This window comes from Capsicum annuum, chromosome 7 (assembly GCF_002878395.1).
Source record: "Capsicum annuum cultivar UCD-10X-F1 chromosome 7, UCD10Xv1.1, whole genome shotgun sequence".
Classification (NCBI taxonomy): domain Eukaryota; kingdom Viridiplantae; phylum Streptophyta; class Magnoliopsida; order Solanales; family Solanaceae; genus Capsicum; species Capsicum annuum.
The window spans coordinates 44,087,916-44,160,004 of record NC_061117.1 but is presented as its reverse complement, the minus strand read 5'-3'; the positions used below and the strand labels follow the sequence as shown (position 1 = coordinate 44,160,004).

General features: G+C 35.4%; 1 pseudogene; it reads left to right on the top strand.

Annotated features, from left to right (window-relative positions):
• The first annotated feature begins 41,828 nt into the window (after window positions 1-41,828).
• On the top strand, window positions 41,829-44,629 carry LOC107852789 (annotated as a pseudogene).
• The last annotated feature ends 27,460 nt before the right edge of the window (window positions 44,630-72,089 follow it).

Below are 72,089 nucleotides of genomic sequence, written 5' to 3'. Positions count from 1 at the left end.
AGTTTCATGTGAAGTAAATAACATGTGTGTAGTGTTATGTGGATTTATGTTAAAAACCCCTTGAATTTGTAAGTTGGGATTGTGATAATAATGCTTGCATGTTGATTTTTATTATGTGCACAATTCACGCATCTCAAGTGTTTGACAAAATGTTTAAAAGAAAGCATTGTTAACAAGTTACTATTGTTATATTATTATGATCACACCATGTTTTACTTTCGATGCTATCAAGTCCTGGGGGTAATCAATACCTAAAATCTAGTTGTTTACCTAGAATTACAGTAGTTTCAGAATAGTCTCAATGATTTCACGTACAATAGTACTCAATTACTTACAGAACTTAGTGTATTAATTCAGTTAATAGATATTAGTGAGCTCAATCTAGTTTAGCCAGTTAGCACAGTCAGTAACAATTCAGTCATAGAACAATCTATAAATCAGTTCAGTGTCTATTCAGTTGGGAGTACGAATTAACACCTAGCGAACCTAGAGATGGGAGCATTCCAGCCAGCAGAGGGTTTGACCCTTAGTATCTATCCCTACACTACAAAACTATGTAGCCAGCGTAGGTTGACATATCTTCCTGATAGACAAGGGTTGATACATCTCGTACGAGTTTAACTGCCAGTGAGGGTTGATAAAGTTTCTTCCTACCAGAGAAGTTTAAATCATAGCTATTGTTATTATCCCTTGGCAAGGTGCTAACACCCTTCCAACTAGGGTAAAAGGTTGGACCCCAGCTCGATTCATAATTGGGGTATGTTGGTTGGATGAACACTCTTAAAGTTATAGTTTTAGTTTAATACTCAGTATAAATCCTCAGTTTAGTTCTCAGAATCGGGATTGTTAGACACACTCACCCAACTCAGTATGAAACTAAGTTCAGTTCCACAAAATCAGGATTGTCAGAAAAAGTCACCTAGTTATCAGTAATTCGGTTATCAGTGATCTCAGTACAGTAGCATGGATTTATATGCTACATTGCAAAATAAGTAATTACAGTAGTTTCAGATATACATATACTCTTATTCAGTTATATTTATGTTACTCAGCCAATTATTGTTTATACATATGAACCCTTGCATATCAGCCTACCTCACTTAGCATACCAGTACATTCAAAGTACTGACGCATACTTTTTCTTTATGAAATGGTGTCTTATAACATAGGTCCATATACACGGGCTCTTGATCGTACTTAGCATCTCACACTTTCAGCAGCAGCAGATTTAGTGGTACGTCCTCATAATCCAAGGATAGAGTTATCATTTCATTATTTCAGTATTCAGTATATTCAGTAGTCAGAGTTAGTTTGGGACTTGTCCCATCAACTCCATACACAGACAGTTAGAGGCTTTCATATTAGACTATTTTAGGTAGATGGTCAGTTTTCAATAATTATTTATCAGTATTTGATTTCAGTTATGAACATTATGGTAGATTCATCCTAATTTATGCATTATTGCATTGTTATTATTCAGTGTTTGCAGCAGGTACTAGTAATGGGTTAGCTTGTGGTCCTTTGAGATTATGAGCACTATGTGACATCTGGGGTGTAGACTCGGGGTGTTACAAACTTGGTATCAGAGCCTAAGGTTCTAAAGAGTCCCTGGAAGTCTGAAAGTCGTGTCAAGTGGAGTCTTGCACATAGTATATAGCACGCCATACTTCTATACAAGAGGCTATGAGGTGATTTAGAAAAAGTTTCCCTTCTTTCAGTGTTTATATCATGCGAATGAGTATGAGCTCAAGTTAAACTCTCAGTCTAATCAAGTTTTCCCCTTTTATTTATAGAATATGCCTTCAATAAGAACCAACAAAAAAAGAACAGCAAACCAGCTAGTACCTCAGCCCATTCAGGCTAATCCTCTGGCCGAGCATGTCTCCCATGTAAAATTTAGAGCAACGTTTACCTCTGCGGCTAGGATTTGGGACTTTACCTTAATAAATCCTCCACCATTTACAAGGTATAAGTTAGATGAAGATCCATAAGAATTCTTTGATCAAGGGCAGAAAGTTACAAATATATGGTGGTGACTATTAGTGAGAGTGCAGAGTTAGCCGTATATTAGTTGCAGGATGCGGCTCAGTCATGGTTCAAGCAATGGAAGGAAGAAAGGGCTATAGATATAGGGCCCATAGAATGGGAGGAGTTTGCCACTGCTTTTCTGGATAGGTTCTTCCCACTGGAGTTGAGAGAAGCTAAGGTTTTAGAGTTTATTAATCTGAAATAGGGCAATATGATAGTGAAAAAGTATTCTCTCAAGTTTACTCAGTTTGCCAGATATGCCCCTCATGTGGTAGGAAATAGTAGATCTAAAATGAGTAAGTTTTTGTCAGGTGTGTCTAACAGTGTCGTCAAGGAGTGTAAGACTGCAATGCTGATTAAAGAGATAGACATATCTAGGCACATGGTCCATGCTCAGTAGATAGAGAATGCTAAGACTAAGAAGAAAGAGAGGGAGAATAAGAAAGCTAGAACAGGTAGCTTAAATTTCCCTCTCCCTAAGTCAGAGGGTGGTAATAGTTCTCAGTTCTACCCAAAATCTTTAGTTCCAGCTTCTTACTCAGCCAATGCTCTAGTTCTAAAATTTAGAGATGAAAATAAAGATAGGGCACTAGGCCCTAAACCTCAAGGTAGTGTTAGCAGTTCCCAAATAAATCTTTTTTGCCAGAAGTATAGTAGAAACCACCTGGGTGTCTACAGAGCTGGTAGTGATGTATGTTTTGGATGTGGCAAGCCAGGCCATAGGGTCAGAGAGTGTCATTAGGTGGGTTCACAGAATCAATATAATTGTCCCCTAGCTCAGTCCAGTCACCCAAATTAGAAGGGTGCCACCTCCACTGCCACCAGTGGGTAACGCCCAAATAGACTCTATGAACTTCAGTCCCGACAGGATCAGAAAAGTTCTCCTAATATAGTCACTGTTATGTTACAAGTTTATCATTTACATGCTTATGCTTTGCTAGATCTAGGAGCTTCCTTATCAATTATAACTCCTTATATAGTTGTTGGCTTTAGAATCAGTCCCAAAATCCTAGCTGAGCCCTTCTTAGTATCTACCCAAGTGGGTAAATCTATCATAGCCCGATGAGTATAGAGGGACTGTCCGATTATTATATCTCAAAAAGATACTTCAACAGACTTAGTAGAATTAGAGATGACAGATTTTGACATCATCCTCAGCATGGACTGGCTTCATTCATGCAATGGTTTAATTAACTGTAGAAATAGAATTGTCTATTTTCAGTTTCCAAATGAATCTATCCTGGAATAGGGAGGTAGTACTTCAGCACTAGGGGTCAAATTAATTCCTACCTTAGAGCAAGGAAAATAATATCTAAGAGTTGTGTCTACCATCTTATTTGAGTTAAGGATTTTATTTCCGAGACTCCTAGTCTTCAGTTAGTTCCATTAGTATGTAAATTTCCAGATGTGTTTCCCAAAGATCTTTCTGGAGTCCCTCCCAAGTGGGAAATTAACTTCGGAATAGACCTTCTTCCAGATACTCAGCCCATCTCTATTCCACCATACAGAATGACACCATCTGAACTAAGAGAGACAAAAGAACAGTTGAAGGATCTCCTAGATAAGGGATTCGTCACACCCAATGTTTCCCAGTATGGTGTACCAGTAATTCATGCGTAAGAAAGATAGTTCTGTCAAAATGTTTATTGACTACTATAAGTTCAACAGAGTCACAGTGAAGAACAGGTATCGACTTCCCAAAATCAATGACTTGTTTGACCAACTTCAGGATGCCATTTATTTTTCTAATATAGACCTCAGATAAGGCTATCATCATCTTAGATTCAGAGAATGTGATATTCTAAAAACAGCTTTCAGAACTCAGTAAGGACACCGAATTCCTAGTCATGTTATTTTGTCTTACGAATGCCCCAACAACTTTCATGGACTTGATGAATTGCGTGTTCAAGTAGTACCTAGACATGTTTGACATAGTCTTTATTAATGACATTCTTGTCTACTTCCACAGTGAATATGGGCATGCAGACCATCACAGAATAGTATTACCAACTCTCAGAACCCATTAGTTGTTCGCAAATTTAGTAAGTGTGAATTTTGGCTAAGGTTAGTATCTTTCCTTGGTCATATCATTTTTTATGATGGCATTAGAGTTTACTCTCAAAAGACTAAAGTAGTGAGAAACTATACTAGACCTATTTTCCCATCAGATATCAGGAGTTTCTTGGGTTTATCTAGTTATTACCATCGAATTATGAAAGGGTTTTCATCTATTGCATTCCCTATGTCTAGATTAACTCAGAAGAAAGTTAAGTTCCAGTGGTAAGATTCTTGTGAGAAGAGTTTCCAGGAGTTGAAGACTCGACTCACTACAGCCCTAGTTTTGACTTTACCAGATGGTTGTGTTTGTGGTATATTGTGATGCTTCCAAAGTTAGTTTGGGATGTGTTTTGACATAGAGAGGTAAGTTCATAGCCTACACCTCTAGATAATTTAAGCCCCATGAAAAGAATTACCCTACTCATGATCTTGAGTTAGCAGCTGCAGTGTTTGCCTTAAAGATTTGGAGACATTATTTTTATGGGGCACATGTTGATGCGTTCACAGACTATAAAATCCTGCAGTATGTGTTTTCTCAAAGAGATTTGAACCTACGTCAGAAGAGGTCGCTAGAGTTGTTAAATAATTATGACATGAGTGTTCTATGTTATCTGAGAAAAGCCAATGTAGTGGCTAATACTCTCAGTATGATGTCTATGGTTAGTGTTGTTCAAGTAGAGAATGGTAAGAGAAAGTTAGTTTAGGAAGTTCATCAGCTTGCCCGACTATGTGTCTGCTTAGTCGATTTAGCAAAGGGTAGCGTATGGGTACAAAATAGTTTGGAATAATCTTTGGATTCTGAAGTAAAAGAAAAGAAAGATAAAGATCCCAGTCTAGTTAAGTTAAAAGAGTCAGTCAGAGATCAGAACGTAGAGGTTTTCTCCTAAGAGGGAGATGGTGTGTTACATTATCAGGATAGACTTTGTGTGCCATGTGTGGATGGCATGAGGTAGAGGATTCTTATAGAAGCGTATGGTACACGTTACTTAATTCACCCAAGGGCCACCAAGATATACCGCGATTTGCGGGAGGACTATTAGAGCAGTGGGATGAAGAGAGACATTGTGGATTTTATGGGTAAGTGTTGTCAGCAAGTTATGATTGAACATTAAAAGCCAAGTTAGTCTATGCAAGATTTCAGTATTCCCACTTGGAAGTGGGATGAAATGAACAAGGACTTCATGATGGGTTTGCCTTGAACTCGTCGTCAGCATGATTGAATTTAGGTCATTATGGACAGGATGACCAAATCAGCTCACTTCTTACCAGTTCATACTTTTTATTCAGCCTAGGATTATGCCAAATTGTATGTCAGAGAGTTGGTTAGGTTGCAAAGAGTTCCATTGTCCATTATTTTAGATAGAGGTACGCAATTAACCTCTCACTTTTAGAAAGCATTCCGTAAGGGTCTTGGTACCCAAGTTCACCTCAGTACAGCCTTTCATCCTCATAGTAATGGTTAAGTAGAAAGGACCATTTAGACTCTAGAAGATATGTTAAGGGCCAGCGTTGTTAATTTTAAAGGTAGTTGGGATGACCAATTGCCTTTGATCGAATTCGCATATAATAATAGATATCATTCTAGTATATAGATAGCTCCGTTTGAGGTGCTTAATGGGAGGAGATGTAGATCTTCAATTGGTTGGTTTGACGTATGTGAGGCTGCAGTATTAGGGCCTGAACTAGTATTTGATGTCTTAGAGAAGGTTCAGTTTATCAGAGAGAGGCTTAAAATAGCTCAGAGCCAACAGAAATCATATACAGATGTAAGGAAAAAAGATCTAGAGTTTGAGATTGGTGATTATGTGTATCTAAAGATCTTTCCCATGAAGGGAATGAAGAGTTTCAGAAAGAAGGGGAAGCTCAGTCCCGGTATATTGGTCCTTACCGAATTCTCAACCATTTTAGAAAGGTAGCTTACAAACATGAGTTGCCTTCAAACTTAGATTCTGTGCATCCAGTATTTCATGTATCCTAGCTAAAGAAGTTTATAGGTGAACCAACAGTTGTAGTCCCGATAGGGGGCATTGATGTCCAGAACAGTCTCTCTTATGAGGAAATCTCAGTAGAAATTCTTGATTATCAAGTTCACAAACTGAGGAACAAAAAAGTTTCTCTAGTCAAAGTTCCTTGGTGGAATCAATCCGTTGAGGGAGCTACTTGGGAAGCAGAAGCATATATGCGGCCCAAGTATCCCCACCTCTTCTCCACAAACTCAGACTTAGCTCAAGGTAATAGTTTCATGATCATATTACCTTTACAAAATCTTTATCGGCTAAGTTTCATAACATTCTCATATCATGCATATCATTATAAAACAGCTCAGTCATGTGTCATGTCTTCAAAATTAAGTCATTCTTCAGTTATACATATCCAGTATGGAAACTCAGTATATCAGTAGTTTTAGTGATGTAATCATGCTTCAGTTGTGCATGATCAGTATGTAAACTTAGTCTCTCAGTATTCTTATCTTAGTCAGTCTTATTCTAGGATAAATGTTCTAAAGGGGGAGATATTATAAGACCCCACAAAATCCTAGTTATTTCTATCCTCAATAGTATAGCCAAAAGAGGCCTCAATCTTAGAAAATTTTAGCGAAGTGTCAAGGCTTAGAATCATTTTTAGCCTTCGAGTTTGAAGGATCTTATTCTCGACCTTTCTGACCTTAGTATGTCAATTTTCAAATTGATTCATGAACATGGTAACTTGCAGGTCATCTGAGATGAGTTTTAGATATTTTGAACTAGCGTAAGGGAGAGTTTGGATGTCCAAAACATCAAAGGGTCGTAATAGGCCCACGCCGTGAGGGCCATTGACCCTTAGTAGCAATACCTGCATTACAGAACTATGTAGCCAACTTAGGTTGAGATATCTTCTTGCCAGACAAGGGTTGATACATCTCGTATGAGTTTTCCTGGCATCAAGGGTTGACAAAATGTCTTTTTGCCAAAGAGAGTTAACTCATAGCCATTGTTAGTATCCCTTGGCAAGGTGATAACACCCTTCCTACTGGGTTCATAGGTTGGACCCCAAATTAGTTCATAATCGAGGTATGTGGGTTAGATGAACACTCCTATAGTTATAGTTTAAGTTGCAGACTCAATATAAATCTTTAGTTGAGTTCTTTGAATCAGGACTGTTAGACACAGTGACCCAGCTCATTGCAGAACAAAGTTTAGTTCCATAGAATTAAGACTGTCAAAAATAGTCACCTAGTTATTAGTAATTCGGTTATCAGTGATCTCAGTATAGTAACGTGGATTTACACGCTGCATTGCAAAATTAGTAATTACATCAGTTTCAGATATACATATACTCTTATTTAGTTATATTCATGTTACTCAGCCAGTTATTGATCATGCATATGAACCCTTGCATATCAGCCAACCTCACTTAGCATACTGTAGTAGTGAGTTCTCATAGTCCGAGGACAAAGTTATCATTTTAGTATTTCAGTATTCAGTATATTCAGTAGTCGGAGATAGTTAAGGACTTTTCCCATCAACTCCATATGCAGACAATTATAGGGTTTCAGACTAGACTATTTCAGACAAATGTTCAATTTTCAGTATTTATTTATCAGTATTTGATTTCAGTTATGAACCTTATGGAAGATTCATCCTAATTTTCGCACTATTATAGTGTTATTATTCAGTTTTTATGGAAGGTACCAATCATGTGTTAGCTTGTGGTCCTTCGAGATTATGAGCACCATGTGATGTCTGGGGTGCATACTCGGGGAGTTATAGTTTGCAACACTATCCTCAAATGGTCTGCATGTTCTTTCTCACTCTGAGAATAGATAATTATGTCATCTATAAAGACAATGACAAACCTTTCCAAATAATATTTAAAAACCTTGTTCATCATGTCAATAATAGCCGCACGAGTATTTCTCAGCCCAAAATACATAACCATAAGCTCAAAGTGACCATGCCGTGTTTTAAAAGTAGTCTTTGAAATGTCACACCCTTTGAATTTCAACGGATGATAAATCGATCTGATATCAATTTTTGTAAACTAATAGGCACCCTAAAGCTGGTCAAATAAGTCATCAATTCTGGGGATAGGGGTACTTATTCTTGACTATGACCTTATTTAATTGCCTGTATTCCATATACATTCTGAGAGTACCATCTTCTTTGCACAAGAATAAAACTACAACACCCCACAAATAAATACTAGGTCTGATGAACCTCCTATCTAAGATCCTATAGGGAGGATTGGATATGGATTGGGTATCTGGAAGGAGATCAATCCCAAATTCGATTTCTCTATTGGGAGGCACCATGGGTAGATCCTCTGGAAAGACATCATAGAACTCATTGAATATATGAACTGACTAGAGGGTTGGGGTCTCACACTTAGTATATTTAACCCGAACTAAGTGGTAGATATACCCTTTTGAGATTGACTTTATGGCTTTAAGAAAGGAGATGAAACAGCCAATAGGAGTTATCAAACTACCTTTCCATTTGAGGACTGACCCATTAGGAAACTTAAACCTCACCACTTGGGTGTGACAATCAACTGAGGCATAGCATGAATGGAGACAATCCATACTAAAACTGACATCAAAATCTATCATCTCTAGCTCTATTAAATCTACTAAAGTAACTCTATGGATGACTTTAATAGGGCACTTCTGGTGTACTCGTCTAGCAATAACTAACTCACCAATGGAAGTAGAAACCAACAAAGGTTCAAAACGACTCTTGGGACTTATGTCAAAGTTCACAGCAATTAGTGGAGTTACAAAAGAGAGGGTCGACCATAGATCTAACAACACATAATCATTAAGGTAAAAGACTCAAAGAACACCAATGACTACATCTAGGGATCTATCCATCTATAAACTATAAATTAATTCTGACCCTGACTACCACTACGACTGGATGATACACCCTTCTATGGAGATGGATAGCTTAACTGAGCTGTTGAAGTAGCAGACTGAGCCAGAGGGAGAGCATCTTTATTATGCTTCTTTGTCAAAGAGCATACCTTGATCCTATGGTTTGTCTTACCACAACCATAAAAACCATCTCAACACACCAAGAACTCATTCGGATTATTTCTATAACATTTTTTGCACATTGGATTAGTTTTTCCCAAGAAATTCTACCCTACGATTTAGAAATCGATTACCTACCCTATTGGCCCTACTTAGTGTTGGGTGCATAGGTACTAACTAAAGTAAATTTAAGTGTTGAGAATGGTTTCCCCCTCTTGACTCATGTTGATTATACTCAAACTACCCGATCCTAGACTATTGGTCTCCCTTTCTAGTTCCTTCAGTTTCTTAGCCTCAATTTACTAAGCATAGGTAATTAATCAAGAAATATCCATATCCATAATTAACATGGAAGTTCTAAACTCTATGACCACCAAGTTAGATACTCTAGTGACAAATATACTAATATGAGCCCTAGAATCTAGCAACAACTTTGGTGCCTATTTAGATAGCTGGGCGAACTTAAGTCAATATTCATTCACTAACGTAAAGCCTTGCCTAAGGCTCTTGAATTCATCCACCTTATCCTCTCTCATTTAAAAAGGAAACAACCTACTTAGAAAAGCTATTTGAAAATGTTCCAACTCATTGGGGTTGTATTCTTACCCCTACCTTTCTTCCATATAGTAACCCAATCATTAGTAACATCCTTCAACTGATAAGATGCCAACTCCATAATTTCCTCTTATGTGACATGCATGATTTGAGTGATTTTCTTCAACTCATCAATGAAAAATTAATGATCCTCATTTATCTTTAAAGCAAAGAATTCTGGTGGATTTACTCTTATGAAATCTCTAACTCTAGGTGCATCTAAGTTACTATTTTCCTGAATAAGGACTGTTTCTAGCGGATTAATGCGAGCATTAGCATGCACAACCTGATCTAACACCTAAAAGGCAGATCAAAACTCAACATGAGAGTTATTCTAATTCAAAAAGTCTACAAGTGGTCATGGGCGGATTGGTTCCTAATTTTGCAGGCGTAATCCATGCGATGAGGCATTTTCTATCATGTGAAAGCACGTGTTAGATCAACCAAATGTAAAATCAGAGTATGATAGAGATCATGAAAGAAGGGATATTTCCTAATACATCTCATAGCCTCTCACTCATAAGTGTGGCATACTTCACACTCATGATCAAGACTGTATGCAACGCAGCTTGTAGACTCCCTAAGACTCTAAAAAACTAAGGCTTTGACATCATGTTTATAATAACTTGAGGCTACCCCTAGGACACTACATGGATCGTAGGACAACAAGTAGCTTCAAAGATAATACATGATATATATATACTCAGTATTGGACCATGAATAATATACTTAAAACATGAATAGAAACTAGAATTAATAATCTAATTTCAGAAGGAGTAAACAATCTCAACTAAACATTTTGAATTTTTCATGACCCGAGACTACCCCTTAGTTGTAACACGATACTAGAAACCACAAGTGATCCCAAGCTAACCCATGAACTGGCATACTGTTAAACAACTGATTTATAATATATTAAATAACTGGATCTGCTATACAGAAATATAATCATGACAAAATCTGGGAAGAATTATGATACTGATACAACTTAAAATCTGGTAAAACTAAAAAGAGAACTAAAATTACATGATTGACTCTGACTGACATATATAAGGCCTATACTATACTGACTATAGAGAGCTGGGACATTACTCTAGCTACCACTAATCAGTACACAAGAGTAATAAAGTAAAGTACATGAACAACATCTGACTAAAGTCCTCGAAGTAGGAGAACTCATCATGTACTGGCTAAAATATGCAACTGTCTGATTGTGATATGTTGGCTACAACTAGTACCTATAGTATGAAGAAATGTAGCCACATAGACATTTATGTGGATCAATACTTCTGGATTGTACTTAGTAAGCAGGGGTGAATGCAATAACTAAAACTGATTTTATATGTAATCTTAAATCATGCATGCTAAGTGCAAGTAGACTTACCAAAAGGCTGGAATACACTGAAAGCTGAAGTGTCTTAAAACATTAATAACAAATATAATCAAATCAGCTGGTGAATCACTACATTTAGTTTCTTAAAACTTTACTTTTATAATATAAGTAGAACTGAAGTTGGAAGATAGTAAAACATGGGTACTGTATGAATACTAGGTCTGAAACTATAGGGTGGAAACCAACATAACTCAAGGATTTGAATAATAAAATATACAGAGCATATGTGTATGAAAACAATGATATCTGAGAATGCAAGACCAAGCATATATATATTTATTAAATAATCTGTATATTGAAATATAAATCTTATAACTGGATAATTGATAGTTTGTATCCTTTGGTCAAGCAAATCTGAACTAAATCTGTACTGAATACTGCACTGAGATCATAGGAGGTATCATTTAACTGACATGCCCCAATCTGAGCTAGTCGGGGTCTAACCTTTAACCCCAGTTAGAAGGGTGCCAGTACCGTGCCACGGGTACTAACAAATGGTTGTGGATCCACTCAACTAATGTCCTGAAAAACCAGGGAGTCAGTCCTAAACTAGCGGGTGACCTTTAAGAGAATGTCAGTCTTATACTGGCATATGACATTTAGGAGAATGTCAGTCTGAAACTGGCAGGTGATATCTCATAATCCTACACTAGCTACATAGCTCTTGAACTTAGGCACTGCTTTCAAGGAACCAATCCTAGCTGAAGGGTGAGCCCCCATCCCTAGGTTTGCTCAGTGCTAAATCCTGCTCTCAACTGAACTGACACTGATTACTAGGCTAGACAAAGCTTAACTGAATAAATAACTAATTGTAATAACTTACTGAATGACAATGCTCATGGATTATCTGAAATCATTCTGAAGATTCCAAAATCATGTAAACAATTAGGTATCGGGTGTTCATAACCCACCAACACTGAATGAAAATAACAATGATAACATATAAAGTTCTAAAATCCAGAGTAGGGGATCATTACTCAAAACCCAATATTTAGACATTTTGTCAAACACATAAGATTCTTGAACTTGAACATGGGAATATGGTATACATGTGAAAGCAACATGAGTGGATGACTAATTTCATAAGTTGGGGATTCAACATGAAATAAATGGAGTAGAATATGGAAACTTGCAACTCAAAGCATGAATGGATTAAATCACATGGAAAACTATTATAGGCATAACAAGGTTCATAATTCGATATCATAACATGAAATTCAATTGGATATCTCATGGGAATCGAAACATAAAGCATGAGATAATCTTACTTTTCATGAAAACATCCTAGGACATGAATTTAGTCAAATTACTTAGGAAATCATGATTTCAATTCATCTTGAACACATGATACTTCATAAACAAAAAAGAAAGTTCATATCTTTAATTAAAGAGAAACTTTTAGGGTTCTATGGGTGAAAGGGGACTGATGGATGAACTCCCACATACCTTAAACCCTTAATCTTGAAAGGGAATCACCAATACTGATTCTTTCTTGAAGGTTCTTGGATTTGGGAACTTGAATTTTTGGTTTCCTTAGAGATAAAGTAATTGTATTGATGATCTTGGGGGATGAGTAGGGTTTTCTTGAGAGGAAAATTGGTGAAGATGGAAAAATAGTGCCCTAACTGGTGCCCAAATGGTGTTACAAACGATTAAGTTGAGGTGGAAAAAGACCCAATTTCCCCTCAATCATTTAAACCAAAAATTTTGGACGCAACTATGTCACCGCGATGCGGTCTTATTGCTGTGGCTTACTGGTTCTAACGTAAATGATCATAACTTTTTGCTTGGGTATCAGATTAAGGCAAAATTGGTATCGTTGAAAATCTAATTCAATTATCTACAATTTGGTGGGTCTTGAGAGGAAAAATTCTACATATATCAAAAGTTATACACGTTCAAATTTGACTCTTGTAGAATCGAATACCAAACTTTAGATGAATTAACCGCTCTTAGATCAACTTTGTAGTAAGTGATTTCTATGAATATTTTTCACTTCATAAGCACTTCACACACTAGGATAAAGATTATGAAACATGCATTTAAATTATAAATCAAGAACTAAATATAACACCCCCATCCGTGATATGATAAGTGTGCCATCGCCATCAGCACTGCGATGTGGCACTATCACGATGAGGTAATAGAATTGTGATCCAAACATGACCCAATCCTTGTCCAAAAAACTCAAAATTTCCCTGAGACATGCTATTTACATCCCTGAATATGATTTAACTCAAAAACCAACATCTCGGGGTTGGAAAGACCAATTTAAAAATCTTTACAGTTAAGAGTCCTTAAAATGACTAAGCCCCCCAACACTTAGCAAAATTTTCATGCTTTAAGTCCCTTAAGCATGCAACTAAAAGCTGGCTCGAGCTAAGAATAGTACGGGGTATTACAATATCTCCTCATGTGAACATTTATCCTCGAATGTGATTGGTTAGACTGAGATTACTGTACTGAGATTTAGATCATGTACTGAACATGCATGACTTGGAACATAATTGGATAATTGATTCTGAAACATGATACATAAACTGAATATCAAGAACTTAACTGATTTCTTGAATACATGCAATGACATGAGAATGGTTATAAGGCTTTGATAGAAATAAGAGATTTAACTTATGAATAACCATTACCTCCAGTTGGATCTGGTTTCATGAAGAAAATATGAGAGATTTAGGACATGAAAACTCGGGGTATTACAATATCTCCCCTTTGGGATCATTCGTCCCCCGAATAATACTGACTTGGCTGAAATACTAAGGAAAGACTAAGATGATGCACATGACACTTACGAAGTAAATCATGACTGAATATCTAAATCTAAAACATGATGCATGGACTGAACTAGATTCTTAATTTACATAGATACGAACAAATTAACTCCTAGAATAGTCGTGCTCATAAAACTTCAGATAGTAATACTAGATCGAAAGATGAGAAAACCACAGGAATTTGTCTATCTAACTGCTAAGCTAAATTGCTGGCTATACAGACTAAATTATGCTGAAAAATTACACTCAACTATACATTCTACTTCAAAATTGCACTTCATTTGAGGCTTATTACAATGTTCACATGGGCATTGATAACTCTACCTACTGAAGTCTGAGCTGAACTGAATTCTCTTATTATGTTAAACCCTACTTGAATCTACAAAGTGCACACATAATACGATAATACTAGTATGAACCATGAATTCAACACACCCTGTGTTATGACAACTCCTCATCTCATGAATAATTCTTATTACCACTTAACAACTATATTCAAACTCTTACTAGACATTCACTAACGTCCAATACATTCAACCACATATATACAAACATAACATTTAAGCCTATTTTCGTAACAGCATATGCACTTCTAAACAAACACCCATAAAAACATCTTTCTCATATCCTCCAAACCTCTATCACTAACTACTTTCATTCACTACCCTAAGAAAAGACAGAAAAAATTCAACTAACTGTGACATATATCCAAAAGTTGGCCTCAATCTTACTTCACACTTATAAAGCCTTAGCTAAAACATGCATACAACAATCTTTCATCAACAAGAAAGATTGTTCGAAACATGACCCAATCCTTGTTCAAAAAATCCAAAATTTCCCGAAGACATGCTCCTTACATATCTAACAAGAATTACCTAAAAAACCAACATTTACGGGGTCTAGAAGAAAAATTTTAAAATCCTCAAATTTAAGAGGCTTTAAAATGACTAAGCCCCTCCAACATTTGCAAAATTTTCAAGCTTTAAGCCCCTTAAGCATGCAACTAAAAGCTGAATCAAGTTAAGAATAGTATGGGGTGTTATCGAATTAAACATCATCTAAAACTCATGGACATTTGAAGGAAAGGAAAATTAACTAACTAGTCTTGAAGAGCCTCTAAGTATAATAATTTGAGAGTCTAGCTTAGTCACTTGTTCTATCATCTCCCCCTTAGTTATAAGCCATCATTATAAGTCTGTGAACTACTTAATAAACTCTTAACTAGATTGAAACCATGTTACTCTAGAGTATAGGGTAAAATAACACACATAAATGATAAACTTACCCTGGAAGAGTACACCTAAAAATGTAAGGCCCACTGCTAGTTCTTTCTTCTAATGTACAATTCTTAGCTTTCTATAGCCCCAACATCATCATACAATAGCTTAAACACTGACTAAATAGAATTTTTCAGGAGTAACACCATACACTGAGCTCACACTATCAAGAGTTTCAACTCTTCTTTCAATTAGCTCAATCTTCAAAGATTCCAACTTAGACTCTAACACTTAAAATGGATATCCCCAAACCTTTAATGAACCATACTAACTTTCTTCATAGCTTACTAATATCACATCTCTAAACTTATATTTTTGCTAAACCTTGAAGATTACCAGCACACCTACATACCCAACATCAACAACATATAACTTTGAGTCAACATACATAAATTATTACATACACAGCTTCAAGCCTACTAATTCACTTTTCATACAACTAGCCCCATGTATACATAATCTGCTCAATTCAAATAATATTTTCCCCATCCTACTGCTACTAAACTTCTGGGTTCATACTTTCAACTCTAAATTTTATACTATCATAGAATTCTGAAGAGGGTCTGAAAACACATCTGACTTTGGCTTAGTGCACAAGTTTTCATGGTCATGAATGAAATCTTTAAAACTTTTGAATATAAGGGCACTAATGGGATACTTTTAAGCCTGCATATAATCCCATAACCATATGTAGGGACTGTTAGAGAAAACTCTATCTGCAGGGATCTGAGCTTGACTATTCCTATTGCCTAAAGAGTAAGGTAGAGTTGGAATGAATAGAGTAATGTGAGAATCTACATCAGTTCCTTAGAGGACACTTTTAAGGCACGATCTAAGACATGAAAGAAGGGAAACATTTCCTAAATTCCCTATAGCCTCTCGAAGAAAAGTACAGATGTCTCTGTACCATTTTACAAGACTTTACTAGACAAGGCTTCATAGAAACCCTAGGACGCTTGAACTCTGTGCTCTGATACCAAGTTTTTCATGACCTGAGACTACCCCCTAGTCGTAACACGGTGCTAGAAACCACAAGTGATCCCAAGATAACCCATGAACTGACATACTATTAAGCAACTGATTTATAATATATTAAATAACTGGTTCTGCTATACGGGAATATAATCATGACAAAATCAAGGAAGAATTACAATAATGATAGAATTTACAATCTAGTAAAACTTGAAAGAGAACTAAAATTACATGACTGAATCTGATTGACATCTATGAAGCCCCTACTATACCGACAATAGATAACTGGGACATTACTCTAGCTACCACTAATCAATACATATGAGTAATAAAGTGAAGTACATGATTACATCTAATTGAAGCACCAAAAGTAAGAGAAATCATCGCCAGCTGGCTAGAATCTATAATTATCTAATCGTGATATGTGGGATACAACTAGTACCTACATTATGAGACAATATAGTCACACAGAAATATATGTGGATCCGTATTGAGTAAGTGGGGGTGAATTCAATAAGTAAAACTAGTTTCATACATAATCTTAAATCATGCATACTAGTGTAAGTAGACTCACCAAAACGCTAAAATAAACTAAAAGTTGAGCTGTCTTAAAATATTTATAACAAATATAATCTGATAAGTTGGTTAATCACTATACTTATTTTCTTTAAACTTTACTTTTATAATAGAAGTAGAACTGAAGCTGGAAAACATTAAAATATAGGTACTTTATGAATACTGGGTTTGAAACTACGCGGTGGAAATCAAAATAACTCAAGGATCTAAATACAAAAATATACAAAAATGAGTGTATGAAAACTGTGATAACTGAGAATGCAACACCAAGCATATATATATTTTTGAAATAATCTGTAAACTGAAATACAAAAATCTAATAACTGGATAACTTATAATCCGTATACTTTGGTTAAGTAAACCTGAATTGAATCTGTACTAAATACTACACTTAGACAGAGGGAGGTATCATCTAACCGACATACCCTAATCTGATCTAATTTGGGTCCACCTTGTAACCCCAATTTAAAGGTTGCAAATACCGCGCCACGGATACTAACACATGGCTGTGTGGATCCACTCAACTTGTGTCCCAAAAGACTAGGGAGTCAATCCTAAAAAGGCGAGTGACATCTCAGAGAATGCCAGTCCTAAATTAGTGGGTGACATCTTATAATCCTACACTGGCTATGTAGTTCTGGAACTTAGGGACTGCTTCGAAGGACCCAATTATAGCTGGAAGGTGAGCCCCCATCCCTAGGTTTGCTCGATGCTAAATCCTACTCCCAACAAAATCAACACTAATTATTGGATTGAACTAAGCTTAACTGAACAAACAACTAATTATAATAACGAACTAAATGACAATGCTCATGGTTTATCTGAAATCATTCTGAAGATACTAAAATCATTTAAAAAACTAGGTATCGGATGTTCATAACTTACCAACACTGAATGAAAATAATAATAATGACATATCAAGCATTAAAAATCATAATAGGGGATCATTACTCAAAACCCATCATTTAGACATTTCCTCAAATACAGAAAAGTCATAAACTTGAACATTGGAATATGGTATACATGTGAAAGAAACATAAGTGCATGATTAAATTAATAAGTTGGGGATTTAATATGAAATCAATGGAGTAGAACATGGAAACTTGCAACTCAAAGAATTAATCAATTCAATCACTTGGAAAATCTTTGTAGACATAGAAAGGTTCATAATCCAATACTCTAACATGAAATTAAATTGGATACGTCATGGTAATCAAAACTTAAATCACAGGATAACCTAACTTTTCATGAAAACATCCTTGGACATGAATTCAGTCAAATTACTAAGGAAATTATGATTTCAATACATCTTGAACACATGATACTTCATAAACAAAAGTAAAAAGTTCATATCTTTAATTAAAGAAAAGCTTTATGGGCTCCATGGGTGAAAAGGGGCCCGTGGATGAACTCCCACATGCCTTAAACCATTAATCTTGAAAGAGAATCACCAATCTTAGTGCTTTATAGAATCTTCTTGGATTTTGGAACTTGAATTCATGGTTTCCTTGGAGAGAAAGTAATTGACTTAATGAACTTGGGGGATGATGAGGGTTTTCTTGAGAGAAAAATTAGAGAAAATGGGATAATAATGCCCTAACTGATACCCAAATGGTGTTATGAATGATTGGGTTAAGGTGGGAAAAGACCCAATTACCCCTCAATTATTTAAACCAAAAATTCTAGATGCGACTATGTCACTGCAAGGTCTTATCGCAGTGGCTTACTGGTTCGGACAAAAATGATCATAACTTTTTGCTTGGGTATCGGATTAAGGAAAATTGGTATAGTTGGAAAGATAATTCAATTATCTACAATTTGGTGGGTGTTGAGATGAAAAATTCTAAGTATATCAAAAGTTATACACATTCAAAGTTGACCCTTGTATACCAAACTTTAGATGAATCAAATGCACTTAGCTGAACTTTGTTCTAAGTGATTTCTATGAATATTTTTCACCTCATAAGCATTTCACACACTAAGATAAAGATTATGAAACATTAATTAAAATTATAAATCAAGAACTGGATATATCACCCCCCCATCACAACGCAGCACTATCGTGATAGGCTACTGGAATCGTGATCCAAACAGCACCCAATCCTTGTCCAAAAAATCCAAAATTTCCCCGAGACATGCTCCTTACATCCCTAACATGAATTAACTCAAAAACCAATATTTAAAGGGTTGGGAAGACCAATTTAAAAATCCTTGAAGCGAAGAGGCCTTAAAATGACTAAGCCCCCTCCCCCTCCTCGGCCCAACACTTGCAAAATTTTCAGGCTTTAAGCCCCTTAAGCATTCAACTAAAAGATGAATCAAGTTAAGAATCACATGGGGTGTTAAAAAATTAAACATCATCTGAAACTTATGGATATTTGAAGGAAAATAAAATTAACTAAATAGTCTTGATGAGCCTCTAAGTATAATAAAGAGCCACTAAGATAGACCCCAGCTGACCCAAATGGAAAATATAAAGTCTGACCTTATCATTCATTGAACAATTAAAAATAATCATAAACATGGCCCTTAAAATAATAGAACTCACCAACCGATGAGATGCAAGAGGTGGTGATTATTTATAATCAAATAGAAAAGGATGAACACCAGAACTTATATCATGAAACAATGTAGACACACAAGAATATATGTGTCAGTACTTCTTAAATATGCTAAGTATATGGGGATGCAGGTATTAAGTAAAGCAACTGATATGTATCATAAGCTTACAAAAACATACATATTAAGTATATGCCGACTTACCATATTCTTGAATAAAACTAAAAGTTAAGATATCATAAACCATGAATAGTAAAGCAAAATCTGATAAAATGAATGTCATAACACTTAGTCTCTGAAATAATCTTTTTTGTAGGAAATTATTATAACTGACATAAAACATGTGATCTAGAATTGAGTCCAACATTTGACCTACGTTGAGGAGGTTTTTTCCATACCCTATCATCAGTATGGAACCTAAACTAGAGTTTCACTAAACTAATCCTATTAGGGAAAGGGAGACACTCTCTGGAAAGGACCTGTAAATCTACGATGGCATAGAGTTTCTGAAAAATAGGGTGCACTGAACCATCCCTCTATATGTTAAATACTACACCCAAAATGTACTGGTGCTTATAATATATGGCATTCATCATAAATTAAGCATATGGGTTTATAAATTTGAAAATCAATCATAGTTCTATTGTTAAACCTTGTTCTTAAATAATTTTGTGTATTTCATATCTTATATGAGATCATAAGATCAAAACTTAAATCTAAATCATGTTGTGATAAATTGTAATATGAAATAAAAAATTTTAAATTTCTTGTAAACTGACTACATCATGCTAAAAATCATATAAATTTACCAACTCATGAATCTTTATGTCAAAATACTAATAATCTTCTCATAATATCAAACATCTAAGTCCACGATTAAGTATGATTTCTTCTGCTAAAGGAACTTTAAATCACAAGAAAATATCATAATCTCAAAGCATGAAAAATAGGTATAAACCCTAGCCATCAATTCCTTTAAAATTCATGTTAAAACTCAACTTCAGGGCACAAGGATGGAAGTTAGTCCTTGTTCAAACTCCACATACCTGAAATTAGTTAATTTCTTCAAGGAAACTTACATTGAAACCTTAGAAGTTTTAATTTTTGAGAAAAAACTCTACTTGAGTGTTGTTGAGAGCTTAGGAGGAGAGAAATGGTTTAATTTGAGTTAATGTAATGACCCTTCAGGTCATTAGCAGTGTTCTTGCTTATCTTTGCCAATATAACTCCTCCATAGCTGTCCTAGGTCATTATTCACCTGCTGGAATTGATAGTTCAATTACCTAGCGGTTCCTTTGTTTTTTAGAATCACTTTTCCAAATTGAAGTCTTCATCAATTTCAAATGGCCTCTGAGCAAAAACTTCAGTAAAATAATTTTGGATGCAAATTTTGACTGTGCCAGTAGCTATGTAATATTTATTTTAAGGTAGGTAGACCCTTGGTTCAGATTCCACATTGCCCGATCTTATTTCAACCCATTAGTCGAAAAGTCAAAAACTATAATATATAGGTGTAGGACCCATAAGTGGCCTAAATGACCTTGGATGGGAAATCAGACATCACCAATACATTTAAAATATTGAATTTAGTTGGGTTACATAGTTTGTTTGCAAAAAAACATAGTCACAATGAGTTCGGAAGGTCAAAATCAAGGTTTGACCTTACGGGCCCATTTAAACTCGAATAAAGGCCCTTTTGGGCGATTTTTGGGACATTTTTTATTTCTTTGGGAACTCTACCAGTTATGAGAGATTGTTGACTGAAAAATGAGTCATGTGGGTTGGTTAGAAGCTTGAATAACTTATGTAATCCAGTTTTGTTACAAATCTAAGGTTAGATTCCTTCAAATTTGGTCTTAATTTCTTAATTTCTAGACCCAAAAACTCTAAGTCTTTAAGACTCAATTGAAGCCACAAAAGTGATTGATTTACTCAAATTTCTTGAGGGTTTTAGCTCCCTAATGATATTTAGACTATGGGTTGGTCTCGAAAACTCATTTTCTGAAGGTGGGACCCACTTGTGGGTTTGATGTCATTTTGTACCCATGGAATAATGGTTCCATAATGGGTGTTTTTGTTTTTGTATTAATGCTTATATTATGTTTTTTATATCTTAGATCATGGAAGAAGAAGATTCAAGAAATGGAAGGCAAAGCTTATTGGTTCGTGAGCAATTGGACTCAAGGTAGGTTAGGCTTACCCGTAGTTAGATTGATCTTGGTTGTAATATAATTATTGATATGTAGTGAGATTGGGATGGATTTTTAGATAATAAATGGTGGAATGATGATGCTTTTGTTGATTCTCATAGGTTGTTAAATTTTTAAAAGTATGATTGTTGACCTTTAGCTAAGAACCTTGGATAGTTCTACGTATAGTCTCATAAATAGTATGAGAACACTTTAGTTTCTTTACTAGATGAGAATGATGTTGTTTAATGACTTTAAAAGTATGTCTACCTAGTTATTGCTTAATAATGAAATGTCCTTGGTGTTGGGTTAACTTAGGAAGAATACTTGAAGAAGATTTCTCCTATCATCTTAGTAAGGATTCATAAGCCCTTATGGTGAGACCTAGATAACCTAGCCTAAATATGGGTAGAAGTTAGTCTTGTATAAGTGACTTTAGTATTATTAGGAGTTAGAAGTGGGACTTGACCCATCTTAAGATTGAACTATGTAATTCCTTGGTAACCTTGATACTTGATGAGAGTCTAAATTATGTTATTGAGATTGTAAGGGTTAAACCCGGTTGTCGGTTTATGAATAAGGTCGATGGTTGGAAAATCTGTATACTTGATTGGTTTTCCTATTTCCATGTTATGGATAGCCATGGAAAGATGGTAATTGTGTATATCATCTAGATAATCATGCTTATGCTCTTGCTCACATATCATGATGATGATGTCTAGTAATAAAGTGTAATGGTTTAGGTATCTTACATCTTTATTACTCAATTATGACAAACTTTTGTATGTTTATTGATATATGCCATATAAGTGTGTATGTTGTTCTCTTGGAATATATCAATACTATGATGATGCCCAGTGAATTCAGAGGAACTATTGATACTATAATGATGTCCGATGAATTGGGAGAAAATATTGATACTATGATGATGCCCGTTGAATTCGGAGGAATTATTCATACTATGATGATGCCAGTGAATCCAGAGAAAATATTGATACTATGATGATTCTCGGTAAATTTGGAGGAAATATTAATACTATGAATATGCCCAGTGAATCTGAAAAAAATATTGATATTATAATTATATCCAGTGAATCCAGAAGAGGTAATGATATTACGATGATACATGGTGAATCCAGAAGAGGTTATAATGTTATGATGCCGTGTGGGGAAACTTTATACAAGTGCATGAGTATATATATCTGAGGTTATGTCGTGTGTGGCTAACCGTTGATGTACTCAATACATGATTCCTTTCATGGTAATTGATATTCATTGTTATTAATCACTAAATAAGGTGTGTGATCGTTGTTGACTCTAATTAGTAACCAGTGATAATTTAGGCTAAAGATTAGGTTAATTCCACTTGATAGGATAGTCATATGTAAAATTAAGGGCTCACTTAGTAATCTTCTTCACTTGAATAAATGGTTATGTTATGGAATTTTGCCTAGTAAAGTGGCTTATGTGGAAACTAGTTATTTTTAATAAATGGCTATGACTTGTGGGCTAGAAACCTAGTAAACTAGTTGGTGGATCTTACTTGGTTAAAATATGGAAATTAGTCATTAAGGTTATAATATGACTAATGATATGGTTCTTAGGATTGTATGATGAATAGTTAAGTTGGCTTCTAACATGTGACACCATGGTGGCATAAATGACGACTTATATAATGAGGTTGTTAAGTAGATAATAGCCTTGAGGTAGGTGAATAAATAATGGTGTTGGTAACTTGTATCTTTTTCTTATTTGATGATTAGTAATCTATAATACTTGTAAATTATTTCTTTATGGATTTAGTGATTAGCTAATATAGACTAGACATATAATTTATTAATAAAATAGAGAATAAGTGACTATATAACAATGCTATGGTGATATCAGTTTTGTTGTGCTAAATTACGGTATTGATAATGATTGTAGACCTCTCTAAGAGGACATAGAAGGAATGTGCAACCCGCGGCTTTGGCTAGTTACTTGTAAAGTTGTGCCTTGATATATTGAAGGATTGCCCTTTTGGTGTACTCTCAAGTGGTATGGGACGCCGTAACGAGTTCTTTGTTGTGTTTATTTGCATGTACTCCCTCACATTATGGGACATCATGGTAAGATCTTGTTCTTTATATTCTAATGATGGTTGGTGTTGATTATGGTAAATACATGGTTGTTATTATAGATATGTGGCTTTACACTTTCAAAATGATTACTCATTTGTATGACGATTATGGTATATGTTGATATGATATGTTATGTTGTTGCCCTTGTAGTATAGTTATTTTATATAGTGATATCGACAAAGATTCAGGTTCGATCCTATACCTTGACTTTAGGTTGTTGTCTTACTTTATATCATCCTTATATTATAATTTATCTCAGTCAGCCAATAATACCTACTGCGTACCTGTGTTTTGGTACTCATACTACACTTTTGTATCTTTTGGATGCAAACTCAATTTCTAGTTGCCGCCGTTGAGTAGAGATCATACTCCATTGATCATCAGGAGATAAGGTGAACTCTTGGAGTTCGAGTTGCCACTTTTCCCCTCTATCTATATTCTCTCTTTTGTACATGAGATGAATGTATGAGATTACTTAAGACTTTAAGATTATTAGACTTCGAGATATAATTTCTGTTGTTGGATTTAGAGTTGCTCTTGTAATTATACTATCAGGCCATGGGATTGGTATTCGAATGTCAATTATTACTTTTGTGGAATATTGTTGTTTTATTGTGTTTCTATATATGGTCCGTGTTGGACATTTCCACCAAGGTAACCCGTTGGGTTAGCTCCGAGTTATGGTGTCGGCTTACCTACTGGTGGGTTATCGTAGGTGCCATTATGACTTAGAAATTGGGTCATGACAAATTAGTATCAGAGTCTAGGTTTCACCGGGATTAATGGTACAAGAGCAAGTGTGTAATAGAGTCCTGCGAATAGGAACGTTGATGTCCATTTCATATTTTTGGGAGGCTATGTGACATTCTCAGGAGTCCTTTATTTTTTTTCCATTCATATCATGCTAAGAGTCTGAGTTGGTTTGTAGTATATTTTCAATAACTCAAAATTGCTCATGGCGGTAACGTGGGAGCATAATTATCAGTTTGTATTGCGATTATCTTCAATATTAAGGTAAGAATTTCTTGAATTTATGCTTGAATTTCTTCGTTACCTAAAACCCCAATTTAGCTCAGGGCTTGATTTTAGCTAAAAGAATGCTTAGTTTTTACCCATTCTTTGAGGGTTATGATTTCTTATTCACATGTGAACATTGAGTTTGCCTCAAAAACTCGTTTTCCATATGTTGGACCCACTTAGGGTTTTGGTGTCGTTTTTAGATTTGGAGCACAATAGTGTACTATGGGTATCATTAGAATTGTATTAAGGAGTAGATTATGGTTTTGATAGTGTGAAGGTATTTTGAGGATTGTAAAGTAAAGACGAGCATGTGGTGCATGAAGTGAGGTTTTGTGGTTTGGCCTTGAGGTAGGATTCTTCTTACTTTTCATCATAGATGATATGTGATATATGTTGCGTGTGAATATGGATGTTACACATGATTTTGAGTAGGATGGCTTGACCTTCATTGTTGATATTTGGGGAATAGATGAGGGGTTTGGACCTGTAAGATGGCATGTTTATGACCCATTTGTATCCTATTGCCTTCCCTCTTTAGTTTAGATTAGTTATAGCATTGATCTGATATAACGCTAAGTTTGGAATATGGTTTTAGCATTTGAAGCATAATTTATATATTTAGCCTTATTGGTCTAGTGTGGTAGTCTTGAAACCATTTGGATAGATTTGACTTGAGTGCCCTCGTTTCTAGTCAAAGTTGCTATCTTAGGTTTGAATATGGTTTACTTGACATCTAGAAGATGAACTAGATACCTTAGCCTAGTTTGGGGTATAGTATGCCTAATTATGAAAATTATGGATTAGAAGTGGGATCGGTTGGCCCACCTAGGCCTAAGCTTGTGTTAAGTCTTGTGGACTTAGTTGTGGATGTTATACACAGATGAGGCTAGTAAACCTTAGAATAAGGTTACTTCATAACTTGGTATCTTATATTGATGTTCCCAGATTGTGGCTTTTGAGTTGTAGTTATGATACTCCTTGTAGAAGTGATATTGAGATTTTAGAGATAATATTCATCCTAGATAAGTTATGTGTCCTATAGAGATGTTATTTTCTCTTAGACTTGCTGATTGGACTATAGAGATGCTATCTCCTTTTAGACTTGATAATTGTCCTATAGAGCTATTATTTCCTCTTAGACTTGATGATTGGCCTATAGAGTTTCTATTTCTTTTAGTCAAGATTGTTGGACCTATAGAGACGATGTTCCTCTTGGATATGTAAATTGACCTAGAGAAGTGATATTTTTCGTTGTCATGATGTATGAGCTATTGATATATAGTATCCTATAGATAATTATATGTCTATATATATTATTCCTCCTAGATGTGAGATGCCTCTTGTGTGAGAGATGATGACATGCTTATCAATATTATTCCTTCTATATGCGAGATGATTAGGGATATGCTACATCTTATAATTATTATTATTAATATGAGTTCCGGATATGTGTATGGGCCTAAGGACATGATCATGATGTTGTGATTATTTCGGATAAATTGATGGGCTAAGGGCCGTGTTATGATATTGATTGAATAGTCGAGAAGTATTTTTCATTACAACTAATGTGATTACAGTTTATGAATATAAATATGTATATGTTTGTATACTTAACTCTTCAGTATAGGACGAAAGAAGATGTGGTATGATGCTTATTATTTGACTAGTTGAATATATAACACCTCAAAAATTTTAATATTTATATTAATATTTTTGAAGAGTATACCTCTTAATCTAGGAAGCATTGCGTGACAGAATACTGGTGATAGCATGCATAGATTTGTTATGTTCATGATTAATTACCATTATAAATGATGCGATTATAGCTAAAATGTGATCTTATGGCTTCTCTTCTTGTTAGACGGTTAAGCTATGTGGTAACTAGTTGTCTATTAGGGTACTATAGCACTTGATGGCTAGGAACCTAATGTATTAGTTAATGATTCTTGCTTATTTGAAACATGGTAGCTAACGATAGTTAGTTAAGGAATCATGTCAGTTAATAAAAGATGGTTGGGTGACAAGTAGTAGTGTGTTGTCTAGTAATGATTAACGGATATAGAATGAGTAGTTGATAATAATGAATGGTGGATAAATGACTACTTTGGTCTAATGATGAACCTTGACTAGATGTTAGATGTTGACTATTAAATAAATAGTGGTTAGTTGATATACCGTGAATAAGGATTATGTGAAGGAAAAGGTTTGGGCTAATAACTAGAGGTTATGTGATGACTATCCAACTAGTTATTCTATTATACTAAGTGTTGGTTAACTAATAACGAGTAGTTTGGAATTATTGACTAGATAGATACTTTCTGGTGATATTATGTTCTTGAGTGTATTAGTATATGTTATTTTGTAATGACTATTGTGATACTGATACTCGGTAAGGTCGGACGATGCTATTGTGATGATATTGATACCCGATAGGGTCAGAGGATATTATGATGATACGTTAATACCCGGCAAGGCCAGAGGTTGATTACAATGATGATGGTCATGATGTTGACGGTTATGATAAGTTGTGATATTTATTTTGTACCTTGCATTCATTCCTGCATATGCATCACCTATCACCAGTATGCACCTATATCTATCAACCAGTATGGGACAGTTGTATAAACATGGGTAAAGAATATGCCTTGTATTGTTTTGTGTTGATTGAACCTTCCAAGTCTGGGGTAGTAGGGGTACGCATAGGCTCGGTTAGGTAGTTGGTTGTCCAGAGTAGCCTGTTATTCACATCGTTATTGATATTGTTGTTATTATTGTTATGGCTAGATTATGAAAGATTAGTCATTGATCCGATATCGGGATTTAAGTTATGTTTTTGGACTCTCCTATCTTATGATTGTATTATTATGTACGATTTTTTCATGTCTATCCATGTGGATTAGAAACCCTGGGTATTATAGTATTTAAATCTTGATAAGTGTTATAATGAGGTCTTAAATGATAATATGATGATAAAGATTATGCTTTGAGATAACCTCAGGTTTATATGCATATATATATATATATATATAGCTATATAAGGATATGGTACTGTTGTATATCCCTTACTTCATTGTTCATTTTGTATAGTCGTTACTTTGCCTTGTGTATTACTATATATCTTTCTTTCGCTCCTTATTCGTATATATACCTGGATATATGGTATAGCATTGACGTGTATTGAATATAATCGGAATAAGATATTTCACCCTGATACTTCTTTAGTCTTATTATGTTAGACTCTTAGATATGAATAGGATGCTTTTCCCTTATTATTCTCATTGACTTATTATATGATTTATGGACTCTTGGGAGTAGTTGTCATTCTGTTTGTATATCTACTTTAACCTTTTTAAGATTCTCCGTGTAGTTGCGAGGTGGCCTATGAGTTAACTTTACTTCCATACTTTGTCGTTGTTCATCTAATTTTTTATGTCTCTATGCTACAGAAGTATGTTCCTGAACCGTCCCATGTGTTAAGGTGGGACTCAGCCCAGTTAGATGAGCAATTGGCCTTTGTAGAGGAGCCCGTGCACATTATGGCTAGTGATGTGACCCGGTTGCGTACTACAGAGATTTGTGTAGTTAAGGTTCAGTGGAGACACCGCCCAGTGGAGGAGGCCTCTTAGGAGTTATAGAGCGAGATGCGAGCCCAGTATCCTCACTTGTTTGAGACTTCAATTATTTCCTCATCTTTAACTTTCAGGGAAAAAAGTTCCTTAGTAGTGGATGTTGTAATGACCCTTAAGTTCATTAACCGTATTCTTTCTTATCTTTGCCAATAGAGCTCCTCTATAACCATCCCAAGTCATTAGTGACTTGCTGGAATTGATAGTTCGGTTACCTGATGGTTCGTTTGGATTTTACAACCACTTTCTAATTTGAAGTCTTCGTCGATTCCAGATGGCCGCCGAGCGAAAACTTTAGTAAAATAATTTTAGATGCAAATTTTGACAGCGCCAACAGCTATGTAATATCCATTTTAAGGTAGGTAGACCCTTGGTTTCGATCCCACATCACCGAGCTATTTTTGACCCATTAGTCAAAAAGTCAAAAACTGAAATATATAGGTATAGGACCCGCAAGTGAACCAAATGACCTCTGATGGAAAATTTGACTTTACCAATGGATCAAAAATATTGAATTTAGTGTGATTAAATAGTTCATCTACAAAAAATGGAGTTCGAATGAGTGAAGAGGTCAAAAATAAGTTTTGACCTTGCGGGCCCATTTAAACTCGTATAAAAGGCCTTTTCGGCCTATTGTTAGGGCATTTTTCATTTCTTTTGGAACCCTAGCAGCAATGAGAGATTGTTGACTAAATAATAAGTCTTGTGGGTTGATTTGGATCTTGTGTAATCCATTTTTCTACAAATCTAAGTTAACATTCCTTCAAATTTGATATTAATTTCTTGATTTCTAGACCCAAAAACTCTAAGTCTTTGAGGCTCAATTGTAGCCACAAATGTGATTGATTTACTCAAATTTCTTAAGGGTTTTAGCTCCCTGATGATATTTAGACTATGGGTTGGTCTCGAAAACTCATTTTCTGAAGGTGGGACCCACTTGGGGGTTTGGTGTCATTTTAGACCAATGGTATAATGATGCCATAATAGGTGTTGTCGTTCTTGTATTGATGCTTAAATTATGTTGTTGATAGCTTAGCCTGTAGAAGAAAAAGATTCAAGAAAAAGGGAAGGCAAAGCTTGTTGGTTCATGAGCAATTGGACTCGAGGTAGGTTAGGCTTACCAGTAGTTAGATAGAGCTTGGTTGAAATATAATTATTGATATCTTCTGAGATTGGGCGGGATTTTTAGATGATAAATGGTTAAATGATGATTCTTGGGATTAGTTGATTCTCATAGGTTGTTAAATTTGTAGAAGTATAATTGTTGACCTTTAGCTTAGAACCTTGGATAGTTCTACCTATAGTCTGATAAACAGTATGAGAACACATTAGTTGCTCTACTAAATAAGAATGATGTTGTTTAATGACCTTAAAAGTATGTTGACCTAGTTATTTCTTAATTATGAAATAGCTTTGGGGTTGGGTAGACTTAGGATGGATACTTGAAGAAGATTTGTCCTATAGGCTTAGTAAGGATTAAAAAGCCCTTATGGTGTGAATTAGATAACCTAGCCTTAATCTGGGCAGAAGTTAGTCTTGTAGAAGTGACTTCATTGTCATTGGGAGTTAGAAGTAGGACTGGACCCACCTTAAGATTGAACTATGTAATTCATTGGTAACCTAAATACTTGATGAGTGTCAAAATTATGTTATTGAGATTATAAGGGTTATACTCGGTTGTCGGTTAACGAATAAGATCGATGGTTGGAAAATGTGTATACTTGATTGGTTGTCTTATTGCCATGTTATCGATAGCCATGAAAAGATGATAATTATGTATATCATCTAGATACTAATGTTTATGCTCCTACTCACATATCATGATGATGACTATTAATAAAGTGTGATGGTTTATGTATCTTATATCTCTATTACTCAATTATTGTGAACTTGTGTATGTTTATTGATATGGGCCATATATGTATGAATGTTGTTGTCTTGAAAAATATTGATACTATGCTAATGCCCAGTGAATTCGAAGGAAATATTGATGCTATGATGATGCCCGGTGAATCCAGAGGAAATATTGATACTATAATGATGCCCGGTGAATCCGGATGAAATATTGATACTATGATGATGCCCGGTGAATTTGGAAGAAATATTGATACTACGATGATGCCAGGTGAATCCGGAGAAAATATTGATACTATGATAATGCCCAGTGAATTCAGAGGAAATATTGATACTATGATGATACCCGATGAATCCATAGGAAATATTAATACTATGATGATGCTGTGAATCCGGGGAAAATATTGTTACTAAGATGATGCCCGGTGAATCCGGAGGAAATATTGGTACTATGATGATGCCCGGTGAATCCGGATGAAATTTTGATATTATGATTATGCCCGGTGAATTCGGAAGAGGTAATGTTGTTATGATGATACCCGGTGAAACTGGAAGAGGTAATGATCTTATGATGCCATGTGAGGCAACTTTATACAAGTGCTTGAGTATATGTGTGAGGTAATGCCATGTGTGGATAACTATTTATGTACTCGATAAATAATGTCTTTCGTGGTAATTGATACTCATTCTTTGTTATTAATAAAAAATAAGGAGTGTGACTGTTGTTGACTCTAATTAGTAACTAGTGATAAGTTGGGCTATAGATTGCATTAATTCCACTTGATAGGATAATCATGTTTAAAATTAAGGGCTCACTTAGTAATCTTCTAGACTTGAATAAATGGTTATGTTATGGAATTTCTCCTAGTAAAGTGGCTTATGTGACAACTAGTTATTTCTAATAAATGGCTATGACTTATGGACTAGAAACCTAGAAAACTAGTTGATGGATCTTACTTGGTTAAAATATGGAAACTAGTCCTTAAGGTTATAATATGCCTAATGATATTGTTCTTAGGATTGTATGATGAATAGTTAAGTTAACTTCTAACATGTAACGTCGTGGTGGCTTAAATGATGACTTATATAATAAGGTTGCTAACTAGATAATGGCCTTGAGATAGGTGAATAAATAATGGCATTGGTAACTCGTAGCATTTCCTTATTTAATAATTAACTGTAAGACTTGTAAACTAGTGCTTCATGGATTTGGTGATTAGCTAATATAGACTAGACTTGGAGTTCATTTAATGAAATAGAGAATAAGTGACTATATAACTACGCTATGGTGATATCGGTTTCGTTGTGCTAAATTACGGTATTGATAATGATTGTAGACCTCGGTAAGAGGACATGGCGGAAATATGCAACCCGCGGCTTTGGTGAGTTTCTTGTGTAGTTGTGCCTTTACATATTGATGGATTGACCTTTTGGTGTACTCTCCGGTGATATGGGATAACGTTACGAGTTCTTTGTGTTGTTCTTTTGCATGTACTTTCTGGTGGTATGGGACGTCGTGTTAAGATCTTGTGCTTTATATTCTAATGATGGTTAGTGTTAATTATGGTAAATACATGGTTGTTATTGTATATATGTGACTTTACTCTTCCGAAATGATTACTCATTTGTATGACGATAATAGTATATTTTGATATGATACGTTATGCTACTGCCCTAGTAGATAACTTATTTTATATAGTGATATTGAAGAAGATTTAGGTTAGATCCTATACCTTGACTTTAAGTTATTGTCTTACTTTATATTGTCCTTATAATATAATTTAGCTCAACCGGCCAATGATGCCTACTGAGTACCTATGTTTTGGTACTCAAACTACACTTCGGCACATTTTCAGTGCAGACTCGAGTTCTAGTTGCCGCCGTTGAGTCAAGATCGTGTTGTGCTGATCATCAGGAGATAGGGTGAGCTCTTGGAGTCCTAGTTGCCCTTTTTTCCCTCTATCCTTATTTTATCTTTTGTATTCGAGTTGAATGTATCAGATCATTTAAGACTATTTAAGCTTATTAGACTTCAAGTTATAATTTCTTTTATCAGATTTAAAGTTGCTCTTTACTTAAACTATCAGGTCATAGGATTGGTATTCGAATGTCAGTTGTTACTTTTGTGGAATATTGTTGTTGTATTGTTTTCCTCTATATAGTCTGTGTTGGATGTTTCAACGATCCGAGTTGGCTTACCTACTGGTGGGTTATGGTATACGCCATCATAACTTGAAAATCGGGTCGTGACAGATAAGTAATAGGTAAATACATTTAATACAAGTTGTAGGATCAATTAGGACTAAATGACCCAATTCCCCTCAAAAAACTAAAGAGGAAATAAAAGTTTAGCATCCTCATGACCCCTGGCGTGGCACGCCCTTATAGCTCCATACCAAGGCCGTGGCAACCCTTAACGTGACAACCAGCAGGTGTTGCACACCCTTATCACTCCAAGCCACTAGCTTCCGCATTCAGGTGTGCCTTGCCTCCTTGACATGCCCTAATCGCAGATCCTTACTATTTTGGAGTCTCAAAATATCATGAAACTCATTTAAAAATTTCTGAAAAGCTTTTCAGTGGTCCCGTTAATATTCCTTATCATTATTCATCTCAAAAATCGCCTTAAAATGCATGCAATCAAAATAAAATCATAAAATTGCAGTATAGCATATAAACACTCTATTCGGATCCAGGCCCTAGGGCTCTAGGAGATTACCTTAAATCATGGTGCCTTAATAAATCAAACCTTGAGATCTTAACCCTATGGCCCTCGGAGTAGAACCTGTAATCTGATGATAATATACATATGAGGAGGGGAAGTTTTATTTGAGGTATAAACATTAGCCAACCATCAAAATTATTAAGCAAAGACCTTTTCACAATCACAATTATCAAAAGTAATAAAATACTATCAAACTCCATTCCCTTCCGTAATAATAAAAATATCAAGACACCATGAGTTCGGATACTAATCAATCATGTAACATAAGTCAAGATTCCACAAAATCAGTCCAAATAATCAGTTGGTTGTCTCTAACCTTACACGATACACTGATACCCGTATAAATGTTAGTTATCGAATCTAATGTGACCCCTCGTACATACAACTAATATATAAGTACTTTAAAAATAGTCAAAGAAAGTCTAAACTTTCCTTAAGAGAAGACTTGTAAAATCAAACCAAAGTCTTTCTTTTAACCTGCGAGTCCATTTTCAGGATTCGTTATACACCAAAACGTTCCTTGTTCTTTAACTCTTCTTCATAAAGTTAAGAGAAGCTATGTGGATGTGTTATTAAAGAGTAAACAAATGTATAGATTTCTTATAAGGGATTCAAGATTTGTTTCCTACTTAAAAGCTTCTCTTAGTACTACTAGTTCAACAGTTGAGAATCTAACTCTAGTAATTCCAAATGATCTTCCCAAGTGTGGACTTATGTTAGCAGACATAGTTATTGGTGGCTTTGACTAAATCTTCTCTTGGCAGACCCAGTTATTAGTGGCATTGACTAAATCTTACCTTCGTCCACAAAATGATTAATCACTTTAATTAAATTAATAATATATAAATAGGACCTTTAACTTAACATCAAATTATAACAATGACCTTAAACTTTGCTCATGCACAAGTAGGTCCTTTAACAAAAAATAATTCAATCCTACCTAACAAAATGTGTGATTACACTCAAAATGATGCGTGTGGGAGTAAAAATTGGAGCCCCCAACATTAATAAAAATGTTTAAATGACTATTATGCCCTTAATGAATCCTTTATATATATATAACCCCTTTTTACAAATTAAATTTCCACTTTATTCTCTTTTTATTTTCTCCAACAACTACAAAAAAATTTAGAAAAAGTAACCAAATTAGAAAAAGTACGATCAATTATCTTGTGCTCTTTTGTTTCTCCTTACGACAATGATTTATGCTTCATTTGTATATCCGAAGAGCAAAAAGTTGTAAAGAAATTGTGCAGATTTCTCGTTAAACGACATCTATTTTGTGAAGTTTCAACGAAAAGTTTCAATAATTTTTCCTTAATTGAAAAGGAATAAGAGATGAAAATTTTGTAGGGTTTTCATCGGATTTCACATCTTCTTCTAAATGAACCTTTTAATATTCATCGGACTTGAAAGTTATTTTAATGAAGGCGTCCTTTAATGATTTTTTTATTTTTTAAAAGAAAAAATCTAAAAGTACATTTATTTGTGAGCGTAGTATATTAAGTTTTTTTTTAATATCTAAAATCTATGTGTATCTTTTTAATTAGGTGGCAGCATTTTGTTGGAGTACCAGTCTACGTAGGTGCAATTTTCACGCATATGTGTTGCAAGATTGAAGTATTTCTTGTTCAACTTTTGTATAGTCAAAGGGCCTACTGGTACATTGGTGGCAGTATTTGGTTGGAGTACTAGTCCACGTAGGATCAATTGAGTTTCACGCATATGTGTTGCAAGATTGAAGTATTTTTTTATTTAGCTTTTGAATAGTTAAAGAGCCTACTTATACATTGGCAAAGTTAAAAGTCATAATTATAATTTGATGTCAAGTTAAAGGTCTAGTTTATTTATTATGCCTTGATTAAATTTAGACTTATGAATTTTCTACTCAAAAAACAATGCACTGTCATATTAGGAACTAAATAAAATGAGAATATTGATAATTCTACAACAAGGATAGCATATTTTGACCAAAACAGTCAAAATGAAGCATTTCAGTACTTTTTAAAAAAATGGGGTAGGGGAAGGAAAATGAGAGAAGGGATTATCGTGTAGGCAATTTAACCCTCACCAACAAGGTTGAAGTTCAGGTAATACTTATATTACCCAACATTTCAATAGTTCATTATATTAAGTTGGTAAGAGGTTTTAAACTATTTTCAGATTAATAGTCTGAAGTACGAAAAAGGGAAGACGCATTTTGAAGGAATAGAGATGAATTTTATTAACTTGAGGAATAGACTCCCATCCCTTATCTTATTTTGTTTCGCCCAATGTTCTATGTTGTATTGAAAATTGGTAGGTTATAAAAGAAAACCAGAAGTGTTTCTTGGTTTTCCCTTTTGATACACTTCTTCTATACAGGAGCCTTTTGACCTAAATATTGATGAAATTATCTATCTCGTAAAAAGAAAGCACAAAAAAATAGAAAACTTAGTGCGACATTACATTACATATGAGATACTAGAACAAAAATTAACTTAGTAACTTGAATATTGGGATGGAGAATTTTCCATTCTACAAATTCCATTTCTAGATGGATAAAAAACAAAAGATAAATTTATTTTTATAGAGAAAAACGAGAGAAAGTTATGAAATTTGAATGATATAACTTTTCATTTCATAGACCTATTGATGATATATTATAAGTTTTTACTACCACTATATAAGAACAATTTCTAAAAGAAAAATTTTACTCTAACACATAGTTTACTAGATGTGTTGTCAATCGTTATCAGTATCGGTACATGAGAAAGTCATTAGGTTGTAAAATAGATCTATAACCCTCCTAGCCTCTTTTAGCGTATTCTAAAAATGAAGAACAATGAATAAAGTAATGGGAAAGATTGGGGAGGAAACTTTTAAGGAAGCAAGAGTTACCATTTTAGGAATTGCCTTCTTCATGAAAATCTAATAAAAAAAATCATACGAACTGCGCCCACAAGAGGGTGTATGAGAAAGACATCTTGATCTAATTTTACTGGTTTTGAGAACATACTCATGTTGGAATTTGATGTTGGAATTTTTTAGAAAAAATAACAGTAATCAGCAAACGAGAAAATAGTTATGTGCATAAAATCCTTAAACACCATATTACTTTATAAAATGATGAGTTATTTCGGAAATAATGGTGTCTTTTTAGAAACAATGTGTTATTTAAGAAATAATGAATCTTTTTAAAAATATTGTGTCATTTCCAAAAAAATTTGTCATTTCAGAAACAATGAGTCTTTTCGAAAATATTTTTTTATTTCAAAAATGATGTGTTGTTTTAGAATTAAATGGGTCATTTATAAATATACCAATATTAATTCTAGTTTAAGACCCATAGGAAACAAGCGATGTCCATATACCCGCCTAAAATAGTTTCTAATCGGTCATGCGGATTATAAATCCCCCTAGAATCATTTCCCGTTAGAACACCCGGAACAATTTTCAATCGGGTATACGAGTATAAAAGAGTAAAATCAACTTGAAACACTTTCTTATTCTGTATGCAAGTCATTCACATGTTATTGTCAACTCAATAACACTAGTTACAAGCCCAAAATTCATCAATTTAGCTCAAGTGATTCAAATCGCACTCTTAAGGGGTATATCATCAATATCTACAGCTAACAAGTCTGACAGAATCACTAATCAACTTTTTAGGTCACAAATCCAAAAGTCAAGCACAAGGAAATATCGAAAACAAGTCATCTTCCATTTTTAGTCCTTTCCAATACATAGCTAGCCATATAGGTTTCATCATCTTATCTATACGGTATCTGATATTGTTTTTGACTTGTGATATCTAATATTATGTGTTTTCCATGTGGAGGGCTTTATTTGACATCATTGGCCTTATCTGTGAATTTAAAAGCCTTCATTCTAGATAAATACCCACATAGAGGCTCATTTTGCTAATATAAGTCTTATTTATGCATTGGTTGTCGTTATCATGATAGAAATACTTAAGTTAGGAGTTGTAATGATATTAATAATGTCTTACATGCATATTTATTCCACTGGTGCCTAATTAGGGTTGATAAGCTTGAATTGTTTACATATTGAGTTAATTTCAAGGTTCTCTCTCTCCCTCACACACACACATATATCTATAATCTATAAAATATTAAAAGTGTGAAGATCTTTAGAAAAATGATTTAAAATTTTTGCCCTTCATTAAAATAACTTTCAGTGGACAAGACGTCTTTTTACTATTTTTTTAAATTATACTTATAAATAAATATTAATAGTATATATTTAAAAATTTTAAAAATATGGAAGGAAAATTAAAAGGAGTAATCCTGCAATTAAAAGGAATGAAAAGTTACAGAAATTTTAGGTAAAAAAAGTCACTAAGGATTTAGATTCCTTAATTATAGGGAAATAGTCAAAAGAAGATTCTTAACTATTATGAGATATAATAAGTTTATTATTTAAATAGCAATAATTTCAATAGAAACTCAAACTGCCCTATTTTTTGATGGTAAAAAGTTGCCATTTTTTAGGCAAATTAAATATATTGTAGTAGCCTAGGATTTATATGATTTATTAAAAACAAGAAGTATTTAAAAAAAAAAAAATTAACGTGCAAATTTAGGATTTGTATTTGTTTGAAAATAGAATTTTAACATATATATGGTATCTTCTACTTTTACTATTTACTTAAGTTTTAATTTTGATTTGGGTCGTCCTTTTGTGTTCATGATCATCGTTCTTTCTACCTTTTCTTTATTTCTTATAGCTAATAGCTTGTATAATTATATATGAAATGTACATAATTAATGATTGATAATAGATTCACCCTTTTTGATAATTTTTCTTATTTTTTTCAGTAGAATTATGACGATAAATAATTCCCTTTGAATTATTTCTCAGTAATCTCTTTCAATTGATTTTTTTTCTCTATAATTGAATAAAACAAGGATGATGCTGATGAACGATTTAGACAAATAAAAATTGCATGCACTTGAATAAACCTTGTCCACTCAAGTAAGTATTCAAGATCACCTTCACTTAAGATACTCCATATTTTAATTGTAAATGAATTGACTTTCAAATCACAATATAAAATTTGGTAGTTACCCTCCTAATTATTAAATATTATTTATGTTAATGACTCAGTTATTCTGAAGTTTTTTTTATGCATTTTCATCTAAGTTTTTTAAAAAATTGAATTTTTATGTCAAGAAAGTTTGAGTTTAAGTGATGTGAGATTTTTCAGCTAAGTTTAAGGTTATTAATTTATTTGCAATAGTACTATTTGTGTTGTTTCATTATTTTAATGTGGATGATTTTTTTTGTCATGATATGATCTATTGTTTAAGAAAATCGTTATTGATTTGTATGTTTTTAATGAAATTTAACGTATTTTTTTAGTGTTTCATACTTAATAATATAATGTACATATAACAATTTTAATACATCTTTAGTATTAATTAACATTATATACACGTGCAAAGTACGTACACTTGACTAGTATATATAAATATGTATATATATGTGTGTATGTATATATATATATATATTGGGGGAGGGGAGAGGATTGGATATCATCAAATTGAGCTGATTACGAGCATTATACCTCATTTCATACATATATGTTATGAGATGTTGGTACCGTTGTGGAACACCATTTTTAAAATAAAATGAGAGACACTTTTATAAAAACCTTCTCTGTAAACATGAGCTAGAGAGGTGAGTTAAGATTGAGATATGAGATATAGTATATGGGTTGCGAACCCCCTATCGGTCCTACCTGGAAGCTGTAAGCTCAGTGGCTGTGTACTGAAAGTCATGCAATAACTTTCATCATTCATACCATCAACATTACATTTGCATACGCATATTTCATGATATCTTTAGTTTCCTTGATTTGTGTTTAGTTTTGATATTTCTTTCGCACATATTTGTGCTATTTCTTATTTCATGTATATGTATAAGAACTATTAATGGAGACGGTGTGAGCTAGTATTTAGGGTTTTCTGCTTGCAGGTGACGTGCTCATAGTGTTATTTTATTAATTTTAGGAAAAATGCTCTATTACTACGTTGAATTATATGCGAAAAGTCTGGGACACACCCAAACTTTAGGAGGGTCCTATTAACCCCTCCCCTTTTCCCGGACTAATTAAAATCGTACGTGGCACACATGTGTGCCTATGTGGAACCTTCAGTGTGTTATGCCACGTATGTTCCATGTAGGCACTAAGGTTGTCAACAATACGGTTTTAATTACTTCAGGGGGGGTAATAGGACCCTCCTAAAGTTCGGGTGTATCTCAGTCTTTTTGCGTATAGTTCAAGGTGGTAATAGAGTATTTTTTTCTTAATTTTATTTTCTACTTTATTCAGCCAACCTATGATACCTAATGAGTATAAGTGGACTGCGCTCACCCCTACTGTATCTTTTTAGTGTAGATCCTAGCATGAGTATTGCACACATATGTTAATATCGTGTTGTTTATTGATGCTATTTGAGACTAGACCATTTTATTGTTCAGGGTGATTCCAGATCTCTTTTTATTTTACTTATGTTGTTATTTGGATCAAAGATAGATTTTGCACTTTTCAATTTTCTGATTTGTACTTATTCTTACAGTATTACTAGATTTTGGATGGTTTATATTACTTTTTCAGATTTTTATATTTATTATATATATTTTGTGATTAGCCTTACTTTGTTCTAGAAGTCTCGACTTACTATTTTTATTCTAATTGAATTTTTTGTACTGTTTGGTGACTGACTTACTTGTCAAGGCTGAACTGCAAAAAGTGCCATCATGATCCCATTTTTAGATTGTGATATATTCATATCAGAGAATCCAGGTTTATCGATGTCATAAGTGTAAGAGCAGAATATCTAGTAGAGTCCCACGAATTAGTATGTAGATATCTGTCCCTATCTTCGAGAGGTTATAAGAATTCTTTAGGAAAAAATTCTCTATTTTGATTCCTAGTCATGCGGGTTGTTCTAACCTAATGTTCTAAGTTAAGTTTCACCCTTTTTTTGTATAAATAGTGAGCATTAGATCCTAAGATTTTAGGGATGCTGAGCCAGCACCCGAGGATAGATCCTAAACTAAAAGGCGAGGCAACAGCGTGGATGTTTAGAGGTAGGGGTCAGGTACAAATAGCTACCCGAGTCAGAGGATGATCTAAGAGACCTCTCCTGAGTCTAAAGTTGTGCTAGAGATGATTATTAGACAGGGGATATCGTTCCAGCTCAGGTCCCACAAAGTTCAATTGATACCCCAGTGCTTCAAAGTCTTTTTGTTTGTTTGTTGAATCATTTAGAGGGTGTTCCATTGAGTGTATCTGATATTATACTCAGACTTTGATTGATTTTCAACCATTATTACCAGCATCTACTTATGGTATTCCTGGTTTTGGGGTACATTCATCATCTATGGTATCCCCCCCCCCCAATCAGATTCATTATTCCTTCAGTAACTTTGGATATAGTTATGACTTCTAATGATCAGAGGAAATTTGAGAGGTTTATTCGCTTGGGTCTACCCAACTTTAATGGGTATATTATTGACTAGGCCTATAATTTTTTGATTAATTGCCAGGAAAGTCCATATAATCTCGGATCCCTTAAGTCTTATGGAGTTAGCTATACTACCTATCAGTTGATGGATGTGACTAGGGATTGGTGGAGGTCATTTACTAGTTATAGACCTTTGGGTTTACCTATTATGACTGAAACTCAGGTTTTTTAGGCTTTCTTAGAGAGATTTTTGTCATATAACTTAAGAGATCAGATGCATGATAAGTTTGTTCACTTGGAGTAGGGTTTCATGACTATTGTTGAGTATGAGGCTCATTTTCACAATTTATCTGAATATTCATCCGCTTGCATCGCTATCGAGTATGAGAAGATTAAAAAGTTTGAGAAGGGGTTCGATGGTACATATCAGTTAGCAACAGCTCAGACGGTAATTTTAAAGGCTTCTTACTAGAGTATTATTGAGCATGCCAAGATGACTAAATCTATAAACAAGGCTACTCAGGTAAGCACCATAATTTTATTTTACACCATAATTTTATTTTACTTATCTTCTTTTCTATTTTGCTCAAGCGGCCTATGATACCTACTAATTACAAGTAGATCATTCTCACCTCTACTATGCCCTTTTGGTGCAGATCCTAGCATGAGTACGACATGCGGAGGTTGAGATCGTGTTGTTAATTATTGTTATTAGAGGTACTGGGTTGTTCTATTGTTTAGACGGATTTCAGATCTCATTCTATTTCTCTTATGTCTTTATTTGGATTAGAGACATATTTTGCACTTTTCAGTTTTCAAATTTGTAATTAGATGCTCTTATATTATGACACTAGATTTTGGGTTGTTTTATATTACTTCTTCAAATTTTTTGTTTTTGTTATATATATTTCATGATTGGCCTAACTTTGTTCTAGAAGTCGGTGATTGACTAACTTGTCAAGGTTAAACCGTGATAAATGTCATCATGACCCTATTTTTGGATCGTGGCACTCTAATGGTACCATCACTTTTTCTTTTTTAAGTAACTGCATTAGTTGTAATTTTTCAATTCCAAATGAGGTCAAGCATCGCTCACTCACAATAAGCCATCACATTCCCCATGGTTAGTATTTTGGCATTACTACATGAGAGAGAGAAAATGGTGTGTGTGTGTATATACATGCATTTACTACAACCTCCTTCCACTTTTATTCGTCCGGATTAGAAACTTCAACAGATAGCTTGTCACTTACTTCGTAATTTACCCTTCTTCTTAACTATAATCATTTTTCAATAAATTAAATTTATTATACTTAAAAGGGTGATATAATAAAATCATCATTCTATTTATTGTTGAATGTATCAAATAATATTGGACAAGTAAAATTAATTAATGAAGTAAATTACAAGACGAAAAAAGTACTGTAATTATAAGAATCTTTAGATTCTTGTAATCTTCTTCTCTTTTATATATGATTTCTCCATTAACATTGAAGAAACCTATAGGATTAAAAGGTTGTGTCGCCGTGAAATCTTCTATTTCTTAAAACTAGACAACAAAATCAAACATGGAGAAGTGATTCTTCAAAGTTTTCTCCTCGGAAACCAGTGCAAAATAAATGGTAAGTATATACTCCCCCCCCCCCCCCCCCATGGTCTATGCTTTCTCATAACTTTTAACTTGAATATATAGATATACACAAAGGGGAAGCCCTTGGTAGATTTATATCAAAAAAAAGTTTGATACAAAATGAACTTAGAAACCTCATGTTATTTTACATTTTTTTTTCAAGTATACCTTCTGTCTTGACCATGGCCAGCTCAAGGGCCACGCAAGTAAAGCAATGGTTTGAGACCCCCAAAAGTTTAGGGCCTCATTTTTTTCAAGCAGTTTGACTTGACATAGAATTTAGAAATAAAATTTTTGTATTTTTAAATGGAGATCAAAACTAAATCATAAGTATTTATGTGGTTATAAATCATCTCAAGATAAATAAGGTTTAATGAAATTGTTTTTAAAAAAATTGAAAAGTATCTTTTTTTTTGGTTGAAATTTTATGGTAGAAAAGTACAAGATCTTTATATACAAAATTACTTAGTCAATGTGATTGATAGTAAGGGATGGTTAATCTATATTCTAATAATACTCCATTCATTTTAATTTATATGTCTTAGTTCTATTGGGAGAGTCGACAATTATTTTCTTTGAGAATGATTTTTTAAAATATTTAGAATTGTTAACTAAATAGACTTATACTATTTTTCATATAGTGTCTATATACGTAAATTTTTTATAAATAGTATATGTAATGGACTTATACTATATTTTAACTTTAAAATATTAAAGATTTTTTGTGTGGACTTACGCAAAACATTAGTTGGATTTGAAGTGTCTTAGTAAAGTTTCTCTTTAGGCCCCCATAATTCTTGAGCCACCTTGCTCTTAATCTATTACTCTTGCCAACTCTTAGCATTCAAATTTTTTAAAGTTACGATTTTTTAAAGATGTGGGTTGTGAATAAGGAGAGGGAAAGTAAGAAACAGGAAAGATGCCTTGTGTGATGCAAGAAAATTTTATATGAGTATTTTATATATGTTAAATCTCCTAATTTATATGATTTTTTATGTACAATACAGTCAGTAGATGTTCTAAATTGCATATATCACTTCCAAATTATTCATATCGTGAGTGTTGAAGGAAGTAACATTGGAGTAAAAGTATGAGAATGCCTCAACTTTATTTTGTAATTTCTGAAATAGTTATGTTCTTAAATTGTAACTTGAAAAAATCTCAAACTTTGAGTTTATTTCCACCTTATATTGGCTGATTTTATTATATGGTCAATCTAATTATAATAGATTGATGTTGGTCTATATTAGTTTTCCTAAAATGAAACTATTTTTTAGAAAATTCCCCCAGGTTTTAGGGATTACAAGAATGGAAAGTTACCTAAGAAGGTCTCCTTAAGGGATCGACTTGGCAATATGTGGCCTATAGGAGTGACCAAAATAGGAAGAGAAATTTCTTTTCAGTATGGATGGCCGAAATTCATTAAGGACAACAAGTTAGAGAATGAAGACTTTCTTATTTTTGGCTATGAAGAGAATAGAATATTTAGCTTCAAGTTACTTGGAACTAAGCGATGTGAAAAGAAAGAGGATGGGGGTTTAAAATTAGGTGTGATGGACGAAAAAAAAGAAATGAATGTTGACCATCAAAAGAGTATAGAGCCAAAAGAGAAGAATTGGGCTAGTGATAGCAGCAGTAGTTCTTTTTCTGATGGTAGTGACAAGGATTTCTTGGAGAATGAGGATATGGACTACGATCAGAATAAAAAGGTTCCATGTTCAAAATGCAAGGATGTGCAAGAGGAAAAAGATGATGAAGATGAGGAAAAATTTGAAAAAGAGGAGGAAGATAAAGAAGAGACTAAAAAGGCGACATATTCCAAATGCAGACATGAGGAAGAGGTAGAATATACTGATTGCAATGATGATAATGAGGAAAGGAGGAGGAGGGAGAAGAAACTGAGGAGGAGGAGGAGGAGGAGAAGGAGGAGGGAGAAGAAACTGAGGAGGAGGAAGAGAATGGGAGGCCTGGAAAATTTAACAATAAGGAGTCAAGTTTAAAAGGTAGACACAAATTAAAAATCTTTATATCTACTCTTCAATTTCATTTTATATGTAATTCATTTCTTTTATTGTTTGTATGTTATAGAAAAATATAAAATCTTCATATATTTGTACGTGATCTTATGGTCATATAAATGTCATGAAATATTTAAGAATACAAGTTATAAAGGGTTTTAAAAAGGTTCAATTGTTTTGTTACTTTTTGGAAAAGATGTGAAGAATGATGTTAAATCTCATTCTCTAGCACTTTTGATAAGTGTCAGAAGTCTTGTTTCTTTCTCAAAGTCCATGTTAAATAGAACACCATCATTTAAAATGAAATGGGTAGAGTATCTCTGAGTTTGCATGAGATTTATGTTTGTCCACTTGATCAGTTAACTTTCTTGATTCAGCTGGTTGGAAAAGAGCCACTGCTCGAAAGGTGAGTGATCTCCATGACATATTTGGTACAGATATATTCAAAAGCGGTCATACAACTCAGCCAAAAAATCCTTACTTTGTAGCGAAAGTACAACCGAAGAGGAAAAATCAGCTGGTAATTAAGAACCTATAACTATTTTAGTGAATGATATTATATATAATTTAATCTTATTACACTGTCATTCAACCAAGTCTTTTTTCCAAATTGCAGTATGTTTTAGCTGATGTGGTGAGGGACTATAAACTTGAATTCCCTTCAACCATGTCCATTCGCGACTTTGCTGGCAGAGAATTTAAGATGAAAGTCGTGAATTGAAAGGACGGCAGAATATGGTTAGTTGGTGGATGGTGCATTTTATGTAGGTGGAACCTTGTGGAGAAAAATGACAAGTGTATATGTGAATTTGTGAGAGAAAAATGCAACATAGGCCTTTACTTACAAGTTAACATTCTCCATGAAGGAGCAAGTTCCCATTCCAACAATAAATTTATCAAATAGTTTCCTACTATTTAACATAGTATTTTTATTTTTATGTCCTTAAGTGTTGTTATGTGTTGACAAATTTTGAAGACTACAAGTACTGTTGTTGGTTAAAAAAAAAAATGAGGACTGTTTTGATGTGAATTAATATCTCTGGAAGTTAATCCAATTGATTTGCGTAAGACAATAGTCTAGTTTATTTACATTCAATGTTACTACTTCTCTTGGAATTGCTAAATCTTGTTGGAAAACATGGAATGGCCATGAATTCACTTGCAAAATTCTGAACTCGTTATGTTTTTCTCCATGCACCCGATATATATTCTGTACTAGTAACGTGAATTTCTCAGGTAGTCATCTAACTAACGATTTCTTTCCACAAACATAATTGTATTAATTCTTTTCATTTTATATTCGCAGGGTGCAATATATCTTGGAGTTGAATGGCTCTTAGACCATATTAGGATAAAATCACTCCCATCCCAGTGGTGGATAATATTCACTAAATATAAGGACAGTAATCCTTTAGAATCTACAGTAGGTCATACCGAACATGTTTTACCTATGTGAATAATTAAGTACATTACCATCAAAGAGTGCAGTAAAATTTAGTAAACATTTCTATGACCTTAATTTGAAGTCTCGGGCTCGAGTCCCATTCAAATGAAAGGAGTATCATTCTAAATTGAAAGGCGGATTGATCCCTTGTCAATGTTTGAGATTCCAATTAAGAATGAACAAAGAAAAAGTATAATGTGTTGATTTAGAAACTCTGCATTATGCTGCAGCTAAAAAAAAGCAAAAGAGAAATGTGTAAATTATTTGATGCAATTACCTAGATTTTTGGTCTAGTGTGTTTCTGTTACCGTACTAAAGTCGTACTTCTATGCAAACACAACTAAGTTGAAAATTTGAACAACAATTGATAATCATTATAATGATGATGAAGATGACTTAAGGTTGTAATAAACTCCGTGAAACAATGTTGAACTGGTCACTCCAACATAGCAATGAATATTCTCATAAATCCTTGGCAAAAGCATCCTTGAGTACAACTCATAATCATTATACGTGCATAACTTATATTGGCAAAAACATCAGTACCATTTGTGTTGTGCTGAGCAACCTTGAGTTGTTAGAGGAGTTGCAGTGGCTGTGCCATATTCATTTGACTCAAGGACTTTGGTTCCTTACCAATGATCTCCATCAGTTCCTCACTTGTCTCAAAAGCATTATTCCCTTGATGATTACCCTAGAATTTACTTGGTTTTGTATATTTAAAATCAGAAGACAACCCATGGATTTTATAGCATTAATCTATGTCGTGTCTTGGTTTCTTACAGTAATTGCAAATCAAGGTATCTTTTTAGCCTCAAAACCTCCCTTTGCCCTTCATTGTAATAATCCTCATTGTGATTTTTAGAATGTTCTATATTTTTACCATTTTTCCCTCACTCGTTATTGTTTTATATAATTTATGAGTTGTAGAAATGGTCTGCACGATCCCTGATGTGTTTGAAAGTGATTTATATGAGTTTCTGATTTTGAATAGATTTTATATGACTAATTTGACTTCGGTTAACATTTTGTTATCCCAGTATCAGATGGTGATTCTGATAGTTTCATTAGATCTAAAATATCAATTTTAAGTTAGTAGCTTAGTTAGTTCGGGTTCCAATCTTTTAATTTTATTGACTATTACTAGTTAAAATAAACTAAGAGGGGTCCAGGTGGTTAATTTATTATAAACGGACATTTTTTGTAAATCTGATGATATCGTTGATCTTAGAATATTATTTCCAAGCTATTAGCATATTTTGTTTTTGTTAAGGAGGTTCCGAATGAGTTTTGCATGAGTTTGTAAATATTTTGGGTGTTTTGGCCATATTTATGTAAAATCAGTTGATAAAAAGGCTTATGTAACACCACATGCTTTCGGGCTAGAATTTCAATCATCCTTCCTACATAAAAAGACCTAAACTCAATGAATTTTAATAATATATTAGCGTGGATAACAATTCTTTACGGTGGGAACATCTTTCGAGATGAGTATAAGACATAAAAATCTCCTAACTCAAAGTTAAGTTGAGCACTGTCCTACCGATTGAATTTTTAGTTGATGTTTTTACTTGGGCCATTATATACTTTCTATATGCATTTGTATACCAGACTAGACACTCCAATCCTTTCGGCAAACTGGATTGAGGTCTTGAATGATGAGTCAATGTCAAACCATACATAGCTCGTGGGGTATTTTTAGAACATGTCGGGTATGCCATCTAGCTCAGAATTAAAGAATAGAGTTGAGTCAATGCTTTTGTAAGAATGTTTTGAAGCTTATTAATAATAACCATGCATTTTGATCTCTATCATGTTAAATTGATTTCACAATGCTCTTGATTATTCTCTATGAAATATAGGTTGTTTTTGAATTGTTCTGCATACCAATTGGGGTATGAGTAGTATGGTCCTGTTCGTACATTGACTAGTGTTGGTTGATGGGACTGAATAGGTTACTAGAATGGATACGACTTAGGGGATACGAGCCGTATAGAGGGATATGGGTCATTTGGTTTAGGTTGTTCTTTCACTTAACCTTAGACTTGGTAACTTAAGTTGGATCTGAATTCGAGTGGCTCACCATGAGATATAAGACATGATGCAAGTCGTATCTTGTACTTGTATAGTGGACAGTGTTCAAGCCTCTTGGTATTCTATTCTACCGAGGGTACAGCTGGAATGTACAGATCGTATGTTGTGGATACGACTTGGTTGGATGAGTTGTATACTGGATAGTGTTGGGTCCAAAAGGTTGAGGTTAGGATACGAGTGATGGGTGCCACTCGTATAGGAAGGGTGGACATTTACCTACTTAACTTAATAGGACCTCACGACTTCTAACCTACTTGGTAGGTTATTTAATCTATTATTTTATTCATTAATACTTAGAAACTATTCCTAAACACTCTAAAATCCTCTCAAGAGATTTTAGGGAAAGCAAGAGCTAGGGTTTCATCTTAAGATCTAATTTGGGGATATTATTTGTGATTTCTCTTCGTCTACTTTGTTAATTAAGACATTTTCTCTTCCCTTATTTTTAGTTCTGGCTAAAGACGTGATTTTTATCATTGGTTTTCATGATTTAATTATTGTATGGTTTTGAATTTTTCAAATATGATTTAGGGGTTTTGTTATAAATGATTGGTTATGGTTTCCCATGATTTTAATTATGATTTTATATGTATTAATGGTGGTTTTGGATTATTGAATTACATGGAATGGTTATTTATAATTGGAATTGATTTTGTATATATACTATGCCCTCAATGTGTTTGACAAAATGCTTATAAAGATATGTTTATTGCATTGATTACTTTTAAATGGAACTCGTGTTTGTTTTAAACTTGGTTATGGAATTATGCATGGTTTGGAAACGTAAATGGCTAAATGGTCATGCTTGTGGGGTACATGGAATCCCCTAAGTGGTTTAATATGGTAAATGAAAGGGTACTTGAAAATCCCCTTTAAGCTACTTATGGTTGGCTATGTATAGTACTTGCAAATATGGTTAGTATGATGATACCACTACTAAATTGCCTTGGATAATAAATCGTTAGTGGGTTGGTGGGAAATGGTTTTAATTGGGAATTAAAGGGGGATGTGTAGCTAATCCGTGGAAGGTAGAGGTCTCGAGAGGACCAAAACTGGAAACTCATATTTGTCGATATGAGGTTTGGTCTTGGTGACCGTGTGCATGATGTCACACGTTATTTTAAGGGATGTACTAGTAATCCCAGGGTTATCTGCCCTGGACATGTAGCTACACGCACTGGGGCCTTTCAACAGGGGGAGCTAAACTCATATTGCCCATGGGTGGTTTAGGATGGAAATTGGTACACAACCCAGATAAATGTTTTAAAAGCATGCTAAATATGGTTCCTTTTCCCGACACTTATGCATATGTATGATTGTATGAATCATGGATGGTTTTTACTTGGTTTTACAAATGGCATTATTTTATCCTTATCTTGAGTGCATGCTATTAATCACTCTAATGTCGGCTGTATACACACGCTATGTAGGAACCTGACATTCTACTCCTCGTACATAGTGATTGACTCGGGGATCAGCATTTGGACTGGAGTGGTGAGCTTTCATCTTTTCAAAAATTGACATTTTATGTAATGGATATCTTTACACACATTGATTTTATTTTGGATACTAGTTTTTGCCATGGTTGGGGGCATGCCCCAACTAGATATTTTTACTCTTTCGGTTAGAGGCTTTGTGGTACTTCTGAGGGTTAGTATGGTTGGAATCGGTATTGGTATTGGCCTTGGCATTGGAATGGTTGGTGGGTTGATACCACATGACATGATTTCTCACTGTTGAATTGTACTATATTTTAGGATTGATTATCATTATATGTTTTTGGAATCCATTTGATTATGGCTTGGTTTATGGCCTTCGATTTGGTTTGGTTTGATTGGATGGTTGGTTTGGTACAGTTGGACTCGGTTGGGTTGATCATGGTCGTGAACCTAACCCAGAGTCTTCATCAAAGAATTTATGCTTTCTTGTTATAAGTTCAAAATTCAGCTCATCAAGGCTGCATAAGGTGGTTGCGTTGGGGGATAAGAGGTGGTCCTCGATCCCGGATGGACATGGGATGCCCATTACATCTAGGCCCTGGTTTGGGTCGTGACAAGTTGGTATCAGAGTTTTCGGTTCATGGTCAATAGGAAAGTCCATAAAGCTGTGTCGAGTAGAGTCTCTTTTAGGGGTGTGTAGTGCGCCATACTCATAAAAAAGAGGCTGCAAAACATTTAAGAATGTTTCACTTTCTTGGTATTCTATTTTCAAGCTTGGAGTCTAAAGTCCTGGAATCTTCTTTGGTCCTTGTTTGTTTGTCTTTCAGATCATGCATCTTAGATATGGAACACAAGGAAATTCTTCTGTCCCATCTGGAGATAATGCTGAAGGGGTATGCCCTATGTCGGGGGTTTTGTCACAACCTGACTTTCGAGTCATGATGGAAGCTACCTCAACCCACCAGTAGGTAAGCCGATACCATAACCCAGAGCCAATGCAATGGGTTACATTGGTGGAATCATCCAACATGGATCTATATAGGAACAAAATAGAAGAACAATATTCCACAAATGAAACAACTAACATCCAAATATCAATCCCATGACCTAATAGTATAAGTACAAGAGCAACTCTAAATTCGACAATAGAAATTACAACTCGAAGTCTGATAAACTTAAATAGTTTTATACAATTGTCTTGAATACAAAAGACAAAGTAATGATAAAGGGAAAGAGGGAAACTCAAATTCCAAGAGCTCACCCTATCTCCTGATGATCAACACGGCATGATGTCGAATCAACGACAATAACTAGAATACGGGTCTACACAAAAAAGATACAGAAGTGTAGTGTGAGTTCCAAAACATGGGTACTCAGTAAGAATCATCAGCCGATTGAGCTACATTATAATATTAGGACTATATAAGGTAAGACAATAACTTAAAGTCAAGGTATAGGATCGAACCTAAATCTCCTCTGATATCACTGTATACAATAACTAATCCACTAGGGTAATAGCATAATGTATCATATCAACATATATTATATTCTACATACAAAATGAGTAATCGTTTTGAAGAGTAAAACCAAATATATACAACAAGAACCACGTAATTACCATAATCAGCATACCAACCATCATTAGAATATAAGGCATAAGAACTTAGCACGATTTCCCATACCACTGGGAAGTACACACAAAAGAATACTACAAAGAACTCACCACGGCTTCCCATACCACCAGAGAGTAGAACAAAAGATCAATCCATCAATATATCAATCCACAACTACACAACCACACACCCAAGGCCACAGGTTCATATTCCCACCTAGGCCTCTTACCGAGGTCTATAATCATCATAAATACTGGAATTAACACAATAAAACCGATATCATCATCGCGTAGTTATATAGTTAATTAGCCACTAACTCATTAACAAACTCCGTTTTTAGTCTATATTAGCTAATCTCCATTTCTATTAGCCAACTAGTTTGCAAGTCTTTTAGATACTAGTCATTAAATAAGGAAAAGCTACAAGTTCCCAACACTATTATTTATCCAACCATAACAAAGACATTTTTAGTTAGCATCATAATTATATAAGTCATCAATTTAGCCACCACGACATCACATACTAGATGTCAACTTAGCTAATCGTCATACAATACTAAGTTTATTGTCATTAGGCATGTCACAACCTGGAGGACTAGTTCTTATATTTAAACCAAGTATAGTCCACCAATTAGCTTACTAGGATCCTAGACCACAAGTCATAGTCATTTATTAGAGGAAACAAGTTATTACATAATCCACTTTACTAGGGGAAATTCCATAACGTAACCATTTATCCAAGTCAAGTTTACTTATTAGGTGAGCCCTTAGTTCTTCAAAACATTACATATACCAATTAGCCTTAACCCAATATTCGAAATATTCTAATTTTAGTTACTAATTTGAGTTAACAAGGGTCACACCTCTTATCTAGTGATTAATGACAAAGAATGAATAATCAATTTACCAAGAGATATATCATGTCCCAAGCACACAAATTGGTTAGTTGTACACAACATACCCTCACATATTAGTTTTGTCATATATACTCACTACGCATAGTACCATCATAACATCTTTAACTCTTCAGGATTCACCAGGCATCATCACCACATCAACATAACCTCCGAATTCATCGGGCATTATCATGATATCAACATATTCTCTGGATTCACCAGCATCATCATAACATCATTACCTCTTCAAAATTAATAGGGCATAATTATAACATCAACATATCCTCTAAATTCATCGGGCATCATCATAACATCATTAGCACATCTCACAAGACAACCAACATTCACATACATATGTAGTCAAATCAATAAACATGTACAAGACACTATAATAGAGTATAAGTGATATAAGATAACACATAGCATCATACTTTACTATTAGTCAATCATTACATAATAGAAGTAGATACATAAACATAAATATCTAAATGATATACACAATCACCACTTTTCCAAGGTTAACATGTTTATTAGCAATTCAATTATAAGTTAAGGGCATGCTCTTTAGATGCCTCTTTTACTATCACTTTTCACAATACCAACCCCAAAAGGGATACCTTTCACATAGCACTAACTTAATCATTAGGCTTGGTTTATAGCAAAATTGGTAACATAATTTGAGGTCCACTTGGTGAACAAATCAATAAGCCAAGCAATAGCATAACTATAAGTTCAATAAACAAGAATTTTCAAGGCTATCCATATCAGGACAACAAGATAATCCATAAAGTATACGCATCATCCAACCATCATTCATATATATAAACTGACAATCGATTTTAACCATTATAATCTTAATAACTTAACTTAGACGTTCATCAAGTAGATAGGTCACTAAGGAATTACATAGTTCAAGATTAAGGTGGGTCAAGTCCCACTCTTAAATCCCAATAATGCCAAAGTTTACTTTTACAAGACTAACTTCTACCCAGAATTAGGCTAGGTTATCTAAATTACACCATCAGGGCTTATCAATCCATACTAGGCCTATAAGGGAAATTGTTTTTCAAACAATCTTCCTAAGTTATTCCAAACACTAAGGCAATTTCATAACTAGTCATATCAAGGTTACATACTCTCAAGGTTAGCTAAAAACATTATTCTCAACTACTAGAGCAACTAAAGTATTCAAATTCTATTCATAAGACTTCAAGTAGAACAATCCAAAGTTCTAGACTAAAGGCCAAATATCAAAATTTAGAAGTTTAATAGCCTACAATAAACAACTGATCCCAAGTATCTCCATTCCTCCACTTATCATCTAAAACCCCACCTAATATCACAAGATATCAATAATTATACTACAATCAAGATCAATCTATCTACAAGTAAGCCTAACCTTCCTTGAGTCAAATTACTCATGAACCAACAAGCTTTGCCTTCCCTTTTCTTGATGCTTCTCCTTCCACGAGCCAAGCTATAAACAACATAATCTAAGCATCATTACAAGAGCAACAACACCCATTATGGCACTATTATGCCATGGGTCCAAAATGACACTAAACCCCCAAGTGGGTCCCACCTTCGGAAAATGAGTTTTTGAGACCAAACCATAGTTAAACCATCATTAGGGAGCTATAACTCTCAAGAGATTTTATTAAAACAATTTGGGTCTAGAAATCAAGAAATTAATACCAAATTTGAAGGAATCTTACCTTAGATTTGTAGCAAAAATGGATTACACAAGTTATTCGAGCTCCTAATCAGCCCACAAAACTCACTTTTAAGTCAACAAATCTTTATGGCTGCTAGGGTTCTCAAAGAAGTGAAAAATTCCCCAAAATCGGCCAAAAGGTCCTTTTATACGAGTTTAAATGGGCCCGCAAGGTCAAAACTTATTTTTGACCTCCCGAACTCATTCAGACTTTGTTTTTCGTAAATGAACTATGTAATCCCACTAAATTTGACATTCTGGATGCATTGGTGAAGTTAAAGTTTTCCATCCGAGGTCATTTAGGCCACTTTTGGGTCCCACACCAATATATTATGATTTTTGACTTTTTGACTAATGCGTGGAAATGAGATCGGGTGTTATGGGATCCAAACTAAGGGTTTACCTATCCAAAAATTGATATTACATAGATGCTAGCAAATTTGAAATTTTCATCCGAAATCATTTTACTTAAGTTTTTGCTGGATGGCCATTTAGAATCAATGAAGACTTCTAAATGGGAAATTGGCTTTAAAAACCAAACAAACTACTCGGTAACCAACCTATCAGTTCTAGCAAGTCATAAATGACTTAGGAAAGCCATGGGAATGATTTAATGATGAAAATAAGTGGGAATATGAAAAATTAACTGAAGGGTCATTACAACATCCACTACTAAGGAACTTTCATCCCCACAAGTTAATGATGAGGAAATACCTGGAGTCTTGAACAGGTGAGGATAATGGGATCGCATCTCGCTCTCTTTCTCCCAAGTGGCCTCCTCCTCTGGATGGTTCCTCCATTGGAACTTAACTACAAGAATATCTCTAGTATGCTGTCGCCTCATATCACTAGCAAAAATAAGCACGAGCTCCTTCACAAAGGTTAATTACTCATCTAACTGGACCTATTTCTATCTAATAACATAAGAAAGATCAGGAATATACTTCGGCAACATAGAGACATTGAAAACCAGATGAACAGTGGCAAAATCTGGAGGTAAAACCAACTCACAGGCCACCTCACCAACTACACGGAGAATCTCAAAAGGACCAATATAGCGAGGGCTAATCTTACCCTTCCTCCCAAATCTGATCATACCTCTCATAGGAGAGACACAGAGGAATACACGATCACCAACTTTGAATCTCAAAGCATGGAGTCAACGGTCGACATAGGCCTTTTGCCTACTCTGGGTGGCTCTTAGCCTATCCAGAATCACCTTGAATCTATCTAACGAGTCCTGACACAAATCTGTACCATGAGGTTGTGATGCCTCAGAAAAATTTTCCATTAAGATCTCGGACGAAAATGTGTTGAATTCTATTCTTTATTGTGATAAATAATTTTTCTATATGGAATTTCTAGATATCGAACCCGTCATCACATAGAGCATCGAATAAGCTTTCCAATGATATGCGGATCATCCAAAATGGAACTTGAGGAATGAGTTATGATCATTCCGATCTTACCGTGAATATTCGTGAAAAGTAAATGTGCAGGAAAAAATACTGAGGCTAGGTGAATTTTATGGTCAAATTCAAATTATCATAACTCTTTGTACATAATGAGATGGGCGAACTACTATATATCAACAGAAAGCTCTGAAATTCCTCTTTCCAATGAAATTGGTTTCATCCAATTTGGTCATCGAAGCAAAAAGTTATGGTCGATCTACTTCAGCCTATCAAAATAGTCCACCAAAGGACAGATTTGACATTATTTGATTTTTAAGGGTATTTTGGTAATTTACACTCCAATACATCCGGGTAAACCATGGATTTAAGTCCATTAAGAGCATTCAATAGCTCATTTTTTTTCTAAAATTTCCTAAGGCTCAAACCCCAACCCTACTACTCCAAATTTCATCGTACTATGTCTCTTGATTGAACTGTAGAAATTTCAAATTGATTTGAGATTCAAGTTTATCATATTAAGGGCTTGAAGAAGCACCCTTTATTTTCATGAATAAAGTTCCGGAGTCGGAAGTTCATATTCATCTTCCAGTTTTAGGTATGTGGGGCTTTGAACAAGATTATCCTTTTGATCTTGTAACCGGTATTTTTGTTGAATTACATTGACAAGAGATTTTACATGTTTTACCATGAGATGGAAATATGGTTTTATATCTTATATTATTGTCCATGATCAATGGGATTATGTCATTCGATATGTGTATGATATTGAGATAGAATTATTTCCAAAAAGTATTTGATTATGAGAGTATGATGATTTAATTTATAAAGACTAGATTTATACTATCATTCCACTATTTTCTTATTATGAATTTATAATTGATATTGGAAATTCTATATCCCTACTATGGGTTGATGTCTCAAGTACCTTTAAATGGTAGTTAGATGGCAAATTGAGAAATGTTGATATTGAAGTTGCAATGAGTCTTGGTATTTTTCGGATGGTTTTGATGAGTTAAATTGTTGAAAATATTATGTATTGAGTATTCATATCCTTTTCTAAAATTTGAGTCGGTTATGGTTCAAAGAATTGATACCCTTTTGATGTTGAGGAAGATTAAAATGCTTTGAGCTAAAATGTGTTGTGTTAGGAATCCACAAATTGATATGATTTGATAAATGAGAAAGATATTTGATTTGGTCTTTATGATAGACCCTTGTGATGTTATGGTGGATTTCCCAACGCTTTCTAATCTTGTCGGGGAGTAGTACTTAGCACCGGGAGAAAAATTTGGTATTTCCCCAAACCTATGTGCCACCGTAGGGTTGTTTGATGATGATATTATTGGCCAGAGAGCCTGATTGTGATTATTGCAATTTTAAGGCCGTACTCCCTAGCAAAGAGTATGACGCTCCCGCCAACGGGCATTTCAAACGTTGGTATTCCACGTAGCTCACGTGGGGTTGTCGGTTAGAGGAAACTCCCCTGTCCATAAGAGTCATGTTTATTGAAATACCTAGTAACTCCGAGTTTTGATGTGGTAATTCAAGTTGCCTATGATGATCTATAATGATTTATGAGGTGTTTCTCCTACATTTCCTTTCTAAGATATTATGAGTTGCATGATTCAATGTCACTCAAGCTAGGTGTGTCATTATTGTCCGTATGTACGTTTTTGTGAAATTTATGATATTATTTATATTTTCCATGCACCCCCACATACTCAGTACGTATCTTGTGCTGACCCACATATTTATCTATGGGCTACATTCTTACCATGATGTAGGTTCAGGTACTCAGTCACAGCCATGACAGTGATATCCGAGTGCCGCATCTACGTTCCTTCAGTGGTGAGTCCTCATGGTTTGAGGACCAAGTTGCTAGTTTTGGAGCTGTTGCTTTGTGATCCGTTTGGTCTGTTGAGTCAGTTGGGGGTTTGTCCCAATGGCTCGTTGATTTTGCTGTATAGAGGCTATGTCAGACTAGTGTATTATTGGGTTGGTTTGTGTATAGACATTCCATATATGTACAGTCTAATGATATTCTGTACCATGTGTGATATGATATGATATGTACTTATATATATATATATCCTTAGCGTAGTGTGTATGTTGTTGTGTTAGAACCCAAGGGTAGTGTTTTGTCTTAAAGGGTTAGCTTGAGGCTACGTGTAGCCTTGGGCACCGTGTGGCATCTCAGGATGATATTTTGGGGCGTTACAAACTTGGTATCAAAGCCTAAGGTTGTGAAGAGTCCTAGGGAGTCTGACAAGCCGCGTTACGTAGAGTCTTAACCATCGGTGTGTAGCGCCTCACACCTATGATCAAGTGGCTGTGGGGCGTTCTAGGAAAAATCATTTCTTTTTATCTACAAAAGTATATCATGCTTAGAACTATTTCCTTCTGCTGTTAATTTGTGCATTCTTATGACAGAAAATGCCTCCACGTCGAGCTCACGGAAACAACAACCAACCTTAACCCGTTGATCTGTTACATGAGACAGTATTCCATGCTGAATTTCGGGTAGCTTTTGAGATGCTAGCCCAGGCAGTTACCGCCACTACTCAGGCCAACACTCTATCTCCACAGGAAAATAATTCAGTAGCAGCATGAATTTGTGACTTTATGCGGATGAATCCGCCAGAGTTTCATGGGTCGAAAGAAGGTGAGGACCCGCAAATGTATGTTGATGAAATGAAGAAAATTACAAAAATTATGCACGTGACCGAGGAAGAAAGTATGGAGCTGGATTCTTATCGGTTGAAGGATGTTACCTATGACTGGGTGCACATGTAGAATAAGGGAAGAAAGGAAGATACCATTCCGCTGACTTGGCAATTGTTCCAAGATATTTTCTTGGATAAATTCTTTCTTCTTGAGTTACGGAAAGCTAAGATAGATTATTTTATGAATTTGAGACAATGCTACATGTCGGTTAAGGAGTATTGTCTTATGTTTAATCAGCTATCAAAGTACGCTCCCAATATGATGGCTGACTCAAGGACTAGTATGAGCAAGTTTCTAACTGGGGTGTTGAGTTATGTGGTGAAAGAATGTAGATCTTCTATGATCAACAAAGAGATTGATCTTCCTAGGTTAATGATTCACGCCTAACAGATTGAGTCAGACAAGATAAAGGAAAGAGAAAGAGTAAGAGGGATTAAGAGAGTCAGATCGGAACAATAGGGGTCTGGTCACACTAGATTCTTCGAAGGGAGTCGCCCTCAGTTTCAGAGATGTCCATTTATACCTGCACTTTCCTCAGCTAGTGCTCCCATATATCGGGGCAGGCAGGAGCTCAGAAATAGGTCGATACCTTCCAGTTCTCAGGATAGTGTAAGTAACCAGCCTCATCCTCCTTCGTGTGCTAAGTGTGGTAAAGACCATTTTGGGGAGTTTTATATGGGGCAGCGAGACTGTTTTAGTTGTGGTAAGTTGGGCCACATACTTAGAGACTGCCCGTATACTAGACAGCGGAGTCGTGATGCCCGTCCCCAGAGTCAGGCTACCAGTGCCCCACCTCTTGCAGCCTGTCCAGCTTCTCCTCAAGGTGCTTCATCTAGTATTGCTGGCGGTCAATGCCAGAATTATTTCTATGTTATACCACCTCATCAGGAGCAAGAGGACACTCCCGATGTTTTCACTGGTATGCTCCATGTTTTTTATTATGATGTCTATATTTTGATTGACCCCGATTCGAGTTTTTCTTATGTGACACCTCTGGTTACTGTAAATTTTGAAATGGATCCTGAACTAATTTCTGAGCCTATTTTGGTTTCTATTCTGGTAGGCGAATCTGTCATTACTAAGCGGGTGTATTAGAAATATCCCATTACTGTCTTTCAACTGGATATGTATACTGATTTGATTGAGCTAGATATGGTTGACTTTGATATCATTCTGGGTATGGATTGGCTTCACTCATGCTATGCGTCTATTAATTGTCCTATCCGTGTGGTCAAGTTTCAGTTTGCTGATGAACCTATCCTTGAATGGTCCGGGAGTTCTGTGATTCCTAAGGGTCATTTCATATCGTATCTCAAAGCTAGGAAGTTGATTTGGGTTAAAGACACTAAGTTTGAAACCCCGACCATTCAGTCAATTAATGTTGTTAATGAGTTCCTTGATATCTTTTCGGAAGATCTCCCTTGAGTACCTCTTGATAGAGAGATAGAGTTCGAGATTAACCTTTTTCTTGATACTCAGCCTATTTCTATTTCTCCATATCGCATGGCTCCCACGGAATTTAAAGAGTTGAAGGAGCAATTGAAAGATCTTTTAGACAAAAGCTTTATTAGACCTAGTGTGTCCTCGTGGGGTGCACCTATCCTTTTTGTGCGTAAGAAAGATGGTTCTTTGCGGATGTGTATTGATTCACGGCAGCTTAACAGGGTTACTATCAAGAATAAATATCCTCTTCCTTGAATTGATGAGTTATTTGATAAATTACAAGGTGCGAGATACTTTTCGAAGATAGACCTCAGATCCAGTTATCACCAACTTAAGGTTAGAATGTGATATCCCCAAGACAGCCTTCCAAACCTGTTACGGTCATTTTGAATTCCTAGTGATGTCTTTCGGGTTAACTAATGCTCCAGCGGCTTTCATGGATCTTATGAACTGTGTATTCCGACCATATCTTGATTTATTTGTAATTGTGTTCCTTGATGATATTCTTATTTACACCTAAGGGTGATTATGTGGATCATCTCCGAATCATGTTGGAAACTCTTCAAACTCGTCGGTTGTATGCTAAGTTCAGTAAGTGTGAGTTCTGGCTAAACTCTGTAGCCTTCTTGGGTCATGCTGTTTCTTCCGAAGGTATTAGAGTTAATCCTTAAAAGATAAAGGCTATAAAGAGTTGGCCTAGACCTATTTCTCCTTCTGATATCTGAAGTTTCTTAGGTCTAGCGGGTTATTATCGTCGTTTTGTTGAAGGGTTTTCATCTATTGCGTCTCCTATGACCCGTTTGACCCAAAAGAAATTAAAGTTGCTCCGAATCTTGTGAGAAGAGTTTTCAGCAGTTGAAGACTCGACTTACTTTAGCCCCTGTGTTGACTTTGCCCGATGGTGTTGATGGTTTTGTGGTGTATTGCGATGCTTCCAGAGTCGGTTTGGGTTGTGTATTGATGCAAAAAGGCAAGGTTATAGCTTATGTTTCCAGGAAGCTAAAGCCTCACAGAAGAATTATTCTACCAATGACCTTGAATTATCTGCCATGGTTTTTTCATTGAAAATCTGGAGATATTATTTGTATGGTGTCCATGTGAACATCTTCACGGACCATAAGAGCTTGCAGTATCTATTCAACAAAAAGGAGTTGAATCTTAGGCAGAGACAATGGTTAGAACTGTTGAAAGATTATGATATGAGTGTGCTATATCATCCGGGAAAGGCCAATGTAGTAGTAGATGGCCTTAGTCAGAAGTCCATGGGTAGCGTAGCACATGTGGAGATTGGTAAGAAGGAGTTGGCCCGTGAGATACATTGTTTGGCTAGATTGGGGGTTAGGTTTTTTGGTGATCCTGAGGGTAGTATAGGAGTGCAAAGTGGTTCTGAATCCTCTTTAGTTTCAGAAGTGAAGGAGAAGCAAGACAACGATCCTAACTTAGTTAGGTTAAAAGAGTCAGTTAAAGACCAAAAGGTGGAGGTTTTCTCCCAAGGAGAGATGGCGTTTTGAGACTTCGAGAAAGATTATCTATTCCTGATGTTGATAACTTGAAGCAAAGGATTATGGCGGAAGAGCATGGTTCGCGATACTCCATCCATCCTGGTGCTACAAAGATGTACCATGATTTGCGGGAAATCTATTGGTGGAACGGTATGAAGTGGAACATAGCAGAATTTATGGCAAAGTGTTCCACGTGTCAACAGGTTAAAATAGAGCATCAAAGGCCGAGTGGTGTGATGCAAGAGTTTAACATTCCTACTTGGAAGTGGAAAGAAGTGAATATGGACTTCATAGTTGCTTTTCCTCCTTCTCGTCACCATCATGCTTCGATTTGGGTTGTTGTAGATCGGCTGATGAAATTAGCTCATTTTTTCCCTGCGCATTCATCGTATATAGCTGAAGATTATGCAAGAATAGATATTCGGGAACTCGTCAGACTTCATGGAATCCCTTTGGCAATTGTTTCTGACAGAGGTACTCAGTTTACCTCTCAGTTTTGGAAATTTTTTCCAGGAGGGTCTCGATACCCAAATTCGTTTAAGTTCTACTTTCTATCCGCAAATAGATGGTCAGGCCGAGTGGACCATTTAGACTTTAGAAGATATTTTGAGGGCTTGTGTGCTTGATTTTAAAGGTAGTTGAGATGAGCACTTAGCATTAATCGAGTTTGTTTACAATAACAGTTTTCATGCTACTATAGGAATGGCCCCATTTTAAGCTTTTTATGGTAGAAGGCGTAGATCACCCATTGGTTGGTTTGAAGTTAGTGAGGCTGCCGTGACTGGACCGAATACGGTGTTTGAGGACATAGAGAAGGTTAAGTTAATTCAAGAAAGGTTGAAAACCACCCAAAGTCGTCAAAAATCATACGCAGATGTAAGGAGGAAAGACCTTGAATTTGATGTTGGTGATTTAGTGTACTTGAAAGTTTCACCCATGAAAGGGTTGAAGAGATTTGGGAAGAAGGGGAAACTAAGTCCCCGTTACCTTGGTCCCTATAAGATTGTGGATTGCATTTGGAAGGTAGCGTATAAGGTTGAATTGCCCGCGGAGTTATCTAACGCCCATCCTGTTTTCCATGTTTCTATGATTAAGAAGTCTATTGGTCATTCTGTTGTGATAGATCCTTCCGAAAGCTCAGGTATTCAAGACAGTCTTTCATATGAAGAGATTTCGGTTGAGGTTTTTGACTTTCAAGTTCGTAGGCTAAGAAACAAGGAAGTTCCTTTGGTTAAAGTGCTTTGGCGAAATCAATCCGTGGAGAGTGCTACTTGGGAAGCCGAAGCGGATATGCGCGCCAAATATTCCCATCTCTTTCCTACGAATCCTGAGCATGTAAAAGGTATCGCTCTCTTTGGATTTAATCCTTATTGCTATGTTTATCTTGGCTTGTGTGTTTTCTACGATATCAAAAAAAATTTAGAATGGAGTATATGCTTAGGTAAGATGATTTTTCTCTATTTACTCATTTTCATAGTATTCTTTACCTACCTATAAACATTCGAGGACGAATTTTTCCAAGGGGGAGATGATGTGATACCCCGAAAAAATTTTCCGTTAAGATCTCAGACGAAAATGTATTGAATTCTGTTCTTTATCGTGATTAATAATTTTTTATGTGGAATTTCTGGCTATACGACCTGTCATCACGTAGAGCATTAAATAATCTTTCCAACGATATATGGATCATCCAAAATGGACACTCGACCGATGATTTATGATCATTCCGATCTAACTGTGAGTAGTGGTGAACAGTAAATGTGCAGGAAAAATATACTGAGGCTAGGCGAATTTTAGGGTCAACTTCAAACGATCATAACTCCTTGTACATAAGTATATAGGTGAGCTACTATATATCAACAGAAATCTCTGAAAGTCCTCTTTCCAATGAAATTAGTTTCATCCAATTTGTCCATCGGAGCCAAAAGTTATGGTCGATCTACTTCAGCCTATCAAAACAGTCCACCAAAGGATAAATTTGACATTATTTGATTTTTAAGGGTATTTTGGTAATTCCAACTCCAATCCATCCGGGTAAACTATGGATTTAAGTCCATGAAGAGCATTCAATAGATCATTTTTCTTCAAATTTTCCTAAGGCTCAAACCTCAACCCTACTACTCCAAATTTCATCCTTCTATGTCTCTTGATTGAACGGTAAAAATTTCAAATTGATTTGGAATTTGAGTTGATCATGTTAAGGTCTTCGAGAAGAATCGTTTATTTTCGTAAATAAATTTTCGGATTCGGATGTTCATATTCATCTTCCATTTTTAGGTATGTGGGGCTTCGAACAAGATTATCCTTTCGATCTTGTGCCCAGTATTTTTGTTGAATTACATTGACATGAGATTTTACATGTTTTACCATGAATTGGAAATATGGTTTTATATCTTATATTATTGTCCATGATCTATGGGATTATGTCATCCGATATGTGTATGATGTTGAGATGAAATTATGTCCAAAAAGAATTTGATTATGAGAGTATGATGATTTAATTTGTAAAGTCTAGATTTATACTATCATTCCACTATTTTCTTATTATGAATTTATAATTGATATTTGAAATTTTATATCCTTACTATGGGTTGATGTCTCAAGTACCTTTAAATGAAAGTTGGATGGCAAATTGAGAAATGCTGATATTGAAGTTGCAATGAGTCTTGGTATTTTTCGGATGATTTTGATGAGTTAAATTGTTGAAAATATTATGTATTGAGTCTTCATATCCTTGTCCAAATGTCGAGTCGGTTATGGTTCAATGCATTGATACCTTGTTGATGTTGAGGAAGATTAAAATGTTTTGAGCCAAAATGTGTTGAGTTAGGAATCCACAAATTGATATGATTTGATAAATGAGAAAGAGATTTGATTTGGTCATTATAATAAACCCTTGTGATGTTGTGGTCGATAACCTAACGCGTTCTGAGCTTGTCGGGGAGTAGTACTTAGCGTCGGGAGGGTAATTTGGTATTTCCCCAAACCTATGTGCCACCGTAGGGTTGTTTGATGATGATATTATTGGCCAGAGAGCCTGATTGTGATTATTGCAGTTTTAAGGTCGTACTCTCTGGCAAAGAGTATGACGCTCCCACCAACGGGGGTTTCAAACGTTGGTATTCCACGTAGCTCACGTGGGGTTGTCGGTTAGAGGAAACTCCCCTGTCCATAAGAATCATGTTTATTGAAATACTGAGTCACTCCGAGTTTTGATGTGGTAAGTGAAGTTTCCTATGATGATCTATGATGATTTATGAGGTTTTTCTCCTACATTTCCTATCTAAGATGTTATGAGTTGCATGATTCAGTGTCACTTAAGCCAGGTGTGTCATTACGGTCCGTATGTACGTTTTTGCGAAATTTATGATATTATTTATATGTTGCATGCGCCCCACATACTCAGTACGTATGTTATGCTGACCCACATATTTCTCTATGGGCTACATTCTTACCATGATGTAGGTTCAGGTACTCAGCCGCAGCCACGACAGTGATATCCGAGTGGTGAGTCCTCATAGTTCGAGGACCAAGTTGCTAGTTTTGGAGCTGTTGTTTTGTGATCCCTTTGTTCTGTTGAGTCAGTTAGGGGTTTGTCCCAATTGCTCGTTGATTTTAGTGTATAGAGGCTATGTTAGACTAGTGTATTGTTGGGTTGGTTTGTGTATAGACATTCCATATATGTACAATCTAACGATATTCTATGCCATGTGCGATGTGATATGATATGTACTTATATATATCCTTAGCGTAGAGTGTATGTTGTTGTGTTGGAACCCAAGGGTAGTGTTTTGGCTTAAAGGGTTAGCTTGAGGCTACATGTAGCGTTGGGCACCGTGTGGCATCTCGGGATGATATTTTGGGGCGATACAGAGGTCTAACCTTGGAAGTCTCAAACAATCCTATAGGAGAATGACATCTCCTACCATATAAAGCCTCATAAAGCGCTAGCTCAATACTCGAATGATAATTGTTGTTATAGGCGAACTCTACCGGCACTAATTACTGATCCCAGTATCCTCCAAAATCCATAGTACAAGGTCGGAGCATAAACTCAAACACCTGAATAGTCCACTCAGACTGACCATCTATCTACGGATGAAAAGTTGTACTAGAATCCACCTGAGTACCCAACTCCTCTTGAAATCTCCTCTAAAATCTCGAAGTAAATGCAGAACTATAGTCTGATATGATAGACACAGGGGCCCCATGAAAATGAACAATCTTTTGTACATAAATTTGGGCTAATCTCTTAGCACTGAAGGCCATCTGAATAGGAATAAGATGTGATGGCTTGGTTAAATGATCCACAATAACCCAAAAACCATCATGACCACGGGGAGCACGAGGTATACCACTAATGAAGTCCATAGTAATCTATTCCCATTTCCACTCGAGAATGGGCAAAATCTAAGTCAATCCACCTCGATGCTTATGCTCGACTTTAACTTGAAGATAACATAGGCAATGAGCCATAAAATCTCCATATCTCTCTTCATCCCATCCTACCAGTAATGATGTCTCAAATCTTTATACACCTTAGTTATACTGAGATGAATAGAATATCTAGAACTATGAGCCTCATAAACAATCGATTGAGTCAAGTCATCAAGCTGGGGAACAAAAATACGACCTTGAAATCTCATAATACCCTCGAAATCCACATGTGCCACCTAGACTCACCATTAATCGCCTGGTCATGCAGAAAGCACAACTTGCTATCCGCATACTGACGATCACGAATCTGCTCAAATAGGGAGAACCTCACCTCCTAATAAGCCAAAATCCTCTTAGGATCTGAGATATCAAGGAAAACTATTAAATTGGTTAAGGAATGGATGCCCCCTACCAAGGGCCTCTAAGAGACTGATATGCATGCCAAACTACCCATACTCACTGTCATGCAACTCAAGGAATCATCCATCACAATTGCCTTGCCTGAATGATATAAGATGGAAATATCGTAGTCCGTTAGCAACTCCATCCATCTGCGCTAGCGAGCATTAAGCTCTCCCTAGGTTATAAGATGCTGAAGACTACGATGATCGGTGAAAATCTCACAATGCACACCATACAAATAATTCCTCTAAATCTAGAGCATGAAAACTGTCGCCGCCAACTCTAAATCATAAGTGGGATAGCTGTTCTTATGCACCTTAAGCTGTCTAGAAGCATAGGCAATGACACTACTCTTCTGCATCAAAACACATCCAAGACCAATACTAGAAGCATCACAAAACAATATGAATACCTCACCCTTAACTAGAAGAACCAATATTGAAGTGAGGCAATTCTTGAGATTCCCAAAGCTCAACTCACACTCCTCGAACTATCAGAAAGGAACTTCTTTCTGATTCAATCTAGTCATAAGGGCTGATATGGTAGCAAAGCTCTTAACAAAGTGCCTTTAAAACCATCCAAACCAATAAATTTAAGAAGCTTAGTCTGAGCCGTAGGCCTAGCCCAATCATGAATCGCAAAAATTTTAGTCGGCTCTATTGTAATACTCATTTTGGACACCACATGTCGAAGAAACGACACTGGCTCAAGCCAAAACTCGCACTTTGTGAACTTGAAAAAAAGCACATGCTCTCACAAGACCTGGATCACAATCATCGAATGCTGCACATGCTCCTCACTACTCTTCGAGTATGCAAAAATATCATTAATGAACACAATAATGAAGGAGTCTAGATAGAGTCTACACATACGGTTCATCAAATCCATGAATACAGCAAGAGTATTAGTCAACCCCCAAAAAATTAATAAAAACTCATAATGACTATAACAGGTTCTGAAAGTTGTCTTTGAGATATCCTCAGCCCGTATCCTTAACTGATGGTAAACAGATCTTAAGGCAATCTTAGAAAACACTGCTGGACCCTAAAGCTGGTCAAACAAATCTTCAATTCAAGGCGTAGGATAATACTTCTTCACTATCACTTTAATAAGCTCCCTATAATCAATACACATACTCATCGAACCAGTTTTCTTCTTTACAAACAAAATAGAAGCTCCCCTAGGGGACACACTCGGTCTAAAAAACCTTACTGAGAAGATCCTAAAGCTGAGAATTCACCTTCTTAAGCTTGGTAGGAGCCAAATGGTAGGTGTTGTAGAAATAGGTCGGGTACCAGGCTCCAAGTTAATAACAAACTCAATGTCATGGTCAGGGGCAATAGCAGGCATATTATCAAGAAACACCTCAGGAAACTTATACACAACAGGAATAGAGTCAAGGGTCGAACTCTCTACATGAGTATCACATATATAAGCAAGAGAAGACTCGTAGCCTTTCGATATAAGTCTTCTAGCATAAACATACAAAATAATCCCCTTCGACTTATGGCTAACCGCTTCCTGCCACATGACTAGGGGTATATCGGTCATGGCTAAAGTAACGATCTTGGAAAAACAATCCATGACCGCATGATAGTAAGATAACCAGTCCATGCCTAGTATCATATTGAAATCCAGCATATCCAGAACAATAAGATCAGCATAAGTTTCAACATTACTAGTTGTCATAATACATGATTTGAACACTCGATCCACTACTAAAGAATCACCCACGGGGGTAGATACGCAGAATGGAACAGATAATAAATCACTAGTCAAATCCAACTATGGTACATAATCAGAAGATATATAAGAATAAGAGGATCTGGGATCAAATAAAGCAAGAGCCAACTTATGGCATACCAAAATCATACTGGTCACTACAACATCCAAAGTCTCATCTTTGGGTCTAGCAGGTACTGCATATAACTGACAACTCCCACCACCTGACTGGGCACATAACTGACCTCCTATCCAGCCTGCCTGAGTACCACCTCGAGCACCCTAGTAACCATCCCTACGACCTCGTGAACCATCTTTACTTGAGGGATAAACTGCCCTAATAAAAGTAGCACCGTAGGCTAAAACAACTATCGCCCTACTACTAGGGAAATCTCTCGAGAAATGATCGGGAAGCCCACAAGTAAAACAAGAATCACCAGTAGAACCAAAACTCACAGATTCAGTTGTACCAAAATAACCACCACATCTAGTATTACTCAAAAATGAACCCCGCGAGGACTGATCATCAACCTTACTAGGGCAACCACTAGTACCAAACTGACCTCCACCAGTAGTCTGAAGAGATGCTTGAAGGGGTCAGCTAGCTTGACTCTGAGGTTGAGAAGAAGGATATGAAGAATACCCTACATAAGAATTACCACCTCTGAAGTAGGAACTAGTACGACTCCTTCCAAATCTACCCTAGAATATAGGCCTCTTATCATGGCCCTCATGACTCTCCCTGTGTATCAACTCCATCACTCTAGGATAATTAAAAACCTCAATCAAAGTCCTATCCACAACAACTAGAATCTGAGTAGAAATTTGAATAAATAGTCTTAACCCTCTAAAAAAGCATCAAACTCTCTCATACTCAGTGTCCAAAATAGAAGTCACATATCTGGCCAACTCATGAAAACAAGTCTCATACTCAGCGACTGTCATGAAGCCTTAGTCTAGCCTTGAGAACTAATCCCTTAGTCGATTTCTAAGACTACATAACATATACTTCTCCAAAAATATCTTAGAGAACTAGGTCCATGACAAGGGAGAAGATCCAACTGATCTAAAATCCACAAAACCCCTCTACTAGTGATGAGCAGACAAATCCAACTGAAATATGTTATAATCCACACCATTTGTATTAATAAGTCCTATACCACGAAGCCTATCCTCACAAGCAGTAAGAAACTCAAATGCATACTCCCCAGATGCACCAAAAAACCTAGGCAGAACCAACCTCAAAAATTGATAGAACATCTTCTACTCATCGGCAGACATAGCAGGCTGGGTCACAACTGGCAGCACGATAATTGGATGATCGACTATCAACACAAAAAAGATCTTAATGTTGGGAGCTACAGCTGCAAGCTGCGCCCTAGTCACAAAAGTTTATGCAATATTAGATGGTACACCACCAACCATACTTAACATATGAATCAGGAAATCACTAAGTAATGAATAAGGAATGAAACCTGGTCGAGCTTGGGCTAGTCCCTAGGCCACCACTGGCTGTGGTGGAGGAATCTTTGGCTTAGGTACTGGGATTGGTTCTGGGGAAGGCAGCCTATCCTGGCTACTAACTAGGGATATATCACGAGATTGTCCTCAACTTCTAGGTTATCTACGAATAGTGGTAGAATTCCTAGGCCCAATCTCGAGGCCAGCACCTTGCATAAAGGTAGCATATTTCCTTGACATCTGTGAAAGAGTAAATTCAAGAAAAGATACTACAAACCAACTCAGACTTTTAGCACTAATTGAATGAAAAAAATGAAGGACTGCTAAGAATGTCAAAAATCCTCCCAAAGTTAGGAAACAAACATCAGTATTCTAATATGGAAGACTCTATTAGGAACTTGCTCGTATACCAACAATACCGGTGAAACCTAGGATCTGATAACAATTTGTCACGACCCGATTTCCTAGTCATGATGGTACCTACCTTAACCCAGCAGTAGGTAAGCCAACACCATAACTTGGAGCTAATGCAATGGGTTATATTAGTGAAATCATCCAACATAGACCCTATATAAGAACACAATAAAAGAATAATATTTCACAAATGAAACAACTAATATTCAAATACTAATCCAATGACCTGATAGTATAAGTACAAGAGCAACTCTAAATTCAACAACAGAAATTACAACTTGAAGTCTGATAAACATAAATAGTTTTATACAATTGTCTTGAAAACTAAAGACTAAGTAAAGATAGAAGGGAAAGATGGAAACTCAAACTTCCAGACCTTACCCTATCTCCTGATGATCAACAAGGCATACTGTCGATTTAATGGCAGCAACTAGAACTCGGGTCTGTACAAAAAAGGTACAAAAGTGTAGTATGAGTACCAAAACATGGGTAGTCAGTAGGTATCATTAGTCGTTGAGCTAAATACTAATATAAGGACGATATAAGGTAAGACAATAACTTAAAGTCAAGGTATAGAATTGAACCTGAATCTCCTCCGATATCACTGTATACAATAACTAATCTACTATGGTAATAGCATAATTCATCATATCAACATATTTCATATTCGACAAATAAAATAAGTAATTATTTGGTTGTGTAAAACAACATATATACAACAAAAACCATGTAATTACCATACTCAGCATACCAACCATCATTAGAATATAAGGCATAATAACTTACCATGAGCCAAGCTTTCTGTAACGCCCCGAGTCTACACCCTGGATGCTACATGGTGCTTACAATTATGAGGGACCACAAGCTAACCCATGGGTGGGTACCTACTGTAAGCACTGAATAATAATACTAAAATTAATGCAAAAAATGGGTTGAAATGCCATAAGGTTCAAAAAATCTAAAAAAATGATAAAAGATAACATCTGAATCTGAAATACTGTCTGAAAATCTACTTTGAGAAGCCTCTAACTAAATTTGTCTTAAAGTGGAGTTGATGGGATAATTCCCCAACTAACTCTATCTACTAAAATACTGCTAAGCTGAAGTACTGGAATAAAAGTATATCCTTGATAGATGAGGACTTATTGCTAAATCTGCTACCGCTGGCTGAATTTGGCTAAGCGCGGTCAGGAACCTGAGCATCCGAACCTATGATATAAAACATCATAGCACAAAAAATGGGTATGCGGTCAATACGTGGGAATGTATTGGTATGCTAAATGAGGTAAGGTTGAATGCATGGGTTCATATGCATGAACAATAACTAACTGAATGATATGCAAGAGCTGGATAACATACATGGAGGATTTGTAACTACTGAACATACTATGCATACTGTAATTAAGTATACTGGAACTGAATTTGAGAAATGATAACTGAATATACTGATAATCTGAGTTACTAATAATTGAGTGACTATATCTAATAGTCCTAATTCTGTAGAACTGAACTGAGTTTTATTCTGAAGACTGCGGCCAAAACTGAAACTGTGGGAGGTAATCATCTAATCGACATTCCCCAAATCTAAACTGATAACTAAATGAGGCCCAATATGTAACTTCAATTGGAAGGGTGTCAGTACCGTTCCATAGGTAAATACAACCTGAAGAGTAACCCTCTATTGGTAGGTTCCCTAAACAAGAATGGTTGTACCCTCTACTGGAAAGTAGAGCGCCTCATCCACCCTCAACTGGCAGTTGTGATATCTCCACCTACACTGGCTATGTAGTTCTAGAAAATAAGAATTGCTTCTAAGGATCACACCCTCTGCTGGAAGGTAAGCACCTATCCTCGGGTTCACTCGGTGCTGAATCCTACATCCAACTGAAGGATACTAAACTATTATACTGAACTGAAATAGATTGAATTCATTGAGATTATTGAGTTTTCCTAAGTTCTGTAACTGACTGAATATCTACTTAGTTCTGTAATGTACTGAGAGTACTACTGATCATGACATGACTGATACTATTTTGTGACTGACACTGGTTCTAGGTAAACAACTAAATTGTCGGGTATTACATACCCCCAAGACTCGATAGCATAAAAAGTAAAGAAAAGCATAATCTTGAATAATATAACAATGTTCACTTGGTCATAATTCATTCATAGAGACATTCCATCAAACACTTGTAATTCATTAACTTGTAAATGAATGGAGAATACATGTTAACATTCTATAATGACATTATTTCATTCTTATAGGCATGAGATGTATACTTGGTTCATTAAATCATAAACACTTAGGGTTAACATGGTTACAACAATCAACTTGCAAATTAAAGGGTTTATCATGAATATCATGTAATTCAACACATACTAGAATCAATTCTTGGAACTTGTAATCTAAATCATGGATTAAAACTCAAACAACATCATGAACATGAATTCAATCTAATTCAAATACGGAAATCAAAAATCATAAATCTTGTATATTGAAAAACAGATTCTTGGGCACCATGGAAGGTAAGGATCCATGGATGAACATCTAACATACCTTAGAAGAAGAGTTCTTGAAGGTTCTTGGGGAGATTCTTGAAGAAGGACCTTGATTCTTGGACTAGGATTTGTTTTCTTGAGATAGAATTACCTGTTAATTTTGAAAAAAAGTATAATGAAGGGTTTTACATGTTTTTAGAGCTTAAATTCCACATCTGGGTGGAATAAAATCATGGAAAAAGACTGTTTTAACCCTAGACGCAAATTTAATTTTTCATGAAATTTCCTGATTTAGACCCCTGGCGCGATGCGCCACTATCGCGCCAGGCCAATGAAAATTGTATGATGGCGCGACACGGTGGTATTACATTGCCACTTTGTTTGCGATTTGGAAGTGCATCGTGAAGCAATGGAATCACGGAGCAACACTGGAAAAGGACAATTGTGAACTGGGTCTATGGCGTGATGTGCCAATACAGCAGAGCAACACAAGAAATTGACAATTGCTATTCTAACACACTCAGCAATGCACTACTGGCCTGAATGACGATGTTTAACAACTGAAACTTAAAATTTGCATAACTTCTTCCCTGGTTGTCGGATTTAGAAAAACTTTATATCGTTGGAAAGCTAATTAAATTTTCTATGCAATGGCATGCTCAAATCTGAAAATTAATGATCATTTCAATAATTTTTTCTAGGATAACCCACATACTAAGGGTTAATCTAGGCTAGGGAAATATAGGGTATTACACTTCCCTTTTCTTGAAGCTTCTCCTTCCACGATCCAAGATATCAACAATATAATCTTAGAATCATTACAAAAGAAATAACACCCATTTTGGCGCCATTATACCTTGGGTCCAAAATGACACCAAACCCCCAAGTGGGTCCCACATTTAGAAAATGAGTTTCCGAGACCAAACCATAGTTCAACTGTTCACTGCTAAAATAGTTAAAAAT